The sequence below is a fragment of the Rhineura floridana genome, chromosome 2 (assembly GCF_030035675.1).
Source record: "Rhineura floridana isolate rRhiFlo1 chromosome 2, rRhiFlo1.hap2, whole genome shotgun sequence".
Lineage (NCBI taxonomy): Eukaryota > Metazoa > Chordata > Lepidosauria > Squamata > Rhineuridae > Rhineura > Rhineura floridana.
This window is the reverse complement of record NC_084481.1, coordinates 154,004,735-154,076,823: the sequence shown is the minus strand read 5'-3', so window position 1 is coordinate 154,076,823 and position 72,089 is coordinate 154,004,735. Positions and strand designations below refer to the sequence as shown.

Sequence of the window (72,089 nt, the reverse complement as noted above, 5' to 3'; positions counted from 1 at the left end):
AGGGGGGGGGTTTCTTTTCCCCGAGTCATACACTGCACAGACAAATTTTATAGATAAAACTAACTGAAGGCAGTGTAAGATGGTACTTACTAGGAAGATGCATAAAGACCTTGAAATTCCCTTAACCGAGAAGAAAATAACACCATCTCCTAAGGCAATGCAGATGAAAATAACACACTTTTTTCAGTCTAATTTAATTTATTTATTGGACTTATTAGTTGCTTATCTGGCTGAATTGTCAGCCACTCTAAGCGACGTACAAAGCAGAATATGCAAACATCAAAACATTAAGAGACTAACAATAAAAACTAACAATAATGGAAAAGCTAAAAAAACAGGAACAGCAAACCAAAAACATTAATCTTCCTGGTAAAGGACAGTCCCCAAACAAATGTCACTAAGAGCAGGGGTGGGGGGCAAGGCAGGTGGAAATGCTTGCCCCTTGATGGTCCCAGCACAGTCTCATCCCTGCAGCAGCACGACTCAGCCTGCAGCTCCTCCTGATAAGGCCCAGGCAAAGGGGTGGGGCAAGGCAGGTGGAAATGCTTGCCCCTTGATGGTCCCAGCACAGTCTCATCCCTGAGGAGAAAGAACATGGTTTTGACCCTTTAACTAATTCGAGCCCGACCCCAAATGAGGATTCTTGTACAGCTGGCTTGCCCTATAAAACTACTGTTGAGAATCCAAGGGTGGAGATACTGGACTGGTCGCTTGATTGGAAAAGCTCTCTTCCATCGGAGCAACAACTTTTCTCAGCAAGAAATCTTGCGTCTGAGCTACAGCAGGCGGAAATCCTGGCCAGATGTTCATCCCAATTGCCAGAGAAATTTCTACCTTCGGGAAATTACCCTGAGGAACTGAATTCAACAGGGTTCCTAAAACCAGACTCATCTCCTAGATTTCCAATCTACTCTAATTGTACCTTTAACCAATCTGAGGACCATAACTCTGTGGAGTCGAGGCTGTCTGTAATATCGAGGGAAATCCTCTGTATCAAACAATATATCACTGAGACTAACAATCTTCTTACAACCTTGGTAAAAGATTGTAAAAAACTGATTACTCAGCTCAAGCCTGATAACCTGGCCCTCAACTCCATAGGGGCAGTGACTCGAAGTCCAAATCGAAATTGAAGATCTGCCAGTCTTAAGAGGCCACGCTCTGGTAAGCCCCGACACAAAAAGACCATAAATGCAAAAAAATCTAAAAATATCAAGAATTTCAAGGCCCCTCGGAATAAAAAGATGAACTTTTCCAAATTATTTAAAATATTGGAAGCTTCAGTCAAATCCAGGACTCCACAAGGGAAACTTTCCCAGGCTCAGAAAAATCATTTGCCCCAGTCTATCTCCATTGTGGAGACAAGATGTTTATTGACCACCCATTCTACCCTTTTGCCTATTAGTGCGCCTGGTCCTCAATCGTCACAGTCACATACACATACGTTCTATCCAAGTTCACAAGCTTTACTTACTGATTCTACAGCAAAAAAGGACATGCTTTGGAACCTAGTTTTGATTCCTCACAAAATTGTTTTAATAAATTGTCCTTCGTTTGAGCTTCGTCCTTCGCAATTTCATCGGAAAGCTCATATTGTCAGATTTCTCCAGTCGATTCTACCGGAACAGATAAAAGAGGCGGACATTTCTACAGTTCAATATTTATATAGTAACCCTCCAAACACAAAGATACTGTTGTCACTCAGGTCGTCTGACAAAGTAAAATTCCTTCTGGCATGTAAACGGATGTTATATGCCCATGGAATAATCACTCAAAGATACTTCCAGAACTTAGTCGACCCTTATCCGCTTTTTACTTGGGCGATTCAGTCTCACAGAGTTAAACCGCCCACTTCGAGCATGGGAAAGATAAATACCCCCCATAAAGCCTCAATAAGGAACATATCAAATAAAACAGTGGAGTCACCCATCATCGAAAAGTGTAACCTGCCGATGCAGCCTATTACAAACCCCCAGCCACCGTATGACTCTCAACTCTGTACAGCTCCAAAGACCTATGGTCTAAATCAGACTTCGGAGCCACTTGATATACACAAAAAAGAACTGCACAGTTTTTCTATTGAAGAAGAAGAGAACTTTCTCAAAGCTTTTACTGAGCTACCAATGATTGCTCAGTTGGACATACTATCCAGACTTCAAAGACTGCATAACCACCTGCAGGACAGAATGGCTCAAACTGCAACGGTAGCAAATCCAACTAGACTTGCACAACCTGCCCCTTATTTACTGAAGGTAGTTCCATCTATGGAGAGTAATACCGTTTCTCAAGACTCCCCAGCTGATCCTGATTGTTGCATTGGTCCAAACGTACTTGACTCTCATCAGAGGGTGTACCTTAATACTCATTCAGTTCCTTCTTGGACGGATATGAGATATCTGGAAAAAGAAGAACAGGGCTCTCCATCGAAATATCAGCCAAATACGCATTTAAACCCCAGGGTGCGGACTACATCAAATGTTAGTAGGCCGGCGCATACCTGTGAAGTAATAGTACACCACGAAGAGACTTACACGCCATTACCATCGAAGGAGGAGCTAACCATTACCCCAGATCCATGACCTTCGCAGGTTGAGCGATCAACGGCCTCTTCAACCCTCAAAATTTTGTCCTGGAACGTAGCTGGCTGGACGGCCAAAATTATTGACGACTCCTTCCAAGAATTTTGTATGCAATTTCAAATACTTTTTATACAAGAGACATGGTTACCTAGCCCAGCGGTCCCGTCCCTTCCTGGTTATGTAGCCCTCTCAATCCCAGCAAGAAAATCTGTAACAGGTGGAAGGTTGAGAGGTGGCCTTGCGACATTAATCTCGGTAGATTTTAACCCTACAGTTACCCAACTAGAAGTGGGTAACTCTAGTAATATTTTGACCACTCTAATTACCTGGCCAACTGGGATAAAAAAAATTACGATTAATGCTTATTGTCCCCCCTCGAACTCTAAATATCTGGATACCGCTTTTGGGGACAATTTAGACCAGATTCTCGCTATTCTCTATCAATCTACTCCAGATCCACTAATTCTAATGGCTGGCGATTTGAATGCAAGAGTAGGGCCAAATAATCTTAAAATTGGACGAAAATTTGGCCTGGACCCCAAGGAATTATCTTCTCTACCTACAAGATCTTCAAGGGACCCAGTTATTAACTCAGCGGGGCTGTCTTTATTTGCTCTCATTTATAAGTTTCAGCTATTTATCTGTAATGGGGTATTTACGGGATTGACATCTGATCTATATACATACATTGGACCCAAGGGCAAGAGTGTCATGGATTTTATGATTCTCTCTAAACCGCTTGTCCCTTACCTTGTTTCTTTTGAGGTTAGGGCAAGAGCAGAGAGTGATCACATACCCCTCCAAGCTTATTTCGCTATCCCAGCAATCTCTATATCTATTCCACTTACTTACTATGAGAGATTACGTGCTCAGGGTGATAGGAGAGTCCGCTGGAACGGCCACCTGCAAGAAAACATAAACTTACAGTTAAATTCCCCGAGTCTATTATCCCTCAGAGATCAATTATTGTCATCGTCAGATCCATTGGAAACTTATGATACAATAATAATGACAATTAGGCCCTTACTCTTATCCTCCTGCCCATCCACCCAGAGAAAACATGGATGGTTTGATAATCAATGTACTACCTATAAACGCTCTCTTGCAAGAGCTATAAGTAACTTAAGGCAGGCCAACTCCCTAGAAAATTTTAAAACTTACATTTTCCTATGTAGGGGATATAAAAACCTACTGCGCCAAAAAAAAGAAAATTATATTTGACATCAGTGGGGGGAACTTGGGCTCGCCTCCCTGGAAAAGAATTTGGCAAGGTTATGGGAGTTGATTGCAAACTTGTGGGTTATACCCCTCTGAATAATCAAATCACCTCAGAACAATGGTCCTCGTACTTTGCCGATCTTTTCTCACTGACCAATTCCTCGCCCTCAATAGATATTCCTCCGCTTTTAAAATTGACCCCGCTCCAGGGTTGTCCGATCTGGGACCCAGTTACCTCTAGTGAGATAGCAATTTTGATTAAGTCTCTTCCGATAAAAAAGGCTCCAGGCGAAGATATGTTACTGGCAGAACTATTTAAATCCAACCCAGATTGGTGGTCACCAATCCTAGCTAAAATCTTTACATTTATTAATCAGCATGGAAAAACCCCACTGGGTTGGGATGTAAGTATAGTTGTACCCATCCACAAAAAGGGTTCTAAAGCAAACCCAAAAAACTTTAGACCAATTAGTCTCTTAGATGTGGCTGCCAAACTGTATGCTAAATAACTATTGGACAAACTGGAAAAATGGGCCGGGGAAAACTCTGTCCTCGCTGAAGAACAAGCAGGATTTTGCAAAGGAAAATCCACGATAGATCAATGCTTCACCCTCCTTCATTTAGTACAGAAATATGCCTTCACTGGCAGGAAAGAACTATTTGCCACTTTTGTTGACTTCTCCTCTGCTTTTGACCTTATAGATCGTGAGAGATTGTGGCAAAAGCTCTTAAATACCAATATTGCCAGGAGATTACTTTATTTAATTCACTTGCTATATTCTAATACCTCGCTTAGGGTCAGATTGGGAGTGAATGGTCAGTTATCCGAATCCATCCCTTTTTCTAGAGGGGTTCGTCAGGGCTGTCTTTTAGCCCCCTTTCTTTGTAATTTTTATATTAACAATATTGTTCAACACCTGCGTGGCCCTGACTACTTCCCTCCCACAATTTTAGACACCAAACTTTCAGTCCTGTTATATGCAGACGATCTAGTTTTAATTTCAACTACACAAATTGGGATGAGAAGGCTACTTAGAAGTTTAGGTAACTTCTGTGCTAAGGAACACCTAGTGATTAATTATGATAAAATGAAGGTGGTAGTTTTTGGCAGGAAGAGGAAAACTCACATTTTGGAATTTAAATGCCAAAAAGATGCCACAACAACAGTATGGTATCAGATACTTGGGTTTGAGATTTTCTGCTAATCTCATTTGGAAACCCCATTTCTCAGCAGTTAAATTGAAGGCCTCCCTTTCCACTCATTCGCTGCTTCGCTTTTATAACATCAAAGGTGGGGGCCTGGTCGCTCCGGTTTTAGAAGTCTACAAGAAAAAAATAGTCCCCCAGCTCCTGTATGGAGCAGAGATTTGGGGGTATGTAAATTCTTCTTCCTTGGAATTCATTCAGAACTCCTTTCTAAGATCCATCTTGGCTGTACCCCAAGGCACTCCAATAGTACTAATGAGGACCGAAACCGGACTTTACTCTCTACAATCAATGGCACATTCTGCCCTTGCCCTGTACTGGCTCAAGCTGGCTTGCATGAGCGAATCGCGCCTGCCCAAGAAATGCTTACTTGAGCAAATACAAAATCCATCTCTGCTCTCATGATTCAAAAGGACCAAGATAATACTTGCAATGTATGGGATAAGCATAGACATCCTACCTACCATTCCATCGCAGCGAGCGAAGTCCCTTCTTAGGGAAAGAATATACCTTTACTCTAAAAGATGGGACCTTAAATTCAAATTCTTTATTTGCGGTCAAAGACCCGTCCTGTTGTAGGCATATAGTACATTACAAATCAGTTAAACTTAAAAAGGGTTAGAACACTACAGATCAGTTAAACTTAAAAACAAGGATAAAAGTGTTAGGTCAATACATTTTGTCCTTCTATTCAATTATCATATACAATAAAAACAAATTAACCAGACCAAACTTCAGATCGTAACAGTTGTGCGGCATATATAAATTTAGCAACTCTAACTGTAATTTCTTTGTTACATCCTGATGTAAGGTAGCGAATCATATTATCAGGGGCCATCAGGGAAATATTTTGCATATATTAGATAGGATATTGCGACGGATAGAGTCGTATATTGGGCAATTGAATAAAACATGAAAAAGTGTTTCAATGTTGCCTTTCCCACAAGGGCACAGACGATGGTCGTAAGGAATCTTTTGAAATCTCCCTAAAAGTAATGCAGATTGAAGGGAATTGAACCTAGCCCTAGTGAAAGCTAAACGGAGATTTGGATCTATGAGAAAGTCCAAATATGGGGCGTATTTAGAGGGGTCGGGCTTTAGTTTAAAATGTATAGGAGAGCAGGTTTTTGTGGCCTTTGTGATGGCAGTTTGAAAGTCTAAATCTTTAAGTCGAGCTCGAATAGCAAATTTGGCCGAGCTTAAGGTTTGTGTTGACAGATATTCAGAAGATAGGCCTACAGAGGAGAGTTTACTCCTGATTTTGTTGCTCCAACTTGATGTAAAAGAATCATTCCAGAGATGTGTTAAATATCCCGGATGGTGTTCATAGGATAATTTGGCCCAATAGTTGGAGGTTAGCAGCCACGCTTGGCATTCGATGGAAGGAAGGCCAGCTTCTAATCTAAGGGCTGCTTCTGGAACGCATCTCGGTACGCCCAGTAGTCGACGTAAGAAGGTAGAAAGAACTGCTTCCATTGAAGGATTAAATGCATGAATCCAGATGGCCGTTCCAAACAATAACTGTGGGATGATTTTTGTTTGAAAGACCTGGATAGCTGCAGGCACGTATCTTCCTCCTTTATAAAAAAAGAATCGGAGGATTTTTTTGGTGGTGATGCGTGCGTTTAGGATAGCAGCCCTTATATGTGTAATCCAGTTCAACGACGAGTGAAAGGTAATGCCGAGATATTTATATTGCAGAACCAGAGCAATTTGCTGGGCATTTACTGTCCAGGAGCCAGATGATTTGCGCCTCGAGAATACTAAGATTTTCGTTTTATGATAGTTTATGGTTAACTGATTTTGCTTGCAGTAGGACATAAAAGCACGTAAAAGGCGTTTAAGTCCCACCTTGGAAAAAGAAAGGAGGGCCTTTTACTCTAAAAGATGGGACCTGCACACTGTTACTCATTCGGCCTTCTCCCTATGGTATCCTCTGTTCAAAACAGGTTTTGGGATGGAACATTATTTTGTTTTTTTAAACTACTAGATCTTTAAGAAAATCGTTCACAGCTCTTCGCTTCCAGACAATGCCTTCGGCCTTTCTGGAAGGAAGATACACAAATACTCCAATGCATCAAAGACTATGTCCATGCAAATCAGGGGAAGTTGAGGACATTGGCCACGATATCTGTCGGAACGCCTCTCCCGATATGAACCCGCCCGTACATTACGGTCTACTACGAAGGCCCTCCTCCGGATCCCGACTCATAGGGAGGCCCGGAGGGTGCTGACAAGATCTAGGGCCTTCTCAGTGGTGGCCCCCGAATTATGGAATAGTCCCCCCAAGGAGGTGCGCTTGGCGCTGACACTACCATCTTTTTGGCACCAAGTTAAGACCTTTCTCTTCTCTGAGGCATTTTAATGTAATTTAATTTAATTTTAAATTGTTGTAATCTGATTTTATATTGTACAGTTTTTATATACTTGTTCTATTAGATTGTGTAATTTTATTGTATTTTTGATGTTCACCGCCCAGAGAGCTATTGCTAGTCAGGCGGTATATAAATTTAATAAATAAATAAAATAAAATTTATTAACCTGCTTGCTGTATGACTTAAATTTCTCCAGCCTATTCTTTTAACCCTCTCAGACAGATCTCTTATGGAACAAATCTGCATACTCCTAGCTGGCTTGGATCCGTATATAACGGATATAAGTAGCCAAATTCGCCTTAGCGGCGGCTAAACTTAAAGCAAGATCCCAAAACCAATCACCTTAACTTGCTTATATCAAATCTGTAAATGGTCCTAGAATGAACGTTTAAATTATTCAATCTTAATTATTATCATTTGTTTTTTTCATTCTTCAAATGCATTTTAGATATTTATATCATACCCTTTGTTGATGTATGTTTTATCTTTTTGTCAAGTGTAATTATTTTATATGTATTGTGGCGGCCAATGGCTATGAACAATAAACCTTACTTCTATTTATTTATTTAGAATCATAAAATCATAGAGTTGGAAGGGGCCTTGTAGGCCATCGAGTCCAACCCCCTGCTCACAGCAGGAAATCCACAGCTAGAGCATCTCCTGCAGATAGCTGTCCAGCCTCTGCTTGAAGACATCCAGCGAAGGGGATCCCACCACCTCCCTAGGCAGTCGGTTCCATTGCCGAACTGCCCTTACTGTCAAGAAGTTCCTTCTAATGTCCAATCGGAATCTATGCTCCTGCAACTTAAAACCATTAGACCTAGTCCTACCCTCTGGGGCAGCAGAGAACAAATCTGTACCCTCCTCTATGTGACAGCCCTTCAGGTCCTTAAAGAGTGCAATCATGTCACCCCTCAGCCTTCTCTTCACCAGACTGAACATGCCAAGTTCCTTCAACCTTTCCTCATAAGACTTGTTCTCCATACCGGCTGTCACCCGCTCCAACTTGTCTATATCTTTCTTAAAATGAGGCACCCAGAACTGAACGCAGTATTCCAGATGAGGCCTGACTAATGCAGAATATAGTGGGACTATTACTTCCCTCGACCTGGAAACTATAGCTCTGTTTATGCAGCCCAAAACCGCATTTGCCTTTTTTGCCGCAGCATCACACTGCTGGGTCATGTTCAACTTGCGATCTACTACAATTCCAAGGTCCTTCTCACACGCACTACTGCTAAGCCGGGTATTTCCCATCCTGTACCCGTGCATTTTGTTTTTGTGGCCTAAATGCAGAATCCTGCATTTGTCTTTATTGAATGTCATTTTATTAATTTCAGCCCAATGTTCTAGTCTATCCAGGTCCCTTTGGATTTTATTCCTGTCCTCCATTGTGTTAGCTATTCCTCCCAGTTTCGTATCATCCGCAGACTTCATAAAGCTTCCCTCCACCCTGTCATCTAAGTCATTGATAAAAATGTTGAAGAGTATCGGCCCCAGGACAGAACCCTGTGGCACTCCACTCGAAACCTCCTTCCAGTCCGAAGCAGAGCCACCGACGACCACTCTTTGAGTACGGTTTTCCAACCAGTTGTGAATCCACCTGACAGTATTTCCATGTAGTCCGCATTTGACAAGTTTGCTAATCAAAAGGTTGTGGGGGACTTTATCAAACGCTTCGCTGAAATCTAGATAGATGACATCTACAGCATTTCCACCATCTACTAAGCTAGTGACCCGATCAAAAAAAGAGATGAGATTAGTTTGACAGGATTTTTTCTTGACAAACCCATGCTGGCTCCTACTAATCACAGCATTGTCATCTAGATAGTTGCCAATGGACTCTTTTATTATCTGTTCTAATATCTTTCCCGGTATTGAAGTCAGACTGACCGGTCTGTAATTCCCTGGATCTTCTTTTTTACCCTTTTTAAAGAGCGGGACGACGTTTGCCCGTCTCCAATCCTCCGGCACCTCTCCCGTTCTCCAGGATTTCTCAAAGATGATGGCAAGAGGTTCCGAGAGTACATCAGCAAGTTCCTTCAATACTCTGGGATGCAGTTCATCAGGCCCTGGAGATTTGAACTCATTTAGGTTAACTAGGTATTTCCTGACTATCTCCTTATCAATCTTGAACTGCAATCCCGACCCCTTACTGAGATTGCTACCGATGCAAGGTTGCACACTGTTCCCTTTTTGGGAGAAAACGGAGGCAAAATAGGCGTTGAGCAGTTCTGCTTTTTCCTCGTTATGTGTCAACATTTTGCCATCCTCATTGAGCAGCAGTCCCACCATTTCCTTGGTCTTTCTCTTGCTTCGAACATATCTGAAAAACCCCTTTTTGTTGTTCCTTGCTTCCCTCGCCAGCCTCAGCTCATTCTGGGTTTTAGCTTTCCTTACGCTATTCCTGCAAGCCCGAGCTGCTCGTCGGTACTCTTCCTTGGTGATGCGTCCTTCCTTCCATTCTTTATACATGCTCTTTTTTATTTTTACCTCCTCCACCAGTCTTCCGTGTAGCCACATTGGCTTTTTCCGATGTCTTCCGTTTTTCTTCCTCTTTGGAATTGTTTGCGATTGCGCTTTTTGTAATACCTTCTTCATGAACTCCCATGCTTCTTGGGCTCCTTTTTTCTTTAGTCTATCTAGCCACGGGATCCTACCCATCATTTCCCTGAGCTTGCGAAAATCGGCTTTCCTGAAATCCAAGGTCCATATTTGACTATATTCTTCTTTGGCTTTCCCCAGAATCACGAATTCCAGCATTACGTGGTCACTTTCCCCCAAGGTACCGACCGCTTTAATTCCCATGACCAATTCGTCCATGTTAGTTAAGATCAGGTCCAGGATTGCCGATCCCCTTGTTCCTTCTTCTACTTTTTGAAAGAGGAAATTATCAGCAAGGCCCATCAGGAATTTGTTGGAGGCTTTGTGCTTCTCAGAGTTTATCTCCCAGCAGATATCCGGGTAGTTGAAGTCCCCCATCACTACTACTTCTTGCCTTCTTGAGATTTCAGAGATTTGTTTGAGAAAGGCCTCGTCTACCACCTCTTCTTGGCCAGGGGGTCTGTAGTAGACACCTACTACCATGTCGTTTTTATTTGTTTCTCCATTTATTTTTACCCAAATGGTCTCTACCGGACCGCTTTGTTTGCTCTCTTGGATTTCCATAGAGGTGTATTTGTCTTTGACATATAACACTACTCCCCCTCTTTTTCTGTTGCTTCTATTCTTTCTGTAGAGTTTATATCCTTGAATGGCTATATTCCAATCATGGGAGTCATCCCACCAAGTTTCTGTTATCCCTATGAAGTCATATTTGCCTTGATGCACTAAGACTTCAAGCTCGTCTTGCTTGTTTCCCAAGCTCCGCGCATTGGTATATAGACACCAGAAGTCTCTTTTGTCCTGATTGGATTCGTCCGTTAATATACCGTGAGCTTGCCGTGTATCCCTTTCTCTCTCCCAGTGTCTCCTGTACCCTTCAAATCCTTGCGTTTACAACCCGCTGTCTTTGGATCGGTCTTTAAGCTATCATCTCCATCCCCCAGAGGCTTTCGTTTAAAGCCCTCTTGATGAGTTTTGCCATACTTCTGCCAAAGAGGTTCTTCCCAGTACTCGTGAGGTGAAGCCCATCTCTTGCCAACAGTCCCCCCTCCAAGAAGCTTAGACCATGGTCCCAGAATCCAAACCTCTCCCGTCGACACCATCTGCGTAACCAGTCATTGACCTGCAGAATCTTCCTTTCCCTTTGTAGTCCTCTATCCTTCACGGGAAGAATTGATGAGAAGACCACCTGCACCCCAAAATCCTTTACCTTCCTACCCAGAACCTCATAGTCTGAGGTGATCTGTTCCAAGGTGTTTCTGGCCGTGTCGTTTGTGCCCACATGGATGAGGAGAAAGGGGTACCTATCTTGGTTCCCAATGAGCCTCGGCAGGTTGTCAGTGATGTCCCGGATGCGTGCTCCAGGGAGACAACAGACTTCCTGATTCATTTTGTCCGGCTGGCATACTGGTGCCTCTACCCCCGAGCAACGAGTCTCCAACCACCAGCACCCTCTTTTTGCCGCGAGCGGTGGTTGCATCAGCTTCCTTCTTTTGGGGTGTGGAGTCTTCCTTTGCAGCCAATGGCTCTTGATGTAGGTGAGTTTGTTGAGGCTTTTCAGAGGTGCTGTCTGCCGAGAGATGCTGAAAGCATTTGTTAGTTGCAGCAGTTCTGAATCCCTCCTGTTTTTCCTTGCCCTTACAGTGACAGTCCTCCATGGGGATTTGTTGCTGCTGCAGTCCTCTTCTTCCTTGTCGCTTTCTTCCTGTACTTTGTGTTGTTCCCTTAATTCCTCTTGTGTTCTGTTTGATTTATATCCCACCCTTCCTCTCAGTAGGAGCCCAGGGCAGCAAGGTTATGAATAAGACAAGTAAACTGCCCTCTTCAACAGTCCGATAAAAGTTAAACTTGTTTGACTCCTTAATTAGAAAAGTATAACACTACAGCATATACACTTTTTAAAACTTCTGGTCAAAAATTATTTGAAAGATAAAATGTATAACATGCCATTTTTGCAAGTAATGGAAAAAACCTGCATGCACACTTTTATTATAATTATAACTAAAATTGTTTACTGTGTATGCCCACCAAGATCCTGCTGTGATCTTCTGTTGTACTGCAATCCTATGCATGTTTACTCAGAAGCAAGTCCCAGTCCTGTACAGAGAAAGCTCTTTATGCTGCTGAAAGCTATACATTTACTGAATTCCTGATGTGAAATAAGCAGGAAAAGAAAACTGTTCTCAAAACTTGAAATGGGATTTAGGCATTGCCAGGGGTCAACAAATCTTATCAATCGCAACCCTGACTTTACTTATTGGCTAAATACCTGAAAGGGCAGGGATTAGAGCAACCTGTATTAACAGAAGTTGCGGTGGGGGTGGCTGGCATTTTGGGTTATATCTTTTGAACTAGTCCACCTAGAAACTTATTTTTTTAAAACAATAAAAGCTAAGAGTCTGGAAATTAAGGTGACTCACCTGGAGAGGACCACCAAAAACTGGAGTCTCTGGGTGAAAACCAGTCTCCTGGCAACACTACTGACCACCACATTGACACTAATGGGAGGAAAATAACTATGTCAGCTTCAGCCTTTCTTGGGGTATCTCAAGGAAACAACAGGGCTTTGGATTGTTAGATCCAAGGTCTCCCCCCCACACACACCCTCGAATACTCAATTTTCAGGTCCACAGCCCATAGAGTACCACCAGCCATAGAACAGCAGTGGTGGAGCTCTGGCGGGGCCTTCCATCACAGGGAAGGCATCTGTCTGCAGACTTCCCTTTCTGTCAGCAAAAAGAGAGTCCCACAGCATCAGCGGCCTCTTGGCTGCCCTCCCCAGGAGCTTGGGATCACTTCCTTACTTGAACAAGGCTGACCAAAGGTAGTGATCTCAAATTAACTCTCTGGTCTTTAAGTACCCAGTGTGCACGTTATTTTATTAGTCCAACAATATCTTTAAAGGAGAGCATGCTGACTATTAAAAATGCTACAAAAAAGGGTTCATGTGAAGTAACAAGTAGGTGGATGGAGGACAGTTTGCCCTGAGCTATCTGTGCTTTATAGAAAATACTCATTTATTTTAAGGAAGAGAATGAAATTGATCTGAAAGCTTTAGCTACAGCAACACCCAGACTGGACGGTTTCCATTTGCAGGGCCAGCACCTGTGGTGAAAATGTTTCCATTAGTGTCTTGCTCAGAGATCTCTGGCTCCGGTGAGAATGATGCTAATGGCTAAGCAGATCATTAAATAAAATGCAACATGTATGTTGGGGCAGGGAGAGGGGAAGAAGAAACCACTATATGAAACTGCCTTGTACTGAGTCAAGGCATTTCTCCATCTAAGCCAGTGTAACTTGTTCTGATTGGCAGCAGCTCTGCAAGTCTGGGCAAGAGTTACCACATGGCATCCATGAGTAGCTGCCAGAGTCCCAGCATGCTGGAAGGGACCATTACAAATGTCTAGTCTGCCTCCTCCCTTAATTTAATTTGTTTTTCAGTGCTCAGAGCTAGACAGGCGCCATTTTAACTTCAGACAACACCCCCAAGTGATACTGTATCAGCCGTAGGGATGGAAAAATCTGTCAATTTTGGTCCTCCCCGTTTCTCATTTTTCCAATCTTAAATTCTGTTTTTATTTCTGCAACAATTTGTAAATTTTCATTTTAAAATTCCTCATTAAAATCTTTCAGCATTTTAGTGTGAATTTCTCCTGTGTGTGTGTGTACTGCCTTCAAGTCGATTCCGACTATGAATAGGGTTTTTCATGAGGCTGAGAGGTAGTGACTGGCCCAAGGTCACCCAGTGCACTTCATGGCTGTGTGGGGATTCGAATCCTGGTCTCCCAGGTCGTAGTCCAACACCTTAACCACTACACCACACTGGCACTCGAATTTCTCCTAATAAACACATTTTTGTATGCAGTTTTGACTAATGTACACATTTTTGCAAGCAATTTCTCCTAATATAATGCATTTTTGTGTGTGTCTTAGTCACAGTGGTTTTTAAAAAAGGAACAAAAATTTGTTAATACATTTATTTTTATTGTAGAAGTTGCAATGCTTATCTTGTTTATTAAGGGGTCAGCGTTGTCATTTATCAAAGAATGACATTATCAGTACGATAAATAGCTTTGTCTCTCAATATCTCAGATATTTTTCTTTTTACTTTGCTGAGCATATTTCTTTCCTCATTTCTTTAGACTCTTCATCTCTATATAAAGACAAAATTTCTGAGCCAGATTGGTTGTTTGTATATCCTGCAATAGTTGATTTATAAGCTACTTTTCTACCTAAATGCCTTCAAAGTAGGTTCCTATAATTAAAATTGAACACAACCAACTGTCTTAATCCAAACCAAACAAGAAGAAAGCTCATAATCAAAATTAATAAAAATATCATCAGCATGAAAACAAGGTCATCAGCATGAAAACAAGGTCAGCAGCACAAATAAACAAAATTCAGAGGGAGAGCTAATCCACATCAAAGGGGTGACGAAACAGAACAGTCTAGGGATGGGGAAGAATATCTGCTAAATCAGACTTAGTACCAGGTTCTAACTGAATTGACAGTCCGCTATCTTTTCAGACCAGCACTGATTTCTTGTGGTGGGCTGCAGCTGTAATCGTCACGGATTTTGTGGCTGCAGCTGCAATAGGCAGGCATCTGCTGATGGTTTCAGTGAAGGGACAAGATCACATGGAAGGAGCCAGACCTTTAAATAACCTGATCTCAAAACATGTAGGACTACAAAGGTAATAATCAGCAATTTGAATTGGGCTCAGAAGGAAATTTGGACTTAGTACAGATTGAACAAAATCACATGCTGTAAATAGTTTTTATCATGTCAACCTTCCCAACAAGCGTCTGAATAACAATACCACCAAACTGTTGCTGTTAGTTTTCATACAGATGCCTTAGGATCCCTCAGGAAGAATATACCATTATCCTCATAACAACAGTTTATAATAATCCCTTACTTTAACCTCCATATATTAACCTGCATTTTATCAACTGTCACTAAGATCTCTTCTACCATCACAGTTAAACGTCAACAGAGCAGAGTTTTATCATACTCTGTGATACAGCTTACACACTAATGGAAATAGTCACAATTCTGAACTGTACATCAAATCGACCCATATCAACACATTTACTGTAATGAATTCAGGACTTCTTTCATATGTAATAAGGACATTCTATTTGACTGAACTGGAGTGTTGATAATTTAATTAAGTAATTATTTTCCTTACATGTATATCCTCCTTAATCTGTCCAACAAATATCTGAAATGACTGAGTTACACTAATGAATGTTAATCATTGGTGATGTGTTGGAATCTGAAATAAGGAGAATTCGGACACTGAATTTCAGATGTCTGCCTCCATCCTATTGCAATTAGGATTGGATGCAGGCCACTCCAGGGTATGAGCCTTATTCTAATTGGGTTCCTTTTGGCTCATCCAACTTTCACTGCAGCACCCACACCCATCACCCCTTTCCCCCTAATTTTCAGAGCTGGAAGAGAGGGCTATCAGATACTTTGATAGACCTCGCAATATATCTGATATGTGCATGCTCACAGCAGCATTCATACATGCTGGGAAGCCTAATGTACCATCCTTGCCCCTCCTGGCTGATAAAAACTAGTAGGAATGGAACAGGTAGCTGGGCCAAGGAAGTGATAAATGCCTCTTTACGAGAGGGAGTGGTCCCGGGCTGTCTGAAAGAGGCAGTGGTGAGACCACTCCTGAAAAAGCCTTCCTTGGACCCAGACAATTTTAACAGCTACAGGCCAGTGGCGAATGTTCCATTCCTGGGCAAGGTCTTGGAACGGGTGGTTGCTGGCCAGCTCCAGGCGCTATTGGATGAAACTGATTATCTAGATCCATTTCAATCGGGTTTTAGGCCCGGTTTTGGCACTGAGACAGCCTTGGTCGCCCTGTACGATGACCTATGTCGGGAAAGAGACAGAGGGAGTGTAACTCTGTTGATTCTCCTTGATCTCTCAGCGGCTTTTGATACCATCGACCATGGTATCCTTCTGGAGAGGCTCGTGGAGTTGGGAGTTGGGGGTACTGCTTGGCAGTGGTTCCGCTCCTACTTGGCGGGTCGTCTCCAGAAGGTAGTGCTTGGGGAACATTGCTCGACACAGCGGGCTCTCCAATATGGGGTCCCGCAGGGGTCAGTTTTGTCCCCCCTGCTTTTTAATATCTACATGAAGCCGTTGGGAGAGGTCATCAGGAGTTTTGGAGTGTGTTGTCATCAGTATGCTGATGACACGCAGCTCTACTTCTCCTTTTCATCTTCTTCAGGTGAGGCTGTCGATTTGCTGAACCGTTGCCTGGCCTCGACAATGGACTGGATGAGAGTTAACAAACTGAAGCTCAATCCAGACAAGACTGAGATGCTGTTGGTGGACGGGTTCTCTGATCGGATGGTGGATATATACCCTGTCCTGGACGGGGTTACACTCCCCCTAAAGGACCGGGTTCGTAGTCTGGGAGTCTTTTTAGACTCTTCCCTCTCACTTGAGGCTCAAGTAGCCTCGGTGGTTAGGAATGCGTTTTACCAACTTCGGTTGGTAGCCCAGCTACGTCCCTATTTGAGTAAAGAGGACCTTACATCAGTGGTACATGCTCTGTTAACCTCACGTTTGGATTACTGTAATGCGCTTTACGTAGGGCTACCTTTGAAGACAGTTCGGAAGCTACAACGAGTGCAAAATGCGGCGGCCAGATTGCTGACAAGGACCAAGCGGTCCGAGCATATAACACCTGTTCTGGCCAGCTTGCACTGGTTGCCAATATGTTTCCGGGCTAGATTCAAAGTGTTGGTATTAACCTATAAAGCCTTATACGGTGCGGGACCACGATACCTTGCGGAACGCCTCTTCCGATATGAACCGGCCCGTGCACTACGTTCTGCTACGAAGGCCCTCCTCCGGGTTCCAACTCACAGGGAGGCCCGGAGGGTGATGACAAGATCTAGGGCCTTCTCAGTGGTGGCCCCCGAACTATGGAACAGTCTCCCTGAGGAAGTACGCCTGGCGCCGACTCTGCTCTCCTTCCGGCGCCAGGTCAAAACCTTCCTATTCTCTGAAGCATTTTAAGTTACACTGATTTAATTTTAAAAATGTTTATTGTATTGGATTGTTGATTGTATTTTAGTATTATTTTGTTATTCATTGTATTTTTATGCTATTTTATGTTCACCGCCCAGAGAGCTATTGCTAGTCAGGCGGTATATAAATTTAATAAATAATAATAATAATAATAATAATAATAATCCAACATTAGCCCTCGCCTCCATTCCCGTAAGTCAGGAAAAAAGAAGGTGACAAGGAGGGCTCAACTCAGGTGCAGTGGCACTGACCAGCTATATGCAAGACTGTGAACATTTCCTTGTGATTGTTGACAGTTTCCAAATTTGGGGTATTTGCACAGACTATCTACAGAAGCATGCCATGCTTCTTAATTCTTCTTCCCTTTGTAACCTAGTCCTCTAACCAACTAACCTTCTGAATTGTAATTTTGATTGTAGCAAAATGCAGACTTCCCATGGGCATCCGGCTGGCCGTTGTGAGAACAGGATTAGATGGGCCACTGGCCTAATCCAGCAGGCTCTTCTTATGTTCAAGAGCAGCTGCATCTTCCTTCTTGTTTAGCTGTGCCAAGCTGTCTTGCATCCTGAATTCTAAGATGACTATTGAATTTGTCAGTGAGTTCCAACAAGCTTTACTGATTAACACCTTTGAAATCAGTATCCACTTGAAAGCATGGAGCAATGCATAACAGAGAAAAGCCTCTTCTTAAACATTCACCAAGAAAGTGACTCTTTTATGAGTACCCACGTTGGGGGGTGGGGGTGTAGGGTGTGTGTGTGTGGGGGGGGTTGGATCTTCCAGCTAGGGATGGACATATCTGTCAATTTTTGGATTATCTCAGTTTCTCATTTTTTTCAATCTTAAATTCAATGCCCCCCATTGTGATGTGTTTTTTTATGAATATTTGTACACATTTTCTTTTTTTTGTTAAAAGTTTTTGTTTGTATGTAACAAAAGAAAAAGACATTTAAGTACATTTGTACACGTTTTCATGTGGATTTCAGTTAGGATATATATAATTTCTCAAGCAGTTTTCCCCAATCTAATGCATTTTGCATTTCTGAGATGCACTTTCCTCTTACATATGCTTTTTGTATCCATAATTTGGCTGGAAAGCTGCATTGCACAATTCAAAGAAGTTTGACTTTCAAAGGATAGCTCAATTTCAGTTTGTGTATTGGTTTAGGAAGGGCAAGTCACGTAGGTTTGCAGACAAATGTAAATTGAATCAATTTCTCTCCCTTCCCTACTTCTGGCCCAGGGAGATTTGTCCGTCCTGCTCCTTGTTGGTTTTTAGAAGTGAAGACATTTTATTTCAGAGATAATTTGATTATTTTAATCAAGATTTTAAACTGAAATACTCATTTTAATTTTGCCTTGTATGATGTTCAGAAGAAAGAAACTATACATTTTCTTATCTGGTACATTTGAGTTTCTTCTGTCTCCTAGCCTCCCATATCAGGGAAAGACAGTTAAGGAGTCAGAGCTTACTTGTCCTTGAATGAGTGAAGGAATGCCAGCTGCTGGTATCTTTGGTCTAAACTGGATGAGATGCTGGAAACCAGTGATTTTAAAAGCAGCCATTGGGTATGAATAGCATCAGGAGGTGGGTGCTGCTACCCCCTCCCCCAGTTTCCCTAATACACTGTGTAATCTTAACCGTGTTTTCTCAAAAGTAAATCCTACTGGATTCACTGAGGCTTACTGGGGATTAGGATTGTAGCCTTAACCACTCTCCCCAAAGCTGTTCTTTGACCCATTAGGGAAAATATGTCTTTGTAAATTGGCCCTTTCTCACCTAAAAATCTATACAGATAGACATTGCGAACAGCACTGAAGGCTTCCAAGATGGCGATGTAGGAGGATGCTGTGTCCTGAGCTCCATGCCTTATCTTTTTAGAGATTAGATTCAACATTGCTTAAATACTGCATCATATCCCCAATGCTAATTGGTTATGAATGTGTTTGTTTTAGTCTTCGCTGGCTGAATCTGGAGGATTGTTTTGTCCATAATAGAGTCTTATCTTTTTTTACCTCTGCTTTGGCTCGAGATATACTTAGAACTACATCAAGTAAGTCAGTAGCAATAGCAATAATAGCATTCCACTAACATCGGTAATATCAGAGAGTTGTTTAATCAACTAGATCCTGGCATGTATTTGTCTTAATTTTGCTATTGAGGAAACTAGCAACTCACAACCTATTACATTGTTATTAAAGTGGAGACCTTGAAATATGGTGTATACCAGAAAGGACTACAGAAAACGGGAATTGTGCCTTCCTTTGAGCCTACTCCACAAAATGTGCAGTGTAAACAAACAAAAATTACACACTTCTACTCTTCTAAGGAGGGAGATGAGGAAGGCAAGGGAGATAAGGAGGAAGGAGAGGAATCTCCCCAACACCCAAATTTAATCACAGATTGGTCGTTAGGCACTAAAGGGGACTTTCAAATTGTTAATGAAGATCTGTCTCCCATAAATCTTGCATTAGAGTTAGCTCTGGCAGAGAACTTGACCCCGCAAGGGGTAGCTCAACCACTTGAGAACAGCCAGTTAAATGAGCTAAATGAACTGAGGCTAAACTGCTGCTCCACGAGCTAGAGGGAGCCCCAGCTGACAAAGCATCAAGGCCCCAGCTGACAAAGCATCAAGGCAAGTTAAGCAGCAGAGCGAAAAGAGGGTAAGTAGCTCCCATTTATTCCATTATTTAATTGAAGTAAAACAGCTCAGAGCAATAAGTAATAAGGGCAGCCCAAGGTCACCTGAGCTAGGAGCTAAATCCTGAAAGAACCTATATCTTAGGAGACAGATCCTAGGAGAAGGAAGCCTATAGAAAGCTAGTTTTCTACACCACCCTAGCAGGAAAGCTTCAGGGGACACTGTAAACAAGGCTAAATTCCAGTCAGAGAGAAGGGGGGAAAGGAAACTCCACCGATACATACAGGGAGAGAGTCAGCTCAGTCCTTGCTAAAAAGGGCAGCTTTAGCCTTCCTGAAACACAACCACAAGCTCTGTTTCCCTAGGTTAAAGAAAGGTCAGGCTGTTCTAGGTGGGAAAACAACAAACAAAAAAGACTTGCCTGAAAGGCGCAGCCCCTTGCTTAGATTAAAAGCAGCCAAAAGCTTAAACAGCCCCACCCCTGGCTCAGGAAGGAAGCCTTAGAGAATACTAAAGAGTCAAGCCCCAGCTGGTAGTTGAGCCATCAGCCTCAAGTAACACATCATTGGCTGGCAGCAGTAGCTGGGAGGAACCAGCCACACATATAAAGTCAGAGCACCCTAGCGAGGGAGCCTGCTCCACGAGCTAGAGGGAGCCCCAGCTGATGAAGCATCAAGGCCCCAGCTGATGAAGCATCAAGGTGAGTTAAGCAGCAGAGCGAAAAGAGGGTAAGTAGCTCCCATTTATTCCATTATTTAATTGAAGTAAAACAGCTCAGAGCAATAAGTAATAAGGGCAGCCCAAGGTCACCCTGAGCTAGGAGCCAAATCCTGAAAGAACCTATATCTTAGGAGACAGATCCTAGGAGAAGGAAGCCTATAGAAAGCTAGTTTTCTACACCACCCTAGCAGGAAAGCTTCAGGGGACACTGTAAACAAGGCTAAATTCCAGTCGGAGAGAAGGGGGAAAAGGAAACTCCACCGATACATACAGGGAGAGAGTCAGCTCAGTCCTTGCTAAAAAGGGCAGCTTTAGCCTTCCTGAAACACAACCACAAGCTCTGTTTCCCTAGGTTAAAGAAAGGTCAGGCTGTTCTAGGTGGGAAAACAACAAACAAAAAAGACTTGCCTGAAAGGCGCAGCCCCTTGCTTAGATTAAAAGCAGCCAAAAGCTTAAACAGCCCCACCCCTCGCTCAGGAAGGAAGCCTGCCTTCCTGCCTTCAAAGGAAGGAAGCCTGAGAGAATACTAAAGAGTTAAGCCCCAGCTGGTAGTTGAGCCATCAGCCTCAAGTAACACATCATTGGCTGGCAGCAGTAGCTAGGAGGAACCAGCCACACATATAAAGTCAGAGCACCCTAGTAAGGAAGCCTGCTCCACGAGCTAGAGGGAGCCCCAGCTGACAAAGCGTCAAGGCGAGTTAAGCAGCAGAGCGAGTTCGGCAGCAGGGCGAGGAGGCCAGGCCCCCCCACTCTGCCCGTCTGTTCCCTGACCTCAACTAAACTGCAGTCTCCAACCCATTGATGTAATAAACCTTAAACAAAACTATGCAGGTAAGAAGCCAGCAGGGGTGTGGGGGCTTTCCAGTGTTTTGCACCACCTGCAGCATGTACGACTATCTGCCTGTTGGACAGAAGTCGTGGGTGTGCTCTCGGTGCAATGAGCTCCTGGCTCTCCGGGAACGACTTCATTTCCTTGAGGCCAAGGTGGCGGACCTGGAAAAGCTGAGAGAGACAGAGAGGTGTGTGGAGGAGGCCTTCAGGGACATTATAGCTGTGTCCCACTCCAATGATGATAGCTCTCCTGCTATCATGGAGAACTATGGTATCGGGGAAGGAGAGCATCCAGCTGAGGAAGAGGGAAACGATCCCTTAGAAGGAACCCATTCCTTGGGGGATGAGCAGCTATCCTCTCGTGCCGAGGATATATCTCCAGGGGGTGGAGGGATCCTTGTAGTGGGTGATTCGATCATTAGGAACATAGACAGTGGGGTGTGTGATGGGCGTGTAGACCGCAAGGTGTTTTGCCTGCCTGGTGCGAAGGTTGCGGATATCGCCCGTCGTTTAGATAGTTTGGTAGACAGTACTGGGGAGGAGTCAGTGGTCGTGGTGCACGTTGGCACCAATGACATGGGGAAATGCAGCCGTGAGGTCCTGGAAGCAAAATTTAGGTTGCTAGGTAGGATGCTGAAAGCCAGGACCTCCAAGGTGTCTTTCTCTGAAATGCTACCGGTTCCACGTGCAGGACCAGCCAGACAGGCCCAGCTTTGCAGTCTCAATGTGTGGATGAGACGATGGTGTTGGGTGGAAGGGTTTGGATTTGTTAGGCACTGGGGAACATTTTGGGACAAGCCGGGCCTGTACAAAAGGGACGGGCTCCACTTGAACCAGAATGGAACCAGACTGCTGGCGCTTAACATTAAAAAGGTAGCAGAGCAGCTTTTAAACTGACTGAGGGGGGAAACCCGACAGGAGCTGAGGAAGGTCCGGTTTGGAATAAACCTCCCCCCTGGGATAAAAACCAAAGAAATGATGAAATTTTAAAAGGGGTAGGCCTAGAAGTAGGCATTGTGAGAGCAGGGGCACAGGATATAAATTCAGAAGAGCAAAATTACCACAGGCCAAACCACAAGTGCCAAAGACACTTGAAGAGAGACACTGCTTACAAGTGCCTGTACGCTAATGCTAGGAGCCTCCGAACCAAGATGGGAGAACTGGAGTGCTTGGTCTTACAGGAAAACATTGATATAGTGAGCATAATGGAGACCTGGTGGAATGGAGAAAACCAGTGGGATACGGTTATCCCTGGATATAAACTATATCGGAAGGACAGGGAAGGACGTATTGGTGGCGGAGTCGCTCTATACGTGAAAGAAGGCATTGAATCCAGCAAGCTAGAAACCCCAAAAGAGGCGGACTCCTCCACAGAATCGTTGTGGGTGGTGATACCATGCCCCAGGAGGGACTTAATACTGGGAACGATCTATCGTCCCCCTGATCAAAATGCTCAGGGAGACCTGGAGATGAGATATGAAATTGAGGAAGCATCCAAACTAGGAAATGTGGTAGTAATGGGTGACTTCAACTACCCGGACATAGACTGGCCGCATATGTGTTCCAGTCATGACAAGGAAGCAAAGTTTCTAGATATTCTAAATGACTATTCCCTAGACCAGTTGGTCATGGAACCGACCAGAGGGACGGCAACCCTGGACTTAATCCTCAGTGGGGACCGGGACCTGGTGCGAGATGTAAGTGTTGTTGAACCGATTGGGAGCAGTGACCACAGTGCTATTAAATTAAACATACATGTAAATGGCCAATTGCCAAGAAAATCCAACACGGTCACATTTGACTTCAAAAGCGGAAAATTCACAAAAATGAGGGGATTGGTAAAAAGAAAGCTGAAAAACAAAGTCCAGAGGGTCACATCACTCGAAAATGCTTGGGAGTTGTTTAAAAACACTATATTAGAAGCTCAACTGGAGTGTATACCGCAGATCAGAAAAGGTACTACCAGGGCCAAGAAGATGCCAGCATGGTTAACGAGCAAAGTCAAGGAAGCTCTTAGAGGCAAAAAGTCTTCCTTCAGAAAATGGAAGTCTTGTCCGAATGAAGAAAATAGAAAAGAACACAAACTCTGGCAAAAGAAATGCAAGAAGACAATAAGGGATGCTAAAAAAGAATTTGAGGAGCACATTGCTAAGAACATAAAAACCAACAACAAAAAATTCTATAAATACATTCAAAGCAGGAGACCATCTAGGGAGGCAATTGGACCCTTGGATGATAAGGGAGTCAAAGGTGTACTAAAGAACGATAAGGAGATTGCAGAGAAGCTAAATGAATTCTTTGCATCTGTCTTCACAGTGGAAGATATAGGGCAGATCCCTGAACCTGAACTAACATTTGCAGGAAGGGATTCTGAGGAACTGAATAACGAGAACTGGTAACGAGAGAGGAAGTTCTAGGCTTAATGGACAATATAAAAACTGACAAATCACCGGGCCCGGATGGCATCCACCCGAGAGTTCTCAAAGAACTCAAATGTGAAATTGCTGATCTGCTAACTAAAATATGTAACTTGTCCCTTGGGTCCTCCTCCGTGCCTGAGGACTGGAAAGTGGCAAATGTAACGCCAATCTTCAAAAAGGGATCCAGAGGGGATCCCGGAAATTACAGGCCAGTTAGCTTAACTTCTGTCCCTGGAAAACTGGTAGAAAGTATTATTAAAGCTAGATTAACTAAGCACATAGAAGAACAAGCCTTGCTGAAGCAGAGCCAGCATGGCTTCTGTAAGGGAAAGTCCTGTCTCAGTAACCTATTAGAATTCTTTGAGAGTGTCAACAAGCATATAGATAGAGGTGATCCAGTGGACATAGTGTACTTAGACTTTCAAAAAGCGTTTGACAAGGTACCTCACCAAAGGCTTCTGAGGAAGCTTAGCAGTCATGGAATAAAAGGAGAGGTCCTCTTGTGGATAAGGAATTGGTTAAGAAGCAGAAAGCAGAGAGTAGGAATCAACGGACAGTTCTCCCAATGGAGGGCTGTAGAAAGTGGAGTCCCTCAAGGATCGGTATTGGGACCTGTACTTTTCAACTTGTTCATTAATGACCTAGAATTAGGAGTAAGCAGTGAAGTGGCCAAGTTTGCTGATGACACTAAATTGTTCAGGGTTGTTAAAACAAAAAGGGATTGCGAAGAGCTCCAAAAAGACCTCTCCAAACTGAGTGAATGGGCGGGAAAATGGCAAATGCAATTCAATATAAACAAGTGTAAAATTATGCATATTGGAGCAAAAAATCTGAATTTCACATATACGCTCATGGGGTCTGAACTGGCGGTGACCAGGAGAGAGACCTCGGGGTTGTAGTGGACAGCACAATGAAAATGTCGACCCAGTGTGCGGCAGCTGTGAAAAAGGCAAATTCCATGCTAGCGATAATTAGGAAAGGTATTGAAAAGAAAACAGCCGATATCATAATGCCGTTGTACAAATCTATGGTGCGGCCGCATTTGGAATACTGTGTACAGTTCTGGTCGCCTCATCTCAAAAAGGATATTATAGAGTTGGAAAAGGTTCAGAAGAGGGCAACCAGAATGATCAAGGGGATGGAGCGACTCCCTTACGAGGAAAGGTTGCAGCATTTGGGTCTTTTTAGTTTAGAGAAAAGGCGGGTCAGAGGAGACATGATAGAAGTGTATAAAATTATGCATGGCATTGAGAAAGTGGATAGAGAAAAGTTCTTCTCCCTCTCTCATAATACTAGAACTTGTGGGCATTCAAAGAAGCTGAATGTTGGAAGATTCAGGACAGACAAAAGGAAGTACTTCTTTACTCAGTGCATAGTTAAACTATGGAATTTGCTCCCACAAGATGCGGTAATGGCCACCAGCTTGGATGGCTTTAAAAGAAGATTAGACAAGTTCGTGGAGGACAGGGCTATCAATGGCTACTAGCCGTGATGTCTGTGCTCTGCCACCCTAGTCAGAGGCAGCATGCTTCTGAAAACCAGTTGCCGGAAGCCTCAGGAGGGGAGAGTGTTCTTGCACTCGGGTCCTGCTTGCGGGCTTCCCCCAGGCACCTGGTTGGCCACTGTGAGAACAGGATGCTGGATTAGATGGGCCACTGGCCTGATCCAGCAGGCTCTTCTTATGTTCTTATGTTCTTAAAACAAATTGCAGAACTGGCCTGTAATGAAGAAAAAGCTAATAAGGAGCGTATCTGCCAAAAAGAGATGACGAAAGGAGAGAATTTTCCAATTAAAGGAGATATTTTGCCAATTGAGGGTTGCCTGTTCATGATAGTGAGAGATATAGAACATATTAAAACTGTTTTATCTGAATGTACTAAGATTCTAACCACATTAGTGGAAGTTTTTAAAAAGTTAGGCCCAAGATGTGAAGGTGAGAATTCAGGGACTCTGATTAACAAAGGCCCAATACAAACAACAAAAACAATTAAAACAACTATGGGGAGTAATAAGGAATTTAAGAGAATGACTAAGAAGAGACAAAGTAGTAATGTAAAGAAGAGCAAGAATATAAAATAGCCAAAGACTCAATGCTGCAATAAAATGGACTTTGAGAAACTTTTTATTAGATACCAGCCCAAAGCAGAAAATAGAACTGAAATGCAAGAAGAAAACTCAATCTGACCAAAATAAGGGTGATAACACCAATTCTCTTCTTGAAAAAGCAGCTGTTCTCCCTCTGCAGCTGTTCTCCCTTTAACAGATAGTTCAGCACAGGATCAGGATCCTGACCAGCAGGACCCATGGGGACATGGGCTCTTGGAACCTAAACCATCTCAGAAGATGGCGGCAGATGACAAATGGCTTCTAGTGCTTAATCGATGAAAACTGGTTTTATCTAATTATCCCAAACCTGTAGGCCTTCTCATACAAAATGAACATAAATTTCATCTCTTAAAATTTTTGGAAGGAACTCTTCCAGGCTGGAAGGAACTCTTCCAGGCTTGTTCACCATAGACAACATAATTCAAGTGGAATACCTATATTACTGTTATGTTACTGCATGCACTGTGGTTACTTTTAGTGGCTGGGGTAAAGCCAGACTTGTATTTGAATGTAGAGATGCACTCTCTACCAGTGGTATATTAACATCCAGATTTTTTGAGAGTTTAGTACCCCCCTAGGCTTTAGTTGCCTAATCTCTTACACACATAAAAGGTATTTTGGCAAAGGTGGATAGTGGGCTGGAAAAAATTTTAATTGAGCTTGAATCTGCCGAGGAAGCTTCCCCGCCTTATAAAGACTTGGATTTACAGGTCCACGAGGAGAAAAACTGTGCTTGGACCCAAGAATATAAGCTAAAGACCAATCATGGGATGGATTTGTTCAACGAAGAGGAGAAAATGCTATTAGATTATTTCTGTGCTTTAACACCAGCAGCACAAAATGAAATCATGTCAAGACTTCAGATCTTGAAGATCCATTTATTAAACAGTCAGACAAAATGTAGGAGTGGTGCCTATATTGAGAAAGAATACTGAGCGACAGAGGATCTTGCTCCAGCACAAGATGATAATTCCAAAGGTGCAGAGGGAATGACACAGGGACCCATTGAAGATAAGAATTGTGTCCCTCTATGCCAGGTCATAGCAGAAATTAGCCTAAGCAGTTAATACAGAACAGGGCTATACTGACAAGGAATTAGTACCTACCACATCTAATGTAAAATCTGTAGCATTTTCATCTCAGACTTGGATGGATATGAGATATCTAGATGAAGAGGAAAAGGGATCTCTGCAGAAGGTGATCATTTATACGGGCTATTCATTTAGCCCACTGCATCCACTAGTCTCAAATGTCCAACTATAGAGGCAATTGATCATCTGGAGATTGAACTGGGATCATCGGTTATGGCACCTGAAGTGCAGAATCCACCATCTAAGCAATTAAGTGCCAGGAGGCCATCTGCTACAGCTTGACAAAGAGTAAATCAACCAATCTCTCAGCTAACAATTCTTTCATGGAATATCTCAGGATGGAGGAACAAGGCTGCAGACCCATCTTTTTTGGATTATATTAAGAAGCACAATATTATTCTTTTACCAGAGACCTGGGTCAGAGAGGAACTTGATCTGAATGGTTTCATGGCCCACTTGCTGGAAGCAAGCCCAAGCGCCAAGGGGGGCATCCTAAATGAGGTTTGAGTGTGCTGGTCTCTACAAACATCCAAGCTACTATCACCAGACGAAACTCTCTGGCTGGGTTTGCTACCTCTCTAGTCATTAAGTTTAATTGGTCTTGGTTATTGGTAGTAAATATTTATTTGCCTCATCATCAAAAAAAAAATTGGTGGACACTGGGTCAAGACTAGAAGAATATATTGCTAATCTGACAGTTTTATACTCAGAAGCCCTTGTGATTGTGGCTGAGTATCATCAACGTACTGTCCCAAATCTCCTGATGACTGCTTCCAAGGGCTTCATATAATTGTTAAACAGCATAGGGGACAAGATCGTACCCTGCGGCACCCCACATTACAGCTGCCAGGGGGCCAAAAGATAGTCACCCAATGCTATTCTCTGAGAACGACCCTGGAGATAGGATCGGAACCACTGTAAAACAGTGCCTCCAATACCCAGCTCACCAAGTCGGCCCAGAAGGATACCATGGTCAATGGTATCAAAAGCCACTGAGAGATCAAGTAAGAACAACAGGGTTGCACTCCGCCTGTCCTTCTCCCGATAAAGGTCATCCATCAGGGCGACCAAGGCCAATTCAGTCCCATAACCAGGCCTGAACTGGGATGGGTCAAGATAATCTGTTTCATCCAAGAGTACTTGAAGTTGCTGCACCACAGCCCTCTCAATCACCATCCCTTTGTTGTTGTTGTTATGTGCCTCCACGTCGAATACGACTTATGGTGACCCTATGAATCAGTGACCTCCAAGAGCATCTGTCATGAACCACCCTGTTCAGATCTTGTAAGTTCAGGTCTGTGGCTTCCTTTATGGAATCAATCCATCTCTTGCTTGGCCTTCTTCTTTTTCTACTTCCTTCTGTTTTTCCAAGCATTATTATCTTTTCTAATGAATCATGTCTTCTCATTATGTGTCCAAAGTATGATAACCTCAGTTTCATCATTTTAGCTTCTAGTGACAGTTCTGGTTTAATTTGTTCTAACACCCAAATATTGGTCTTTTTCGCAGTCCATGGTATACGCAAACCTCTTCTCCAACACTGCATTTCAAACAAGTTGATTTTTCTCTTATCCGCTTTTTTCACTGTCCAACTTTCACATCCATACATAGAGATCGGAAATACCATGGTCTGAATGATCCTGACTTTAGTGTTCAGTGATACATCTTTACATTTGAGGACCTTTACTAGTTCTCTCACAGCTGCCCTCCCCAGTCCTAGCCTTCTTCTGATTCCTTGACTATTGCCTCCATTTTGGTTAATGATTGTGCCAAGGTATTGATAATCCTTGACAAGTTCAATGTCCTCATCATCAAGTGTAAAGTTGCATAAATCTTATGTTGTCATTACTTTAGTCTTTTTGACGTTCAGCTGTAGTCCTGCTTTTCTGCTTTCTTCTTTAACTTTCATCAGCATTCGTTTCAAATCATTACTGGTTTCTGCTAGTAGTATGGTATCGTCTGCGTATTTTAAATTATTGACATTTCTCCCTCCAATTTTCACACCTCCTTCATCTTGGTCCACTCCTGCTTTCCGTATGATATGTTCTGCGTACAGATTAAAATACACCCCTGTCTCACATCCTTTCCAATTGGGAACCAATCGGTTTCTCCATATTCTGTCCTTACAGTAACCTCTTGTGCAGAGTATAGGTTGCGCATCAGGACAATCAGATGCTGTGGCACCCCCATTTCTTTTAATGCATTCCATAGTTTGTCATGATCTACACAGTCAAAGGATTTGCTGTAATCTATAAAGCACAGGGTGATTTTCTTCTGAAATTCCTTGCTCCGTTCCATTATCCAATGTATGTTTGTGATATGATCTCTGGTACCTCTTCCCTTTCTAAATCCAGCTTGGACGTCTAGCATTTCTCGCTCCATATATGGCAAAAGCCTTTGTTGTAGAATCTTGAGCATTACTTTACTTGCCTGGGATATTAAGGCAATCGTTGGATAATTACTGCATTCCCTGGGATCCCCTTTGTTTGGAATTGGGATGTATATGGAACACTTCCAGTCTGTGGGCCATTGTTTAGTTTTCCATATTTCTTGACAGATTTTACTCAAATTTTGGACTGATTCAGTGTCAGTAGCTTGTAGCAACTCTATTGGTATGCCAACTATTCCTAGTGATTTGTTTTCAAGTATTTTAAGAGCAGCTTTCACCTCGCATTCTAAAATTTCTGGTTCTTCATCATATGGTTCCTCCGTGAATGAATCTGCCATCCTGGCATCACTTTTATAGAGTTCTTCAGTGTATTGCTTCCATCTTCCTTTTATTTTATCTCAGTCAGTCAGTGTGTTCCCTGTTGATTATTCAGCATCCCTACTCTTGGTTAAATTTCCCTTTCATTTCTCTAATCTTTTGGAACAGGGCTCTTGTTCTATACTTTCTGTTGTCCTCTTCTATTTCTATACAGTAACTATTGTAATAATTCTCTTTGTCCCTACATACTAGTCACTGTATTGTTGCATTTAGGGTTCTGACTGTGTTTCTATCACCTTTTCCTTTCCTTCTCTCTTTAACCATTTGAAGAGTTTCTTCAGTCATCCATTGGGCTCTTTCTGTCTTTTTAGCTAGAGGTATTGTCTTTTTGCATTCTTCTCTGATAAGGTCTCTGACTTTATCCCATAGTTCTTCTGGTTCTCTGTCAACTTATTTTATCTTTATATTCTTCTGGGATGTTATTTAAATTGTATTTTGGCATTATGATTGCTTTGTTGGTCTTCTTTAGCTTTACTCTGATTTTTGATACGACCAGTTCATGATCTGTACCGCAGTCTGCTCCTGGTCTTGTTTTTGCAGAATGTATGGAACTTCTCCATCTTCTGCTACCAATTATATAATCAATTTGATTCCTATATTGGCCATTTGGTGATGTCCACGTGTACAGTCATCTTTTCGGTTGTTCAAAAAATGTTTTCACAAGAAACAAATTATTGGCTTCACAGAATTCAATAAGTCTTTCTCCTGCTTCGTTTCTGTCTCCTAGGCCCCATTTCCCAAAAATTCCTAATTCTTCTCTGTTCCCTACTTTTGCATTCCAGTCCCCCATGATTATCAGCACATCTTGTTTTGGTGTGTGATCAATTTCTTCCTGTACTTCTGCGTAAAATCTCTCCAATTCCTCCTCTTCTGCATTTGCCGTCGGAGCATAGACTTGGATGATGGTTATGTTGATAGGTTGAGTTGAGTTGAGTTTATTTACAGTCAAATTGACCCTTCAGTACAAAATAATATTACAGTATAAACAAGTATAAATGGGATCATTTTGATTTAACAGCAGAAAAATATATACTCAAGTAAAAACAGTATACAGAAAGAAAACATTAAAACTAAATTATTGCACCTTTATTTTCCTACATTTAATAGCAGCAGCACTAAATTTGGCAACAGCAAGTGTCACCTCCGGTTTATAATCACCTAATAAATAATCTAGGTAGAAAGAATCCGTTTTAGCTGGAAAAGGTGACAAAATAGGTGCAATTAATTCATATCTTATATCATGGTAAAATATACAACGAAGAAGAACATGTTCATTCGATTCAATTTCTCCATCAGCACAGGGGCAGATTCTCTCAGAATATGGGGTTTTGTTATATCTGCCAGACAATACAGCAGATGGGAGTATGTTTAATCTAATTAGGGTAAAAGCCCTTCTATAGTTGGGGAGTTCCAGAGTCGAGAGGTATGACATTAAGGTGAAAAACTTTGGATTATGTCTTTGTTTCCTTACAAGGAGTAAGTGATGCTGGAAATCGATGTCTCTAAGTCGTTGTTTGATTATCACATGAGCAGAATCATAACCCAGATGAAAAATATAAGGCAGAGAAAAACCTAGGTTTAATAGTTTATCGTGGATCATTTTTTCCCAAGGAGAACAAAATTTATCTGAAAGTACATGCGGAGCCAGACCTATGGGACTAAAAATCAATTTCAGCCATAATAATATTCTCAATTTCCATACACAAGACTCAATAGATTGAAGACCACATTCTAATCTCAATATGTAATTTGGGACACAAGTAGGAACTCCTAATATTGATCTTAAAAAGGAGTTTTGAATGGCTTCTAGTTTGGAAAAGTTAGTATATGTACTAGTTTGGGCCCCATATAAGAGTTGTCGGAGAATTTTAGCAACGAATACTTCTATGGCTGGAGAGATGATTTGGCCCCCTTTGGTATAAAAGAAAGATAGTAAGGCCTTTGTTGTACGTCTGGCAGTTAGCAGGGAGGAGGAAATATGCATCTGATAGGAACCTGATGCTTGTAATACAATACCAAGGTATCTGATAGTTTTCACTTGCTCAATCGGCAGTTTATCGATCCTCCAAATGTGTTTTGTCTTTTTTTCAGTAGAGACAAGAACTTTGGTTTTTTGTCGATTAACTGTTAGTTCTTCTTCAAAACAGAAGGATGTCAGAGCTGCCAACAGTCTTTTAAGGCCAATGGGTGTCTGTGAAAGAAGCAGTATATCATCTGCGTATAACAGGCAGGATCTCGGGATAGATGATAAGATTGGAGGGTGCGATGGTATAGATGTGAGTTTGGCCACTAAAGGATTTATATAGATGTTGAATAATAGGGGTGCAAGAATGCACCCCTGTTTGACACCCTTAAAAGTAGAAATTCGTTTTGTTAAGTGGCCTTGATTATTACAACGAATCTGCAGGGAAGTGTTATGATATAAGCCCTGTATCTTTTTTTTTTAAGAATTTTTATTCAAATTTTTCCAAAAACAAACAAAACAAAGTAACAATACAGCAACAAAAAATAAAAATAAAATAGTTGACTTCAGATTTGTCACAGATCAGCTATAAGTATATAATATACATCAAACCTGTCCCTTAATGTATACATACAGAATCCCTTCTCTCCATAGGCTGTCTTAATTAATCATCAAATCCCAGTATCATCATTTTATTTTGATCTTTCAACAAAAAGTCTAAGAGAGACTTCCATTCCTTAAGAAATGTATCTGTCGATTTTTCTCTAAGTAAACATGTCAATTTATCTATTTCTGCTAAGTCCATTAATTTCAATAGCCATTCTTCCATTGTTGGTGTTGATTCCATTTTCCACTTTTGTGCATATAATAATCTTGCTGCCGTAATCATATATAATATTATTCTTCCATATTTCTTTTCTATTTGTTTATCCATAAAACCCAATAAAAAAAATTCTGGTTTTGACTGAATATTTATCTTTAGAATTTTTTGCATCTCCCTACCTATCTGTGCCCAAAATGATTTTGCCTTTTTACACAGCCACCACATATGATAAAATGATCCTTCTTGTTGTTTACATTTCCAACAAACATTAGAAATATTACTATACATTTTTGACAACTTTTCTGGAGTCATGTACCAACGGTACATCATTTTATAAAAATTTTCTTTAAGATTATAGCATAGTGTAAATTTCAAGCCTTTTTTCCACATATTTTCCCATTGATCCATTTGTATGTTATAACCAAAATTTTTTGCCCACTTTACCATACACTCTTTTACTTGTTCTTCCTCCATATCCATTTTCAGTAAGAGTTTATACATTTTCGCAATTATATTTTCATCATTTGTACACAATCCTATTTCAAAATCAGATTTACTTATTTCAAACCCATACATTTTCTTGTCCATTTTATATCTTTCTAACAATTGTAAATAGGCAAACCATTGAAAACTATATCCTTCCTTTGACAGTTGTTCTCTCTCTTTCATTATATATTCTCCATGTACATTTTCTAATAGTTCTTGATTAAGTTAACCATTTCTCTTTTCCAGCCATTTCTCTTCTATAGAACGCTTCTTGACTTGAGACACATAATGGTATTTTCGAATAAAGCCTTGGTTTATATCTATTCCATATTTTCAACAGAGGACGTCTTATAAAATGATTGTTAAAGTCTACATTTACTTTTACTTTGTCATACCATAGATATCCATGCCATCCCCATTTCAAATTATGGCCCTCCAAATCCAATAGTCTTTTATTCCTCAATAAGATCCATTCCTTTATCCAGACTAGACAGCAGGCAGCAAAATAAAGTCTCAGATTTGGTAATCCCAGTCCTCCTCTTTCTTTGGCATCTTGTAGTAGTTTAAATTTAACTCTTGGTTTTTTTCCTTGCCATACAAATTTAGAGATATCTTTTTGCCATTGTTTAAAAGGTAAATCAGAGGATATTACAGGTCTTGTTTGAAACAAAAACATCATTCTCGGTAATACATTCATTTTTATCACAGATATTCTACCCATTAATGACAGTTGTAGTTTATCCCATCTTAGCAAGTCTTTCTTAATCTCTGTCCATAATTTTTCATAATTATTATGAAACAACTTTGAGTTTTTATTTGTCATAATGATACCTAAATATTTCAACTTTTTCTCTATTGTAAAATCTGTCTTGTCCATTAACTCTTTCTGTTCCCTTAAAGTTAAATTTTTCACCAACATCTTTGTTTTTTGATTGTTGATCTTAAATCCTGCTAACGGTCCAAATTCTTTTAATTTGTCCATCAATACATTAATTCCTTCCAAAGGATTTTCTAGTACAATTATCAAATCATCAGCAAATGCTCTCAATTTATATTCTTCTTTTTTTATCTTTAATCCCGAAATTCTTTTATCTTGCCTTATATCTCTAAGCAGCACTTCTAAGACCAGAATAAATAAAAGGGGAGATAAAGGACATCCCTGTCTTGTACCCTTTTGTATTTCACATGAATCCGTTAAATCTCTGTTAACAATTATCTGAGCCTTCTGAGATGTATAAATCGATCTAATCCATTTTATAAAATTGTCTCCAAAATCCATTTGCTCCAAAACCTGAAACATAAATTTCCAATTCAAATTATCAAATGCTTTTTCAGCATCTAAAAAAATCAAAGCTGCTTGTTTATCATTTCGTTGTTCTAAATATTCCAAGACATTCAAGACATTCCTGACGTTGTCATGTAATTGTCTTTTAGGTAAAAACCCTGATTGATCTTCCTGAATAAATTGTTGCAATATTATTTTCAATCTTTCTGCCAAGATCATTGTAAAAATTTTATAGTCATTATTCAATAGAGATATTGGTCGATAATTTTTTGTTTTAGTTAAATCTTGCTCCTCTTTAGGTATTAATGTTATATTAGCATTTTTCCAACTATCCGGTATCTTTCCCTCTTGCAGAATAAGATTCATTGTAGACTGTAAAGGTAGTAAGAGTTCTTCCTCCAAACATTTATAATACATTGCAGATAACCCATCTGGTCCTGGTGCCTTTCCTAATTTAATTTTGTTTATAGCTTCAGATATCTCTCTTGACGTAATAGGGCCATTAATAGCTTGTCTCTGAAAGTCTGTAATTTTAGGCAAATTCTGTTTAGATATATACTCTTCTATTTTTTCAGATGGAATTTCCTGACATTTGTACAATGTTGAATAATATTGATGAAAAATCTTTTTGATTTTTACATTATCTGTCAACGTCTCATCTCCTTCTTGTATCTTTAAAATAATATTTTTTTGACGTTCTTTTCTTAATTTATATGCTAACCATTTCCCAGGTTTATTTGCAAATTCAAAAGTCCTTTGTTTAGCAAAATTTAGTTTTCTTTCAATTTCTCTGTCAGCATTGATACTTGCTTCTGTAACATGTTAATTTGATTTACAATAGAAACTTTAGTTGGATTCTTTTTCAATTCTTCCTCTTTTTGTTTTATTTCTTCCAAAATTAATTGCATTTTCTGTTGTTTCTTTTTTTTTTAATTCAGAGTTACATTTAATAAAATATCCCCTCATAAATGCCTTACTTATATCCCAAACGATATTTTCACTTGTTCCTTTATGTAAATTATGTTCAAAAAACTCTTTTAATTTCTTCTTACATTTTTGTACTACTTTGTCATTCTGTAATAAAGATTCATTTAGTCTCCATCTAAATCCAAGATTTTTTTTTTTTAAGTTAATATCACAGGATTATGATCCGAAAAAGTTTTTGGTAATATATCCATTTTAAAAGTATCCTTCGCTAAAATTTTAGACATCCAAATCATATCAATCCTCGAGAATGTTTTGTGTCTTTCTGAAAAATAAGTAAATTCCTTTGCATTATCATTTATATATCTCCAGGTATCCACCAATTCTAAATGTTCCATCAGTTCAAAGCAAATCTTCGGTAATTTACCCTGTGTCTCTTTGATATTTTTTTCAGAAAGCCTATCAATTTTTGGTGAGATTACCCCATTCCAATCACCCATGACACACCAATGGTCATATGAAAACTCTGACAATTTTTCCATAAGTCCTGTGTAAAACCTTGTTTTATCTTCATTGGGGGCATAGATACCCAATATCAAAATGTTTGTACCCTGTAGAGTAATTTCAACCCCCACAAATCTACCACTATCATCCAGTAATACCAATTTAGGAAGCAATTGTGGGTTAATATAGAGAACAACTCCATTTTTTGGGGGGGGTCCAGCCGAAATAAATTCTTCACCCAAATTTTTACAAATCAAATATTTGGAATCTTTCTTCTTAATATGAGTTTCTTGTAAACAAATTATATCCAATTTTAATTTTTTCAAATAATGAAACACTTTCTTTCTCTTCTGCGCCGTGTTGGTTCCATTTATATTCCAAGTTAGATATTTGTAATCCATCTTTAAGCGTGTATTTTAAAATGTGCCTGATGCTCCTTTTAATCCATCATCTTCCTTCCCTTCCTCTGCATATCTTTGTTGACTTTGTTCCCCAGGAATTATATCCATATCTTTGAGTTTATCTTCATCCATATCTTTTGAAGCTTTTCTCAAGAAGTCCCTTGCTTTTTGAACAGTATTCAATCTATATTTCTGTTGTCTGAATGTAAAGATCACTCCTTCTGGAACATCCCATCTAAATTGAATTTTGCGTTGCTTAAGTTTCTCTGTAAGGAAAGCATATTCTTTTCTCTTACGTAAAAGTCTAATAGGAATTTCTTTCATCACCAGTATTTCCTTACCATCAATTTTAAAGGTATTTTTAAAGTGTTGCTGTAATACCATATCTCTGGTCGTCTTCTTTATAAAATGAACAAGCACATCTCTTGGGATTTTATTCATTGTTGCATATCTGGAATTAATTCTATACACTTTGTCTATTTCAAATTCCATCCGATCTTCATTCAAATCCAGAAATTTTACTAGAGCATTAACAATTTTATCTCTGATGTCTTCACCTGTTTCCTCAGGGATTACACGGAATCTCAAACAATGTTCTTTATTTCTCATTTCAGTCACAGCCATATAGTCCAAGTTTTTTTCTAATTCCAGATTTAATATATCTGTTCTATTTTCCAAGATTTGTACCCTTTCTTTAGTGTTTTTTGCATCCTCCTTTATTTGCCCAATTGTCCCTTTAATCTCATCCACTTGTGTTTTAATATAGTCTTTTATATCTGTCAGTTCAGTTTTCATTTCCTGTTTTATATCATTAATCCCTTCCATTATTTTTTGAAACATATCTGGGGGTATAGCCCCTTCCTGTGGATCAGTAGAACCTCTTCGCTCCTGGGCCTTAGTTGCTTTTCTAGTTGTCATTTTCAAGAGAAGCCTTTAATTTCTGATATTAATCACTGTTCCAAAACCTAGAGGCAGTCTATTTCTTTTTTTTTTCCTCCACCAACAAAAGAGTTAATATTCCAGGCCTCTTATTGTAGTCCAGCCAGCACAGCACAGTTCTTATCTACATCCAAGAATGCAAAACAATTCTGGTTCCCAACACCAAACGATTAGTAACATATACGAGCAGCAGATTCGTCCAAAAAGAAATAATCCAAGGAGAAAAATAGTCCAAAATATATTTCCATCAAATAATAATTACCTCTCATCCATTTTTAAACTTTAAAACTCCAAATTCAGGCCAGCTTTTTGTCGTAAAAAAAGTATATAAGTTGTTTACATTTTCTTTCTTCCTTAATTATATTTAAAAGAGAAAAAGTATGACTCACCCAGGTTTCTCAGTTGCTGATTCGTAAACAAATCCCTTTTATTGTAGTAATTTAAGCCGAACGATAAGATTTAGACAGAAGTAGGCTCGCTGGTTAAGGACGTTTTTTTAAGAAGAAAAAAAAACGCTTCGCTTTTTTCCAGTACAGCTTGCATGGAAATCCTGACTCCGTCTTCAGCCGATCGGCATGCCTTCTTATCTCAGGGATTTCCTGATCAATTCCAGCCGCCGACAGCTCAACGAAGTCTTGTCGAAAATCTGATCGGTTCTCCTATACCTTGGAGAACATTTAAGCCAGTCAAAGTTTCCTCTTGGCTGGCTTTTAACCTGAAAAAAGCTTCTTCTGAGGCAGAGATCTCTCAGAGACAGTCACCAGCTGAGCACTCACTTCCGGGAAGTCCCGATATAAGCCCTGTATCAAGGTTAAAAGATGCCTATCAATTCCCAAATTTTGCATTTTGAGCCAAAGTCTTGATCTGGATATAGAATCAAAGGCCGCTCTTAGATCTACAAAGGCCGTATATAGAGCATGGCCGTTGGTTTTACTATATTTGGTGATAAGGTGCTGAAGAACCAGAACATGGTCAGACGATGATCGTCCTACCCGGAAGCCAGCTTGTTCAGGTGCTAGCAAATCAGTTTGGTTGACCCAGTCTAATAATTTCCTATAGAGGTAAGTGGTGTATAACTTATTATATTAAGCAAACTTATCGGTCTATAGTTTGCTGGGTTCAACCGAGAACCTTTCTTATATATTGGAATTATTATAGCAGCACCCCATCCTTGTGGTATAACCATGGAAGAGTTGATATTGGTAAATAGCACAGCCAAGGTGGGGGCCCACCACTTTGCATTTGCTTTAAAGAGCTCTGGAGGGATATTGTCTGGCCCTGGTGCCTTGTTTGATTTAAGGGTGGCTATAAGATCTAAGACTTCAGCAGAGGTAACAGGTGACCATACAGGGAATTCTATAGAAGGGTCTGCTAGGGGATCATCCATAATATAATTTCCCTGATATAGAGTAGTATAATAGTTTTCCCAAATGGCTGGGGCAATGGCACATTCTAGTTGGAAATTAGATTTAGGCCACTGTTGGGCTATTATGTGCCAGAACATAGTCGAATCCTTTAGTTTAGAAGCCTGGAGGAGATTTTGCCATGTTTGTCTTAGGGCAATAATCTTCTTCTGTTTGATTAACTGTTTAAACATTTTCCTAGCTGCCCTAAATTTTCCTAGATGTTCATGAGATCTATGCAAGTTAAATGCTTGATGTAGGGATTTGACTTGTGTTCTTGCCTCATAACATTCAGAATCAAACCAAAGATTCACCTTATGGGTAGGCCTTCTCATTATCTCCCTAGGATCTTGTCTTATCAAATCTTGGATTTTATTTATTAGGTGATATAAGTGATGGTAATTTACGGAACTATAAGTGGCTGTTATAATTTGGTTTTTAATGGTCTGTAATTCAAAGGAATTTAGACCTTCAGCGATCTTTTCCTGAAGTTTAGGGATCCACTTAATCCACGCTGGACGTACCTCAACATCCGTCACAGCGAATGTTCATTGTTCTAAAAAAGGGGATTTATTTGTACCATGGACAATAGAAGTTATCAGAAAATGATCGCTTTCAGGACGTGCCAAGACTCTGCAGCATTTAATTTGAGCAAAAAGTTCCAGCGAGACAAAGATAATATCAATAACAGATACTCCCCTGGGCCCTAAATAGGTTAACTCTCCCTCAAGGTCACCTCTTATACGGCCATTTAGGAGGGATAGATTTAGTTTTGCAGACATAAGCATTAGACACAGACCCGCATAATTCATACCTCTGTCCCTAGATTGCCTTAAAGGGGTACTTGGTGGATCATCTATCAACGGAGGTTCTAGGTGATATTTGGAATATAGGTCATTATCTGATGCGCCCATTCTGGCATTGAAATCCCCCGCTAGGATTAAATTGGCTTCAGGAAAAGAGTCTGTCAAGGTTGACAGATAAGACTCTAACTTCCTAAATTGTTTTTTGATAGAGTTTTTTCTTTTGCTAGGGGGAATAAAAACATTTACTATGATGTAAACAAAAGCTGAAAATTTTAACAATACTGCAACAGCTAAATCCAGCAGGGGTGTTAAAGTACAAATCTCAGCTTCAATTTTGGTGGTGACTAGAATACATACACCTCCCTTAGCTCTTCCTCCCCTATTACTCCTCAGAGCTTCAAGCGAAAAGGCTGAAAATCCATCTAAATATATTTCATCTCTGGCCCAGGTTTCCTGTATTAAGATGATATTATAGGTGGAAAGAAAATCTTTAACAGTTGGCATTTGTATTTTGCTAGTCCATCCCGCAATATTCCACGAAATCAAAGACAAGGACCTCTTTGAACTTGATGGTCTTGGTCAAAATCCCTGTAGAAGGTGTGGGTTGGATTTAGGTAGAGTCGATATCACGGATAAATCTGGTGAAGCACTTTGTAAAGATTGAATATTAGTAGTATTCAGTGCAGAAAGATGGTCTTTATTTGGTTCGATGTCATTCCATTTGGTATTTTCGATGTTTCTCCCTCCAGGAGTTACATTTGCCATTTGGGTTTTTAAAGTCTGTAGGAGTTTTTCAAGTCTGATGGTTATCTCGCTTTTAGCATCTATCGATAAGGAAAGAAATGAGTCAAGTAAAAGGATCTCTTTTGGTAGAAATTTCTCAATTTCTAGGGGATTTGTAGCTTTTTGGTCATGATTCGAATCCGAATAGCTACAGGGTAGAGTGTTTAAACATTCTACAATGTCAATGCTATTTGACAAGAGAGATCTACATCTTGATTGTTTTCCCGAAATCAGACTTTGAGGTGGAGCGCAGTTTTTAAATACCCTTGGTAGTAGAAGGTTGTGTTTTAAAAGAAGCTGTCTTCTTTCGTAGATACAATTCGTTATATTGTCATCACATAGTGTTATCAGGGCTGTAGCGGATATGTAATTATTAAAGAGATATTCCACTGAGATGATCTGATGTACATTTAAAAGCCCAGGGATTATATAATCCAAGGTGTCACATAAATGCTGTTTTCGCGCTTGTAGATTCAGCAAGCCCCACGGTTTTGGGTAGTTTGTTATAGCTATCATATTCCCACTACGAACTAAGTTCCATCTAATATCGTTGGAAGCTGAAAGAGGTATCAGCGTTTTTGGAGATTGAATGTTTTGATGTTGTTTCATTACATTTCGAGATGTAGGGGAGCCCTCTGAGTTCATATCAACTGGATTAATCCTAATTGGGGGATCAGTTTGATTTGTTTGTGGTGTCAATAGATGGAGAGAAATCTCTTTTTTTGATTTCTTCTTTCGCTTTCGCTTCCTCTTTTGCTTTTTAGACATAGACTTTGGTGAATCCAGGAGTTTAAAGAGCTTGTTGTAATTCATGGTGTTTTTGCGGTGGTTTTTAGATGACTTCAGATTTTTTGTTTTCCTAATTTGTTTACTCCTAGATGCCTTTTTGGCTCTTGTAGAGTTCCCATTTAAAGTCATTGATTGACCATCTTGTTTTCCCATAGTCTGCGTTGTTTTCGTAGCTGTAGTTATTATAACATCATCTTTATTTGCTTTAACAGAATTATTAAGTAGAAGGTTCGTTAAAGTGGTAAGTAAAGAGTTCGATTCAGCTACAAATTGTGCAATATGAGTTAGCATCAGGGTGGTTGTATGTGTCCAGCTTTCATTCAGCAGAACTGACTTACATTTTGGTATCTGGGAGGATTCTGCCTCCTGGTGGAAAATATATTCCTCTGAGCAATTTAAATTTACTGAGTTTTCACAATGAGAGGATTGAAGGGACGGCATTGAAAGCGAGCTGTTCCGAATAGAGTCATCTAGCACATTTCTGTCAAGTGTAAATTCATCATGAGAGGATTGTCCAATAATTTGAGCTAATTCCTGGGCTAGGTTACAAGCTTCCTCTTCTTCTGTTAATAATACACAAGAAGAGAGGGAAATTGGCCAATTATGGCCAGGAGGTACAGCTGTAGGTTCTGACCTTGGAGTATTTGCAGAATTGGCGTCTTTCTTTAAGCAGCAATAGTTTGTTATTTTCGTCTGCTTTGGCTGTTTTGCTGGAGCTAAGCTCAGATTCAAAACATCCACTGGCGTAAGGCCCAACTTTTTATAGCTTTCTCTGGTAAGTACCATGTTTCTGCGGCCCTTATATCATTGTAGACAATTGTATAAATATCAGGTGGTATACTGTTACCGGTAGAGCTTCACAAGAATAGATATCTTAGTGTAAGTATAAGTGTCTTTTCTGTTTCTGTTTCTTTCTTTCAAGGTTATACTTTATCACTTATATATCCTCAGGCTTAGTTTTAAGGACTCCGTGGGAGTCAATGGGAGTCTCTATCAGCAAAAGTCAGCAGTCTTATTTAATGTTTAGTATTTTGATACGTTAGAGAGGAAAAAATTGATAAAATCCTTATTTTCTTCAGATTGATGTTCTTCTTCTGTTCATATACATAAACAGCCAAAGGAGTTTATATATTATATTAAAAATAAAGGTAAAATTAGGACTAGAATCAAAATAATCAGAGGAGTAGACTTACTACAGACTGCTCTCTGCGGCCATCTTTTTCTTCAATGCCGGTTTCCCATTTGATATCATTGTTATAACTCGGTCAGGCCTTGCGTTGTAGCTCCTAATTGCTCTTGCTACATCACTTCTCACTATTAAAGCAACCCTGTTTCTTCTTAATTTCTCATTTCCTGCATAAAATATTTTGTAGTTGCCTGATTGGAAATATCTCATTCCCGTCCATTTTAGGTAGCTCACGTTAAGTATTGTAATGTTGATGCGTTCCATTGCTTGCTTGACAATTTCTAACTTTCCCTGGTTCATGCTTCTCACATTCCATGTTCCTATTGTGTGCGTCATACAACTCCAGACTCTCCTTTTGCATCTGTGTACATGAGCCTCTGGGCTTCCTTTCGGCTTTGACCCAGCTGCGTCATTAGCCCTTTGTTCTTCCCCAGTAGCTCCGTGAGTCCCTTCTGACCTGGGGGTCTCATCTTCCAGCACTATCTCGTGTTGCATTTTGGATAATCTGTTCATAGGGTTTTCATGGTAAGAGGTATTCAGAGGTGGTTTACCATTGCCTTCCTCTGAGTTTGGATGCTGGTGTCTCAGCTTTGACCATTCCGCCTTGGGTGCCCCTGCTACGAGTCTAGCCTCTTGGTTGAGACTCCTGATGGTTTTGCTCTCAGCTTCTTCAACACACTCAAATCCCCTCACCACGTTAAGGTGTGCATTCTAGAGGAGGATCACCTTCCCTAAGAAGGGGGTATTTGCAACCAGTCGGTAGTTGTCACAAACCAATGGGTCCAAGGTGGGCTTTTTTAGGAGCGCTTGAATCACCGCCCCTTTCAAGGTGTCTGGAACCACTCCCTCTCGCAATGATTCGTTCACCACACCCTGGATCCACTTGGTCAGACCCCCTTGGCAAGCTTTAATAAGCCAAGAAGGGCAAGGGTCAAGAGGACACGTTGCTCGCCGCACCTTGTCCACGTCGTCACGCCGCATCAACTGAAACCGTTCCCAAGAAGTTGCAGCAGACGTTGCACTGGACACCTCATTGGGGACTACAGTAGATGTGGATGGGGCATCAAGACTGCTACGGAGGCGAGCAACTTTATCCTCAAAGTGCCTTGCAAACAATTCACAGTGGGCCTCCAAAGGGTCTAAGACTCCATTTCCTGGAGTTGATATCAACAGACCCTTGACAATACAGAAAAGCTCCACCGGACGGCTACTTGAGGATGCGATGGAGGCAGAGAAGTGGGCCTTCTTCGCCACCCTCACCATCACACAGAAGGCACAGTTATGATGTTTTACTCGTGCCCCATCAGCCTCACAGCACATCTTTCTCCAGTTGTGCTCTAGCCATTGTCCAGCCTGTTTCATTGCCCTTAGCTCACTGGTGTACCAAGGTGCAAGCTGGGCTTCACAGTGCTGGGGAGGGCACTTGGGGGCAACTGTGTCGAGAGCCCGATGCACCTCGCTGTTCTACAGCGTGACAAGGGCTTCAACAGGGTCACCTGCTCTATCTACTGGGAACTCCCCCAGGGCATTCAGGAATCCAGTGGATTCCATTAGGCTCCGGGGGCAGACCATCTTAATCTGTCCACCACCCCTGCAAGGAAGGATTGGAACCATGAGTCTAAACTTCACCAGGAAGTGATCTAACCATGACAATGGGGTGACATCCACCCCCGCTATCTCCAGACCACCCCTTCCTCCATCTGGAGCAAAAACCAAGTCGAGGGTGTGCCCTGCCCTATGTGTTGGGCCAGTAACAAGTTGAGACAGCCCCATGGTCGTCATGGAGGCCATGACGTCCCGAGCCGGAACACTAGAGCCACCCTCAGCATGGACATTGAAAACACCCAGCACTATCGTTCAGGGCTCCTCCAATGCCACAGCCAAGATGACCTCCACCAGCTCGGTCATAGAAGCTGCTGGACAGCAGGGTGGATGGTACACCAGCAGCAACCCTAGTTTACTGTCTCCTCAGCCCAACATCAGGTGCAAGCCCTCACAGCCAGCTCCAAGACAGAGTGGTTTCCTGGTGATAGAGATGGTAGTTCTGTAGACCACAGAAACTCCTCCCCCCCCCGTCCATGCAGCCTGTGCTGGTGCTGCAGTGAGTATCCAGGTGGACAAAGCTGGGTCAGATCAACCCCTCCAAGCTCACCCACCCAGGTCTCGGTAATACACACCAAATCGGCACCTTCATCCACAATCAAGTCATGGATGAGAGTGGTCTTATTATGTACCGATCTGGCATTAAACAACAACATACACAGGCCAGTGGGCACAGCAGATGAGCTACGAGAAACCAAACCATGAGAGGAGTGGCAGCAAGGAACAAGGCGCAGATAGCCTTGCCTTCGCCTTCTCGGGTAATTCACCACCTCCCCATGGCTATATTTCCCTCTGCCCGTAATCACTGAAACTGGGGTGGCATCACCCATGTTCCTCCATACTAAGACTCCTCCTAAACACCTGATATAGGCCCAACACAAGCCCACCAACAAAGCCTGCCGGAGCGAATTATCCCAGTAGGCCTCTGCGAGGATTGGGAACAGTCACACCCATTCAAACTTTTTCACACAGGACCCATCTACTCCCCCTCCTGTCTCACACCCAGGGAGGGCCAGCCTTCTTCCAGTTACAGACTCTCACTCTGAAGGCATCTGGCGACTTTCTTCTCTCATGCAGTTCACTGCACAGGCTCCCTCCCTGTGCAGGAACTTTGCATGCACCACATGCCCTCCCCACCACCAATCTCCTCTAGACTGGTTTAACAGAAAGGAAATTAAAAAAAATACAAGAAAAAGTAATAGAAGGGGGTAGCGCCCTTGCCCTCGGGACTCCCTAAGGGGCTCCTCAAGGGGCAACCCCACCAGTGGCAGACCCGCCGCCCAAGGGCACCTGGGCTGTTCTGCCTCCTGGCCCAGTCAGCAGCTGTTGCAAGGGGCTGTGAGATTAACTGCAGCCTCTCTCTGAAGCAAGGGCCAGGCAGGGGGTCCCAGTCCTTGCAGCACTTACCAGGGACTTCAGCTGTCTGGACAGAGAGCAGCCCAAAGGAGCTAGTAGCAGGCACCCAGATGCCAGATACTCCCAGGGCAGCTCTTCCTCAGTCCCCTTGTCCCCTCGTGCTGCAGCTGTTGGGCAGAGAAAAGGTTTTCTCCCTTTCCCATAATATTAGATCTCGTGGACATCCACTGAAGCTGAATGTTAGACAATTCAGGACAGACGAAAGAAAGTACTTCTTCACATAGCACATAGGTAAACAATAGAACTCACTAACATAAGAACATACGAAGAGCCTGCTGGATCAGGCCAGTGGCCCATCTAGTCCAGCATCCTGTTCTCACAGTAGCCAGCCAGATGCCCATGGGCAGGACACAAGCAGGACCTGAGTACAACACAAGATTTTCTGATGGCCACCAACTTGGATGTCTTTAAAAGAGTATTAGACAAACTCATGGAGGATAACGCTATCAATGGCTACTGAATATGCCTCTGGATACCAGTTGGTGGGAATCATAGGTGGGGAGAGTGCTATTGCACTCGGGTCCTGCTGCACCTGTTTGGACACTTTGAGAATAGAATGTTGGACAACGTGGGCCTTTCAGGGCTCTTATGTTCTTATTTCTTCTAATACCTCACTGCCACTCTCTGCCCTCTCCCCAGCATGTGCAACCCAAACAGGCTAAGTCACTCTCCCTAATTATACAGTAAATCCTGCTGGAGGTAACTTTTTAACAAGCAAAACATTGCACTGCACATGCACGATAATGTAAAATTGATTTATTTAATGTTGAGTGTGTATTAATGTTTCATTGGGAGGGAGGGATGTCAATATGCTGTGCGCCGTGGAGGAAAAATGCTACAAGTGCCCCGATGCCCTCCTGAAACTTGTACAAAAAAGAGGAGTGCCACAGCTTAATCTGAGTGCCTAATAAAAAAAAGGTTAAATGAAAACTATTGCTTGCTTTTAGAACCATTATTGAATTTCACATTCAAATGTGGCATCACTCATAAACAGACAGATGCTCTGGAACTAGCTGGAGAGCAGAAGAAAAAATGATTAATGGGCTAGATCAACTGCTTATGAGAAAGCATTATGACAACCACATAAATGTAATCAAGTTATTATAATGACTAAGAGGGGACATTATATGAGTAAGAGGTGTAGATATCAAAGAAAAAGAAACACAGACAACTGGGCCATAGATGGTAAGGACCAGCTTAGACAAGGGAAAACATCTGGAACTGGGATATAGAAGTGCACACCTAAACCACTGAAGAAATCCTCCCATGGAAATTACAGGTATAGGGGCCAAATCTAGACATTGAAAGGTAAAGCGTTGAAGTCCCTCCCCCAAATGCTACCTGTTGTTCGACTGCCTTCAATTCAATCCCGTCTTATGGCGACCCTATGAATAGAGTTTTCATGGTAAGAGGTATTCAGAGGGGATTTACCATTGCCTCCCTCTGAGACTAGTCCTCCCCAGCTAGCTAGGGCCTGCTCAGCTTGCCACAGCTGCACAAGCCAGCCCCTTCCTTGTCCACAACTGCCAGCTGGGGGGCAACTGGGCTCCTTGGGACTATGCAGCTTGCCCACGGCTGCACAGGGGCAGAGCATGTAACCCCTGAGCCACTCACTGTGGGGGTTATCTTTAGCTGGCCCTTGACACCCAGGAGACACGAGCGGGGATTTGAACTCACAGATTCTGTACTTCCAGCCAGGCTTTCCTCCCCACTGTGCTATACCAGTCTGTGTAAAAAGTGAACAAATGAGGCACTTAAAAGCATAAGCATGCAGCTAACATAACATGTAGCCTATCAGGGTCAGGGCCAGGCATGTCTGGGCCTGTGGGTGCCAACCTGCCCCAGGCCTGCGGTGCACCCCCACAGATCATGCAGGCCTGTGGCGCCTGCCCGCTACACCTACCTTTCACTCTTTCTGTGAATACCCTGCGCACTGCTCTACGCAGCCTGCACACACATGCCTGCCATCAACCAAGATGGTGGTAGGGGCATCAACCCCTTACAGAAGCCTCTGCCACCATCTTGGTTGATGGCAGCTGAGCACACAGTGTGTAGGGCATTCACAGAAAGGGAGGAGAGGAAGGTGGAGCGGGCAGACACTGTGGTGCCCGCACGGTCTTTAGAGGGGGCTGGGAGATCCTTCTCTGCGATCTACAGCAGGGTTGGGCCTGCCGAGGATTGAGGAAGGGGAGCTCTATGCCCACACCCTAAGGAGGGGCCTTTCAGGGGCCCCTCTGGGCTGCAAGGGCCCTTAGCTAGGGCCCAACTTGGCTACCCTTTGCACTGGCCCTGTAGCCTATTCCTAAGACATCCATGTCAGAATTACAGCTTAAATAAATGAATTGACAAATTCAGGCAAGCCAGTGGTAGGAAGCAAATTCCAAAGTCAATCAAAAAGCATCAGAAATCAAGGGCAAAGTCCCAACATACAATATAGCTAGGAGGTCAAGTGAAAGGGACGTTTTTCTTGGGAGGCATCAAAGCAATCTAGAGAGTATTTGCTTCCTTTTCATCCTCACTGCATTCATGTGCTAAAACTTTGTGGCTATGTTGTATGGTTTGAGTCTAAACATATGTTATAGATATACTCAGAAAGAAGAAATCTTATCAGGGATTCCCAAACCCTTGTCTGTGGACCACTAGTGGCCAGTGAGCTTTCAGGTGGTCCACTGCATGCTTGTATTAAATATTATTTATATATAAAATTGTATTTTTATTGCTTACTTTATTTCTTATATTGTATTTTATTATATTACAATTTGAATTCTGTGGGATGCAAATTGTAATGCAATTAAGTACACTATAAGAAATAAAAGAAGCCATAAAAATACAACATTACAATTGCTACAAAAGGCAGGAAAATCATCAAGTAGTCTGCTAAGAGCATCAGCAATTTTCAAGTGGCCCATGGGGAAAAAAGGTGGGGAACTTTTCCCCCCCATGAATCACTGTCTTAGAGAATATAACAAGTTATGACATTCCCAATGTCTTACAAAGAGCCCTCTTAGTGTATCTTAAAGATCTCATTTTGGAGAACTATCCAAAAGTTGCAGCCTGTTTGTTGACCTCCTCTTGAATGTGTATAGCTGCGTCATGGAAATTACTTCAGGCATCATCTAAGTATGATTGGTACACAATGGATCTGAGCAATTCCACTTTTGGCCAAGCTTACTTATTACAGATGAGCTAAAGAGGGAGAGATCAATAGGAGGAAAATGGATTTTGTTCCCCTCTTACTAGAATAAAAACATTCATGCCAATTCAACCATAAATTTTATTCTTACTTTTGTATTGTTGTGCGAGTGTATATATATGCACACACAAAAGGGAGAGGAATCCTGAGTGAAGCAATGTACCTAAGGTTTCTACAGTGAATGAGGGACCCAACATTGCTAATAAATTTTCAGGCAAGAAGTAATGGAATTGCCACTCAAGGTGGGGATTCTATATTCATTTCCTAGGCAAACATGATAAAATGTTTCATTGAGAGTCAGAGTCTATTATATTTAATAAGGATGGTCAGCATAAATGGTCAGCACATTTTAATAAAAGTAATATTACAAGTGGGACTTTCAACAAAATGTTGCAATATGGAGTGCTCCTATTCAAGGTTCCAGCCATACCCTCTTGCAGGATACTCCATTTCATTCCCTTTCCCACTAGTTTTCCAACAATCAACTAACATTGCATGGACACTGAACATTCTTAGTCCTCATTGGGCTGTTCTTGGGTCTTCCTCCATCATAGTGGTTTGTTGTTTTTTTAAAAAGACACACACCCCAACTTTTACCAACCCCACTGATACTTCTGTCTTGCATAGATGGTAGTATTTGGGCAACATAAGGATTGGCACTTGGAGAACTGAGTTCATTATTAATATATATAATTATCATTATTTCTCCAGTAGCTTGGATGAGCTGGCAACCAATACACTGAACCTGAATTTCTGCTGTGCCCTCAGCAGCAGATCCCTTACCCACTGATTAATATATACCAGTGCCATTTAGCCACCACAAGGCCAAAGGCAGTTTGACCTAAATGTGGGAAATGTCACCGAGATTTTAAAACCACTAGGAATAGACTGTGAGACTTTAGCACATCTAAAGGATAAGCTGCACCACAGAACACACAACTGAGTAATCAGCATGAAACTATGATCCTGAGGGCATCTCATAAGAAGGTGGCATTACAGAGTGTGGAACAATGCACACAGTAAGTAAGCCATATCTTGATTCCTTGGTTACATTATTTGTCTTCTCAAAATGTATATGAACAGAGATAAGGGTGCAATCTGTCCCCACTAAAGTGAAGAGTGCTATATCTAATGTTGTGTGAGTGGTAATGATGGCATTTACTCATCATCTGCTGTGTCCTTTGCCCCACCCCCCAGGTCTGCTTCAAAGGGTCCCCAATCCTTGGGAGCAGATCTTGGGAGCATGTACTTGTGTGGCTCACAACCCTCCCATCCTAATAGTGATTTCAGCCAGATAAAATGAGCCCAGTTATTAGTGATTATTAGCCAATAGGAATTGTTGTATAAAATCTCTGCAAAGGATTAGGAAATCTCTGGCTGTAAACACAGTCGTAGTCAGATCAAAGCATTTCCATCAGGCACACCTGCAGGGGGATTGGCAAATAAACTGATTTGCTGATCAGTTTATTTTTTAATTTAATTTATATCCCGCCCTTCCTCCCAGTAAGAGCCCAGTTGTGAAATCTCTTTGAAGCTGATTTAAAAACAACAACAACACACTTGAGCTGCTCCCACCAGGTTTTACAGTAAAAGGGCCAGGGTTTGGCTAGTGTTATGTGCCCCCATTTTCAGAAGAGAGAGGTGGAGTTGCATGGGTCTGGCAGAACAGTGAGTATGTTTCTACCCTCTGTTTTAAGCATTCAGCACAGTAACAGTTCACCTCTTATGTACCTAGTTGGAACTAGGTCTAACCAGTGGAGGCTGGTCTATTGGGCAAATGGGATGCTGCCCCACGAACCACAGTCTGCCCTCCTGCAACTCCCACCTGCCTGTCTTACTTATGGCCAGCCGAAGGCCCTGTCTGTCAGTTTTATCCTTATTTTTGGTGTTGCCCTTGTAGAACTCAGCAGAGGGAGGGATGGTAACAAAGCTAGAACTACTTGGTTCTGCCTGTCATTGGCTCTGGCTCCATCTATTGTTGGGCTCCTTACTTTCTGCCCTACCTGTCCCAACAGGCACCAGCCACCACTGGGTCTACCAGCAGCCAATTAGCTCACCAATTTTTACTACAACATGGACAAGACCAGCTCTCAATCTTAATCCCCTTTCTTGACCAGAGCTGTACCCTTGTACTCCCAGTGCCATGAGCTCAGGGTGACATGGGTGCTTACTTTTCTTACTTATTGACAGTTGCTGGGGAGGAGGCACAAGTGTCCTAAGCACCAGTTTGTTGGTTAATATATTACCAAGTTGGAACTCTATCCAACATAGAAGTCAGGGGCCTTCACAGTGATGCAACTTGTTTTTCTTACTATGAGTGCACTACTAGCCTCCACTACTTAGTAGCTTTTTTTTCTTTCTGCAGCTTTACATTTCTCCACTGCTCTAAATTCTGTCCTCTCACACCTCCAACCTCACTAGAATTTTGAAGTTCTAGCAAACTATTATTGTTGTTGTTATGTGCCTTCAAGTCGATTACAACTTATGGTGACCTTATTAAACAGCAACCTCCAAGAGAATCTGTTATAAACCACTCTGTTCAGATATTGTAAGTTCAGGTCTGTGGCTTCCTTTATGAATCAATCCATCTCTTGTTTGGCCTTCCTCTTTTCCTACTCCCTTCTGTTTTCCCCAGCATTATTGTCTTTACTAGTGAATCATGTCTTCTCATGATGTGTCCAAAGTATTGTAGCAAAAGTAAAATAGATAAAGTCAAGGCCGTATCCCAGGACAACATGAGACTTGCATGCTACATTCACATACGCAACTGTATATGCCTTGTGTCTTGTTCTGCACATTCCTTCCTGCCTGGTGAGATAAGCCTTTGTGCGCGCCTCTCTGTGTAAGCCCTTGTGAACTTCAAAAACATATAAAAAGGGGAAGCAGGAAAAGGGGGGGCGCGACCCATGCTTCACCCTTTGCTGTAAAATGTATGTTGTTTAGCCCTACTGCAGTAGTTAATAAAGCCTTGAATTCACTGGCTACTTGTTTGATCTTTTCTGTACCCGAGAGAACCATAAGAGTTTTTACAACAGTTCTTGGCGTCCTTGGGTGGGCTCCCGGGTCGTGCTGGGGGGCTGACTTCCGTCTCTTGCCCTGTGATCATGAGCTCACTGCCCAGTTGTGTGGGATCCTGGACCGAGCGGTTGGTCTTGCCTCCGGGCTATAAAGGAGCCTACTGAAGATCGAGTAGCCGCGACTTCGATGCATGGTGAGTATGTCCCGGGACTGTAGTTGAGAAAGTACCTGGGAGGGTACTAGATAGGTTGGGCTGTGTCTGGGAACTGGAGCTGTGAGAATGACAAGGTGAATGGTCTGTCTGAGCCCATCCAACTGCTAATGTGAGTAGCATAGCCCCTTTGTGGCAAACTGCTCCCAACTGGCAGGACATGGAGGTGCGTGAAAAGAGTGACTTATGGTTATAGCTCCACATAGTTGGAAAGTGCTCCCTGCGTAAGTCCTTGCGAGGCAAGGCAAGAAAGGCTTGCACACCCACACACAACAGAAGCCCGAACCATGGGAAGCAGCAAGAGTAAGCTGAAACCTGAAACTCCCCTAGCCTGCATTTTAGCAAACTGGCAAAATCCTGGAGGAGGAGCAGGTCTTTCAAAGAAGAAACTGATAAACTTGTGTCAAAATCAATGGCCAATATATACTGCCTCCTGGGCCCCTGAGGATCTGTGGCCAGAAGCAGGAAGCTCTGATAAAAAAGAAAATAGATTGAAGAAATTGAGACTCCTATTAGAGGATGAATTTCCAGGACAAGTTGGATATTTGTTTTTGTTCTACAATGGGCCCCAAGGCTGCAGCCATTCCCCTTCCCTATAAGGAAGCTGGTGAGACAGATATCTTGGATGATCCCTTGCTCCAGCCTCTGGGGTTATATCCTAGGTTACCCCAGAATGTGCCCCCTTTAGCAGGCACGGGAGGAGGAAATGAAGTAGCAGAAAAATGTGAAAGCGGGACCAATTTTAACTTGCATACAAGTATGAGGACAGGATGACCCCTTCAGACTCGGGACCAATTGCACAAGCTCCTGCATTAGTTGATTCTGCCTCTGATGACTATTTGGAAGACTGATGGTTAAATGTAGAGGATCCTTGCCCCAGCCTTTTAGCTGCCACATGGGAACTAACACCACAGAACCCCACTGTCGAGTTGAAAATTGGAAATCATACCTATGAATGCCTAATAGATACAGGAGCAACCCTCTCCTCACTGCCATCTTCAGCTACCCCCAGCAGTAAAGAAAAAAAGACTATAATTGGTGTTACTGGAGAGCCCCTAGCCTGTCCTGTTTCCAAGCAAGTAAAAGCACAAGTAGGACCTTTGACTGTTGAACATAGTTTTCTGTTAGCTGATGGTCCTATGAACTTAATAGGACAAGATTTACTTTGTAAGCTTCAAGCTACTATTAAATGTTCTCCAGAAGGGAAATATTTACATCTGCCAGGAGATAAAGCGTTTCAGTGCATGAGCGAGCTAGCAGAGAGCACCTCAGTTCCAACACCAGCCATGGACTCTAAATTACAGTCCTTAATGGATTCTTTACCTCCCTGGCTATGGGGTCGAAGATCTGATGAAGAAGGGAAATTAAAATCAGCAAAACCTGTTCAGATATGGATAAAACAAAATCATCCCTATCCATGTGTAAAACAGTATCCCATTTCATAGGAGGGACGTAAAAAGCCTACAGAAATTAATTGATTCGTATTTACAGCAAGGAATTTTAGTGCCTTGTGAATCTCCATGCAACACTCCCATATTGCCAGTTAAGAAACCAAAACCAGATAAGGATGGAAATGCGGTCTTTAGGATTGTGTAAGACCTTCGGAGGGTTAATGGATTTGTTATTCCACCGCATCCTGTAGTGCCAAACCCCCATACCTTCTTAACAGCCATCCATTAGTTGTTTGAGGGCTGTGGCTGCTGCTGCTCTAATACTTGGAAGAGCGCAGGAATTCACTTTGGAACATGAAACAACAGTATATGTTCACATGCAGTCCATTTGCTTTTAAATCAGAAGAACACCCAACATTTCACCAATCAGAGACTGAATAAATACGAAGCCCAGTTGTTGACTCCAGAGAATGTAGTTTTATGCCAATGCACAACTCTGAATCCAGCTACCTTAGTGTTTCTAAATGATGCAGCACAACAGATTTGGCTAAAAATGGGGAACGTCTGATTACTGTAAATTGAAAGCTCTTAAGCCGCGACTACAAGACTGGGTAGCCTTGGCTGATGGGATTTGTCCCTCAGCCAACATCTCAATATGCCCTCTGGGTTTCACTCTCTGGCCCACCCACGATCCAGATTGGAATTATAACGATTGTGTGCAGGCTAGCTATGGGCAAATTTTTGCAAAGGCAAAAATAGACCCTTTTAGAGCGCGCAAGGAAATATCAAAGAAACCGGTATGCTATTGTTCGGGCGCCTGATGAAAAGTCTGGATAGTTGCTATGTTCATCTATCAGAAGGAGCACAAAAAATTGCACAACAAAATAAGAGAGATAAAGGCCATAACTGCTGCCTTTTTCCATCAGACTGTATTTCCAAAAAGTTTTTTTTTCCAGGCTGGAGTGAAAAGTCAAGGAGTGAGATAACGGGAAGTGCAACATGTGTGTTTTGAAGGTCGGAAAGAGAGAAAGAAAAAAAGGTCTTTTAAAACTGAGGCTTGAATTGAGGAGAGAAGAGGGGGCCCCGAGGAGCATTAGAGCTCCAACACGTGAGCTACGCTATCACGGAACGCATCAAGGGACATAACCGGGGAGAGACCTGATTTTAAATCAGAGCTCTTCCGTGTAACTTCAGCTAGAGAGAGCGTAAAGATGATTTAAAATTTGTTGGCTAAGTTCCCTACAGGGATTCAGAGATGGTCAGAGGAGGATCCAGAAGCTGAGGTAGAGGCTTGGGGGGGGGGTTGGAAGAGGAGGAAGGAAGAATTGGAAGAATTCAGCCTGTAAGTACAGAACCTCCAAATGTTTTTATTGCAAAAAGAAAAAGAAAATGGCCACAGAAATGAGACAGCTGGCACTTTTATCAGCAAGGTCCGGACCAGAAGAATTTACAGTTTCCACAGCCCCCACAGCAAATCCAGCAGTTTTCAGCCACCTCCGCCCTGGATGAGTATGAGTCGACATGCAGGGAAAGGGAGGACTCACAGGCATAAAAGGAGGGGGGTGATGGTTAAATGTTATAAGCTGCCTGTGTTCCAATAGAAATTGTTTACCATTGCCTTTTAGATACTGAATGTGTTGCCAAAGGAATTAAAGTGTAAAAACACAAGGATAAACCACATAAAAGGAGTGGGGGGAAAGACTTAATTGTAAATATATGTAACTGTCTAACTGACCTGTCTCCTGTTAGCTTTTAGGACGTGCTCTTCTCTGTAAACTGAGGGCCACCATCTGTTGCACTCCTCCTGATATTTATTTTATTGGACATTCCAAATTCTCAAATTCATAATTTGACCATGTTTTTAGATGCAGCACCAGTGCCTTCACCTTTGCCACCAGAACTGTACAGCGTCCCTCCTAGCTTATGGGGATGGTCCTCCACTGATGTGGAATAATTGAAATCAACCACCCCAGTTGTGATCCATGTAAAACATCCCACAGTATCCTGCATTCCACAGTATCCTATCCCATTCAGAAACAAATTGATGCCTATTTGGCACAAGGAATTCTTAGGCCAAGGCTTCACCTGCAAAATTGCAGTTTGCAAATACAAAGGTAAAGTAATTGAGATATGTTATTGCCCCTGGCCAATGAGAATTGCCTGAACGTATTCAAGCTATCTTGCAGATTCCGCTGCCTACTTCAAAGCACCAAGTTCAGGCCCTACTGAGAATCTGAGCTTCTGCAGACCATGGAGTCCAGTGTTGGGTGAGTTAACGAATTTTTTGGTGGAATTGACTGTGAAAGATGCCCCTGACAAGATTGTACCACACCAGAGCTTGCCCAGCTCTTACAAACTATTAAATGTATTCTGACCAAAGCTCCAGCCCTGGGCCTGCCTAATTATGAGAAGCCCTTCAGATTGTACGTGCATGAGCGCCTGGAAGTGGCCTCTGCGGTTCTCAGCCAAGAGTTTGGTGGAAGGCAACGCCCTGTGGCTTATCCAGTACAACTTGATCCTGTAGCCAGAGGAGCTGTGGGCTGCTCAAGGGCACTTGCAGCTACTATTCTACTGGTCCAGAAGTCTTAAGACCTAGTCATGGGCTACCCATTGCTTGTCCTGGTGCCTCATGAGATGTCAGCCATCTTACTTAAGTGTCAAACTCAAGCCTGTTACACCAGCGTCTAGCTAATTATGAAGCTGGATTACTGATTGCATTACTGGCTGCCTCCAATCTAAAGCTGGAATGACGCTTCACCCTGAATCCTGCTACTCTACTCCCAGATGTGGATTCAGCTCCTATTGCTGAGCATGACTGTCTTCAGGTCATTCAACAGACTGAGACTCCTACTGATGTCCCTGGAAAATGCAGACTGTGAGTATTTTACTAATGGTTCCTCTTACATGCTTGAGGGCCAAAAATATACTGGTGCAGCAGTTGTGACTTTGTATACATCGTGTGGGCGGCTCCATTGCTTCCCCCACCAGGGGGCGCAAGCGGCAGAGCTTGTCGCTCTGACAGAAACCTGCTATACAGCAAAGGTTTGACTGAATATTTACACCGACTCAAAACATGCCATGCCACTGGAGCATTGTGGAAGCAAAGAGACTTCTAAACAGCAAATGGCCAGCGCATTGCTCTTGTTGGCCCTCTTAGATGCCATCTACCACCACAAATAGCTGTTATGCATTGTTCAGCCCCTCAGAAGGACTCTTCTGCAATCATGAAAGGTAATACCTATGCTGAGCACCCACTTCGCACTTATGTTTGAAATGACACCCTTAAGCAATATGCAGATTTTCTCTCCCCACAGGAAATTAAAGACTGAGAACAAAGACATAAAGCACAGTGAAGTGAGGGCTTTGGATCAAAGTCCCTGATGGACACCCTATAGCACCACGAAGACTTTTGCGCCTGTTATGTTCACAACCCCATGATAAAGGACATTGTGGTATTCAATTACTGGTGGATGCCATTCAAGCACATTGGTTCGCACCAGGTGTATACCAGGAAAGCTCTACGTGTCAAGCCTTCAATACTGTGTCTAAGCCAAAAAGCCACAAACGGGGGTGACCCTGGGCTACTTTGCCATTTGAGAAGCTACAAATTGATTTCATTTCCTTGCCTCCCTCGCAGGGCTACAAGTTCATCCTAGTCTGTCATGATCAGCTTACACATTGAATCGAAGCCTGTTCTGCTGCTCACACCACTGCTGCTGTTGTCCTGAGATTCCTGATGAAAGATATTGTCCTCAGATTTGGTCCACCTCTTGTCATTGACTCTGATCAAGGCACACACTTCAGAGCTGATGTGTTGGCATATTTATACTCTTCTTTTGGTATTGCACATAATTTTTATCAACCCCAAAGTTTGGAGGGTAGTGGTAAGAGAAATTAAGTCCCTTTTGGGTAATTTACTCCAGGAAACACAACTGAGGTGGCCTCAGGTACTACCAGACCATGTGCTGACTGTGAGTTGTCACCATATGAGATGCTGTTTGGGCACCCACTGCCCACCACGAAAGGATTAAATCCAAGATCCCTGAGTCTAGTGGGAGGGGGTGACTCCTTACATGCCTATTTGATTTCTCTTTCTAGAAGCTTTGAGTGTCTGTGGACTGCTGCAGCCCTTACTCAGACATTGCCACTGGAGGAACAGCTTCATCCCTTTCAGCCTGATGATTGGATCTGGATCAAGTCGGTTTCCAAGACTTCGCCGCTAGCTCCTTCCTGGTTGGGCCAATTCCAGATTCTTCTTATGACCCACATAGCGGTCAAGGTTGCTGAGCGCAGTACCTGGATTCATCACAGCCACATCAAACCTGTCGTTGTTGACCACAGCCAAGACATTGCCAGTCCTATTCCAGCTCTCAAGTTAAGGAGAGACCCAGAAGAAGGTAAGTGGTTCATTGCCAACCTGTTCCAGGAGGTCTGATGAACACCATCCAAGAACTGTGTGAATCGCATATTGCTTGCTATTCAGTATTATTAATTTGTTGCCTTATTTTTGTTATTTTCCTGTGTCTCTGCTGTGCAAAACCTTTGTATCAGAAATATTGGTGTGGTCAACCTAAAGAAGTACAATGGTGGGCTTCCTACGATTTGTGTCAACCGTCTTCCAAGGGACCATGGCCAATCTAATGTTCATCCTATTGCTTGCCTATCCTACACTTACATTTTCCTACACCTTTCTGGCAGTACATTGTAAACTCTATAAGGGCAATCAAACTGTGTGCTATCCATGGGGACCAGATTTAACTGTTTGTTCCTTAAGGACGGCTATTCCACTTGACTATATGGGTACCTATAGTTATACAAAACCTGCACATGTCTTAGTTAATGATACATGCATGAACATCACTGAATCCACATACATAAATGTTACAGCACATACAGAAGTCCATTCCAAGTGTATGAAGGGATGGGAGTTTACCTGTGGAACAACTTATACTGTTACAACGGACAGCTTCACTTGGGGGGTCCTGGCTTCCTAATCTTGGTTGGTTAAGAAGTCTTGTTGTTAGTCTGATAAGCCTCATCTTCTGTCTTGTTCTAATATACTGCATGTATTGTGATAGTATTAATAATGCTTTGCTGTTGTTTTGCAATGTTTACCAAATCTTATTCAAAAGTGTGGAAACTGGATAAAACCCCCATGATAAATCCAATGAGCTTTCATGAAAGAAGGAAATTAATGATCCAACAAGAAATTTAACATCATGGGAAAGATGTTAAAAATGGGGGAGAATGTAGAAAAAGTAAAATAGATAAAGTCAAGGCCATATCCCAGGACAACATGAGACTTGCACGCTACATTCACATACGCAATTGTATGTGCTTTGTGTCTTGTTCTGCACATTCCTTCCTGCCTGGTGAGATAAGCCTTTGTGCGCGCCTCTCTGTGTAAGCCCTTGTGATCTTCAAAAACATATAAAAAGGGGAAGCAGGAAAAGGGGGGGGCGCAACCCATGCTTCACCCTTTGCTGTGAAATGTATGTTGTTTAGCCCTACTGCAGTAGTTAATAAAGCCTTGAATTCACTGGCTACTTGTTTGATCTTTTCTGTACCCGAGAGAACCATAAGAGGTTTTTTTTATATATATATAATTTTTATTCAAATTTTTCCAAAAACAAACAAAACAAAGTCAAAAAAACATAGCAATACAACAACAAAAAATGAAAATAAAATAGTTGACTTCAGATTTGTCACAGATCAGCTATAAGTATATAATATACATCAAACCTGTCCCTTAATATATACATACAGAATCCCTTTTCTCCATAGGCTGTCTTAATTAATCGTCAAATCCCAGTATCATCATTTTATTTTGATCTTTCAACAAAAAGTCTAAGAGAGGCTTCCATTCCTTAAGAAATGTATCTGTCGATTTTTCTCTAAGTAAACATGTCAATTTATCCATTTCTACTAAGTCCATTAATTTCAATAGCCATTCTTCCATTGTTGGTGTTGATTCCATTTTCCACTTTTGTGCATATAATAATCTTGCTGCCGTAATCATATATAATATTATTCTTCCATATTTCTTTTCTATTTGTTTATCCATAAAACCCAATAAAAAAAATTCTGGTTTTGACTGAATATTTATCTTTAGAATTTTTTGCATCTTCCTACCTATCTGTGCCCAAAATGATTTTGCCTTTTTACATAACCACCACATATGATAAAATGATCCGTCTTGTTGTTTACATTTCCAACAAACATTAGAAACATTACTATACATTTTTGACAACTTTTCTGGAGTCATGTACCAACGGTACATCATTTTATAAAAATTTTCTTTAAGATTATAGCATAGTGTAAATTTCAAACCTTTTTTCCACATATTTTCCCATTGATCCATTTGTATATTATAACCAAAATTTTTTGCCCACTTTACCATACACTCTTTTACTTGTTCTTCCTCCATATCCATTTTCAATAAGAGTTTATACATTTTCGCAATTATATTTTCATTATTTGTACACAGTCCTATTTCAAAATCAGATTTACTTATTTCAAACCCATACATTTTCTTGTCCATTTTATATCTTTCTAACAATTGTAAATAGGCAAACCATTGAAAACTATATCCTTCCTTTGTCAGTTGTTCTCTCTCTTTCATTGTATATTCTCCATGTACATTTTCTAATAGTTCTTGATAAGTTAACCATTTCTCTTTTCCAGCCATTTCTCTTCTATAAAACGCTTCTTGACTTGAGACACATAATGGTATTTTCGAATAAAACCTTGGTTTATATTTATTCCATATTTTCAACAGAGGACGTCTTATAAAATGATTGTTAAAGTCTACATTTACTTTTACTTTGTCATACCATAGATATCCATGCCATCCCCACTTCAAATTATGGCCCTCCAAATCCAATAGTCTTTTATTCCTCAATAAGATCCATTCCTTTATCCAGACTAGACAGCAGGCAGCAAAATAAAGTCTCAGATTTGGTAATCCCAGTCCTCCTCTTTCTTTGGCATCTTGTAGTAATTTAAATTTGACTCTTGGTTTTTTTCCTTGCCATACAAATTTAGAGATATCTTTTTGCCATTGTTTAAAAGGTAAATCAGAGGATATTACAGGTCTTGTTTGAAACAAAAACATCATTCTCGGTAATACATTCATTTTTATCACAGATATTCTACCCATTAATGACAGTTGTAGTTTATCCCATTTTAGCAAGTCTTTCTTAATCTCTGTCCATAATTTTTCATAATTATTATGAAACAACTTTGAATTTTTATTTGTCATAATGATACCTAAATATTTCAACTTTTTCTCTATTGTAAAATCTGTCTTGTCCATTAACTCTTTCTGTTCCCTTAAAGTTAAATTTTTCACCAACATCTTTGTTTTTTGATTGTTGATCTTAAATCCTGCTAACGGTCCAAATTCTTTTAATTTGTCCATCAATACATTAATTCCTTCCAAAGGATTTTCTAGTACAATTATCAAATCATCAGCAAATGCTCTCAATTTATATTCTTCTTTTTTTATCTTTAATCCCGAAATTCTTTTATCTTGCCTTATATCTCTAAGCAGCACTTCTAAGACCAGAATAAATAAAAGAGGAGATAAAGGACATCTCTGTCTTGTACCCTTTTGTATTTCACATGAATCCGTTAAATCTCCGTTAACAATTATCTGAGCCTTCTGAGATGTATAAATCGATCTAATCCATTTTATAAAATTGTCTCCAAAATCCATTTGCTCCAAAACCTGAAACATAAATTTCCAATTCAAATTATCAAATGCTTTTTCAGCATCTAAAAAAATCAAAGCTGCTTGTTTATCATTTCGTTGTTCTAAATATTCCAAGACATTCAAGACATTCCTGACGTTGTCACGTAATTGTCTTTTAGGTAAAAACCCTGATTGATCTTCCTGAATAAATTGTTGCAATATTATTTTCAATCTTTCTGCCAAGATCATTGTAAAAATTTTATAGTCATTATTCAATAGAGATATTGGTCGATAATTTTTTGTTTTAGTTAAATCTTGCTCCTCTTTAGGTATTAATGTTATATTAGCATTTTTCCAACTATCCGGTATCTTTCCCTCTTGCAGAATAAGATTCATTGTAGACTGTAAAGGTAGTAAGAGTTCTTCCTCCAAACATTTATAATACATTGCAGATAACCCATCTGGTCCTGGTGCCTTTCCTAATTTAATTTTGTTTATAGCTTCAGATATCTCTCTTAACGTAATAGGGCCATTAATAGCTTGTCTCTGAAAGTCTGTAATTTTAGGCAAATTCTGTTTAGATATATACTCTTCTATTTTTTCAGATGGAATTTCCTGACATTTGTACAATGTTGAATAATATTGATGAAAAATCTTTTTAATTTTTACATTATCTGTCAACGTCTCATCTCCTTCTTGTATCTTTAAAATGATATTTTTTTGACGTTCTTTTCTTAATTTATATGCTAACCATTTCCCAGGTTTATTTGCAAATTCAAAAGTCCTTTGTTTAGCAAAATTTAGTTTTCTTTCAATTTCTCTAACTGTCAGCATTGATACTTGCTTCTGTAACATTTTGATTTGATTTACAATAGAAACTTTAGTTGGATTCTTTTTCAATTCTTCCTCTTTTTGTTTTATTTCTTCCAAAATTAATTGCATTTTCTGTTGTTTCTTTTTTTTTAATTCAGAGTTACATTTAATAAGATATCCCCTCATAAATGCCTTACTTGTATCCCAAACGATATTTTCACTTGTTCCTTTATGTAAATTATGTTCAAAAAACTCTTTTAATTTCTTCTTACATTCTTGTACTACTTTGTCATTCTGTAATAAAGATTCATTTAGTCTCCATCTAAATCCAAGATTTTTCTTTTTTAAAGTTAATATCACAGGGTTATGATCCGAAAAAGTTTTTGGTAATATATCCATTTTAAAAGTGTCCTTCGCTAAAATTTTAGACATCCAGATCATATCAATCCTCGAGAATGTTTTGTGTCTTTCTGAAAAATAAGTAAATTCCTTTGCATTATCATTTATATATCTCCAGGTATCCACCAATTCTAAATGTTCCATCAGTTCAAAGCAAATCTTCGGTAATTTACCCTGTGTCTCTTTGATATTTTTTTCAGAAAGCCTATCAATTTTTGGTGAGATTAGCCCATTCCAATCATCCATTACGCACCAATGGTCATATGAAAACTCTGACAATTTTCCCATAAGTCCTGTGTAAAACCTTGTTTTATCTTCATTGGGGGCATAGATACCCACTATCAAAATGTTTGTACCCTGTAAAGTAATTTCAACCCCCACAAATCTACCACTATCATCCAGTAATACCAATTTAGGAAGCAATTGTGGGTTAATATAGAGAACAACTCCATTTTTGGGGGGGGGTCCAGCCGAAATAAATTCTTCACCCAAATTTTTACAAATCAAATATTTGGAATCTTTCTTCTTAATATGGGTTTCTTGTAAACAAATTATATCCAATTTTAATTTTTTCAAATAATGAAACACTTTCTTTCTCTTCTGCGCCGTATTAGCTCCATTTATATTCCAAGTTAGATATTTGTAATCCATCTTTAAGCGTGTATTTTAAAATGTGCCTGATGCTCCTTTTAATCCATCATCTTCCTTTCCTTCCTCTGCATATCTTTGTTGACTTTGTTCCCCAGGAATTATATCCATATCTTTGAGTTTATCTTCATCCATATCTTTTGAAGCTTTTCTCAAGAAGTCCCTTGCTTTTTGAACAGTATTCAATCTATATTTCTGTTGTCTGAATGTAAAGATCACTCCTTCTGGAACATCCCATCTAAATTGAATTTTGCGTTGCTTAAGTTTCTCTGTAAGGAAAGCATATTCTTTTCTCTTACATAAAAGTCTAATAGGAATTTCTTTCATCACCAGTATTTCCTTACCATCAATTTTAAAGGTATTTTTAAAGTGTTGCTGTAATACCATATCTCTGGTCGTCTTCTTTATAAAATGAACAAGCACATCTCTTGGAATTTTATTCATTGTTGCATATCTGGAATTAATTCTATACACTTTGTCTATTTCAAATTCCATCCGATCTTCATTCAAATCCAGAAATTTTACTAAAGCATTAACAATTTTATCTCTGATGTCCTCACCTGTTTCCTCAGGAATTGCACGGAATCTCAAACAATGTTCTTTATTTCTCATTTCAGTCACAGCCATATAGTCCAAGTTTTTTTCTAATTCCAGATTTAATATATCTGTTCTATTCTCCAAGATTTGTACCTTTTCTTTAGTGTTTTTTGCATCCTCCTTTATTTGCCCAATTGTCCCTTTAATCTCATCCACTTGTGTTTTAATATAGTCTTTTATATCTGTCAATTCAGTTTTCATTTCCTGTTTTATATCATTAATCCCTTCCATTATTTTTTGAAACATATCTGGGGGTATAACCCCTTCCTGTGGATCAGTAGAACTTCTTCTTCGCTCCTGGGTCTTAGTTGCTTTTTTAGTTGTCATTTTCAAGAAAAGCCTTTAATTTCTGATATTAATCACTGTTCCAAAACCTAGAGGCAGTCTATTTCTTTTTTTTTTTCCTCCACCAACAAAAGAGTTAATATTCCAGGCCTCTTATTGAAGTCCAGCCAGCACAGCACAGTTCTTATCTACATCCAAGAATGCAAAACAATTCTGGTTCCCAACACCAAACAATTAGTAACATATACGAGCAGCAGATTCGTCCAAAAAGAAATAGTCCAAAGAGAAAAATAGTCCAAAATATAATAATTACCTCTCATCCGTTTTTAAACTTTAAAACTCCAAATTCAGGCCAGCTTTTTGTCGTAAAAAAACTATATAAATTGTTTACATTTTCTTTCTTCCTTAATTATATTTAAAAGAGAAAAAGTATGACTCACCCAGGTTTCTCAGTTGCTGATTCGTAAACAAATCCCTTTTATTGTAGTAATTTAAGCCAAATGATAAGATTTAGGCAGAAGTAGGCTCGCTGGTTAAGAACGTTTTTTTTAAGAAGAAAAAAAGAACACTTCGCTTTTTTCCAGTACAGCTTGCGTGGAAATCCTGACTCCGTCTTCAGCCGATCGGCATGCCTTCTTATCTCAGGGATTTCCTGATCAATTCCAGCCACCGACAGCTCAACGAAGTCTTGTGGAAAATCTGATCGGTTCTCCTATACCTTGGAGAACATTTAAGCCAGTCCAAGATTCCTCTTGGCTGGCTTTTAACCTGAAAAAAGCTTCCTCTGAGGCAGAGCTCCCTCAGAGACAACCACCAGCCAGCACTCCTTCCGGGAAGTCAGAACCATAAGAGTTTTTACAACAGTATGATAACCTCAGTTTCATCATTTTAGCTTCTAGTGATAGTTTTGGTTTGATTTGTTCTAACACCCAATTATTTGTCTTTTTTGCAGGCCATGGTATGTGCAAAGCTCTCCTCCAGCGCCACATTTCAAATGCGTTGATATTTCTCTTATCCACTTTTTTCACTGTTCAACTTTCACATCCATACATAGAGATCAGGAATGCCATGGTCTGAATGATCCTGACCTCAGTGATACATCTTTGCATTTCAGGACCTTTTCTAGTTGTTGTTGTTGTTGTTGTTGTTGTTATTTAATTTTTATCCCGCCCTTCCTCCCAGCAGAAGCCCAGGGCAGCAAAAAAAGGTACTAAAAACACTTTAAAACATCATAAAAACAAATATTAAAATACATTAAGACAAAACAGCTCTCTCACAGCTGCCCTCTGCAGTCGTAGCCTTCTTCTGATTTCTTGAATAATGTCTTCATTTGGTTAATGACTGTGCCAAGGTATTGATAATCCTTGCCAAGTTCAATGTCCTCATCGTCAACTGTAAAGTTACATAAATCTTCTGTTGTCATTACTGTAGTCTTCTTGACATTCAGCTAAAGTCCTGCTTTTGTGCTTTCCTCTTTAACTTTCATCAGCATTCATTTCAAATCATTACTGGTTTCTGCTAGTAGTATGGTATTGTCTACATATCTTAAATTATTGATATTTCTCCCTCCAGTTTTCACACCTCCTTCATCTTGGTCCAATCCCACTTTCTGTATGATATGTTCTGCATAAAGATTAAACAAATATGGTGATGAAATATAGCCCTGTCTCACACCCTTTCCCACTGGGAACCAATCGGTTTCTCCATATTCTGTCCTTACAGTAGCCTCTTGTCCAGAGTATAGGTTGCACATCAGGACAATCATATGCTGTGGCACCCCCATTTCTTTTAAAGCATTCCATAGTCTTTCATTACCTACACAATCAAAGGCTTTGCTGTAATCTATAAAGCACAGGGTGATTTTCTTCTGAAATTCCTTGGTCCGTTCAATTCTCCAACGTATGCTTGCGATATGATCTCTTGTACCCCTTCTAAATCCAGCTTGGACGTCTGGCATTTCTCGCTCCGTATATGGTAAGAGCCTTCGTTGTAGAATCTTAAGCATTACTTTACCTGCATGGGATATTAAGGCAATCGTTGGATAATTACTGCATTCCCTGGGATCCCCTTTCTTTGGAATTGGGATATATATTGAATGCTTCCAGTCTCTGGGCCGTTGTTTCTTTTCCCATATTTGCAATTTTTTGTCAAAATTTGGACAGATTCAGTCTCAGTAGCTTGTAGCAACTCTATTGGTATGCCATCTGTTCCTGGTGATTTGTTTCTTCCAAGTATTTTAAGAGCAGCTTTCACCTCACATTCTAAAATTTCTGGTTCTTCATCATACAGTTCCCCCGTGAATGCATCTGTCATCCTGCCATCTCTTTTATATAGGTCATTGGTGTATTGCTTCCATCTTCCTTTTATTTTATCTCGGTCAGTCAGTGTGTTTCCCTGTTGATTATTCAACATCCCTACTCTTGGTTTAAATTTCCCTTTCATTTCTCTAATCTTTTGGAACAGGTCTCTTGTTCTACCCTTTTTGTTCTCCTCCTCTATTTCTATACAATAACTATTGTAATAGTTCTCTTTGTCGCTACGTACAGTACTAGTAGCTGCATTGTTGCATTTAGGGTTCTGACCGTGTTTCTATCTCCTGTTGCTTTTGCTTTCCTTCTCTCTTTAACATTTTAAGAGTTTCTTCAGTCATCCATTGTGGTCTTTCTTTTTAACTAGAGGTATTGTGTGTTTGCACACAATATTGGCTATACCTCTGCTTTAAGTGAATGCAGCTACTATAATCAAATAGCAAGTGCAATCATAAGTTTCTAAGCTTTAATAACATTAATGTCGTTCCCTATAATAAAAGCAGTTTTAATTAAGTAAGTCTTTCAACACCACTTTAATCCCCCACACTTGGGGGGGGGATTCATATGCAGGTAGTTTTTTTTACCACTTTCTTTCCCTGTCTCAGCTCTGCTCAATTCATTGCAGCTTTTAGTTGGTGTTCCCTAGCTTGTTGCACAGCTACATGCAGTTTATCCGTTCTTTACCTTAAGTTATGGTTATAAAAATCCTTCTTTCTCTTCTCCATCTGTTGCTTAGTTTGGTCAGGTTAAGATCTGCCCCTTCCTTTTCCTTTGATTGTGTTGGAAAGAATACATTAATTTGGCTGGGAAGCATTTCCTCAGATAAATTTTTTAACTGCTGTGCAGTAAACTCTGTACCATTTTGTATCTCATACAAACGAGCACAAAAATCTTCCATCCTCTTCCAGTTGCTGGATTTCCCACAGCTAATAGGAATAACTTGTAAGGGATGCAGAAATGCTCCTATTCCTTGCTTTTTCTTTCCTCTATGATTTGATCTAAGCCAAAAGGCCGAGAAGCGAGTGGTAGCCTATGGCTTTGAGCAATAAAGATTCTTTTCATTTCAGTTCCTCTATCATATTGTTCTTTCTTTAAAAAAATGCACACTGCGCAAAAACAGACGAGGCAGTACCTTTTGTGATACAACTTCTAGGCCTGCCACCTTTTCATTCACAGAATACCTATGCTTTTCAGAGGCCAGTATGGTGTAGTGGTTAAGGTGTTGGACACACAGCTATGAAGCTCACAAGGTGGCTTTGGGCCAGTCACTGCCTCAAGTTGCTGTATTATTGCATTTAGGGTTCTAACCGTGTTTCTGTCACCTTTTGCTTTTGCTTTCCTTCTCTCTTTAACCATTTGAAGAGTTTTGTCATCCATTGAGGTCTTTCTCTCTTTTTAACTATTTGTCTTTTTACATTCTTCCCTGATAATGTCCCTGACTTCAGTCCATAGTTCTTCTGGTTCTCTATCAACTAAGTTTAAATCCTCAAATCTGTTCCATATTTGATCTTTATATGCTTCTGGGATGCTATTTAAATTGTATTTTAGCATTATGATTGCTTTTTTATTATTATTATTATTATTATTATTATTTAGCTTCACTCTGATTTTTGATATGACCAATTCATGTTCTGTACTGCAATCTGCTCCTGGTCTTGTTTTTGCAGAAAGTATGGAACTTCTTCATCTTCTGCTACTAATTATATAATCAATTTGATTCCTATATTAACTATTTGGTGATATCCATGTGTACAGTCATCTTTTCAGTTGCTCAAAAAATGTGCTTGCAAGAAACAAATTATTGGCTTCACAGCATTCAGTAAGTCTTTCTCCTGCTTCATTTCTATCCCCTAAGCCCCATTTTCCCACAATTTCTAGTTCTTCTCTGTTCCCTACTTTTGCATTCCAGTCCCCCATGATTATCAGCACATCTTGTTTCAGTGTGTTATCTATTTCTTCCTGTACTTCTTCATAAAATCTCTCCAATTCCTCTTCTTCTGTGTTTGCCATTGGAGCATAGATTTGGATGATGGTTATGTTAATAGGTTTCCCATGAAATCTCATTGATATCATTCACTCAGACCTTGTGTTATAGCTCCTAATTGCTTTTGCTACATCACTTCTCACTATTAAAGCAACCCCGTTTCTTCTTAATTTCTCATTTCCTGCATAAAATATTTTGTAGTTGCCTGATTGAAAGCATTCCATTTCTGTCCATTTTAATTCTCTCACACCAAGTATTGTAATGTTGATACATTCCATTTGTTGCTTGACAATTTCTAACTTTTCCTGGTTAATGCTTCTCACATTCCATGTCCCTATTGTGTATGTCATACAACTCTGGACTCTCTTTTTGCATCTCAGCACATCAACCTCTAGGCTTCCATTCGGCTGTGACCCAGGTGAGTCATTAGTCACAGCACTACTTGTACTTGTCCATTGTTCTTCCCCCATAGCCCGCTGAGTGCCTTCTGACCTAGGGGCCTCATCTTCCAGCATTATCTTGTGTTGAATTTTGGATACTCTGTTCATAGGTTTTCATGGTAAGAGGTATTCAGAGGTGGTTTACCATTGCCTTCCTCTGAGTCTGTATGCATTTTAGTCTGGTGTCTCAGCTTTGATCATTCCGCCTTGGGTGCCCCTGCTAGCGGTCTAGCCTCTTGGTTGAGACTCCTGACGGCATTGCTCTCAGCTTCACACTCTCAAACCCCAACACCACAGTAAGGTGTGCATCCTAGAGGAGGAAACTTTTATTTATTTGTTTGTTTGTTTGTCGCTTGACACCCAAAGGTCCCCAAGCGACTTACACAATGTTAAAACAAAACAAATAAAACACCTAATAAATAGATTTCACTCTCTCCATTTTATATTTTTCTAAGTCTCATGCTACCCGTGAACACTTCTGCAGAGGCACATGCCTGCACAGAAGTGTTCATGGGTAGCATGACACTTAGAATTGAAGGAAGGCCACAGTGGTGATGGCAGTGGTGGCAGTGACTGGGGCAGCATCAGTGTCAGCAAGAGAGGTGGTAGCAGCAAGAGCCTCAGCTGAGGCAGCAGCAAAAGGGGCAGCAGTGGCAGTGGTGGTGGTGAGAGGGATGGGGGCAGAGGCCAAACAGAGGGAAGGTACTGGCTGAGAGGGCTGCGGCCCAGTCCTGGGTGGGTGGGAGACCCATGGGAGGCAAGGAAAATGCTGGCAACCCATGGGGGTGAGGGGGGAGGTTTGGTAATAGTAGATGGGGTTGGCTAGCGAATCCCCTAGTACCATAAAAAACTTCAGAATGGGTGCTCAGATTTCCATACATTCATAACAAAACTCTGTGGTCATATGGTCATCATATGCTTGTCTCCATTCTGACATAACTACTCTCAACATTCCATTTGTCCTGGAAGCTCTCAGGTTCTCAGTCTGTTTTGAGGTATAATGGGCTGTGTACACACTGTACATTTTAAGCCCATCCCTCCCAAAGAATCCTGGGAACTGTAGTTTACCCCTCCCACAGCAACAATTCCCAGCATCTTTAACAAACTGCAGTATCTAGGATTCTTCAGAGGAAAAATGTGTTTTAAACGTGTTTTAAATGTGTTTTAAATGTATGGTGTGTATACCCCAATGCAGCCTTTCCCAACCGGTGTGCCTCCAGATGTTGTTGGACCACAACTCCCATCAGCCTCAGCCATTGGGAATGCTGGCTGAGGCTGATGGGAGTTGTGGTCCAACAACATCTGGAGGCACACTGGTTGGGAAAGGCTGCCCCAATGGATAAGAAGTAATACTATCATGGAGTGAATTTTGGATTGTGCCTGCCAGTCCAAACCTCAGTCATGCACTCATCCACCTGCTCCTGGATTGCACCTAGACCTTGTTTTCAGGCAGTAATCTCATCTATGTGTTGATATAACAGAATGCCATTCAGCTTACCCTCATACAGAGATAATTTCAGCTTAGTTATGCCTATAAATTATTCAGCCAGCATTACTTCTTCTTGTGAAAGAGTTATTGACTATGTTTACAACAGAATGTATTAACATTTTCCAGCACATCTCTCCACTGGGATCAGCGTCCTGGGCACCAAAAGCAAGTAGTGTTGCATGAATAATTCTGCTATTTGTCTTTTTTTTTTTAGGCTGCAAAATGTGATACAGTTAGGTATGGATCAAGTGGAAAAGAAACATGCTGCTAGAGTCTACACATGTTCACGCAATAGTAAGACACACTGAGTTCAGTGGGTACTCCAAGGTAAGTAAACACAGGATGTCAGCCCTAGGCCCATTTTTATTTTTTATTTTTGCATAGGTGTGCTGTGTGCAGCTTGTCATTTTCAAGAGTGGATTGACTAATTCTTAAATAGAGTAGTGCCAGGGCCCAAGAGTCATAGGCAGGAGTGACTGGAGCGTGGAGTGGCACTATGCCACTGCCCTCATGCAGTGATGCCACAATGGCATCACTACCATTTACCAGGATGGAGTGGGAATGCAGCAGCAGCAGCATTGCCCCACCACGTCAACTGCTCCTGGTCATAGAAGACCTGCAGTGTGGTCTGGAAGTCCTGAATTTCAATCCCCAATATGTGAAGTTCAATTTAAACAGCATCAACCATGATATGGTACTATTATATGTTGCTTCGGAAGACAATGTAGGACAGAGTATTGTAGAGTAAATGTACACCACATACAGAAGGCAGAGACTTCAGCAACGTGTCATGGAGGTATGTGCACGTTGCATGGGGAGTGCATATGCTTGTGCAAGAGTGGGTTGTGGCCTCATCACATTTGGCCCCCAGCAGGCAATGCGGCCCTCGGGCCAAAAAATGTTTGCTACCACCGGTCTAGTCAGTGACGTTTGGTGTATGAATAAAGGTGTTACAAGTACACATGTTTTCATCTGTTGGGGGTATTTCTATGCTTGTTCATTCAGAAATAAGCCCCTCGTCAAGTTTAATGAGGCTTGCTTCCAAGGAAGTGAGCATATGATTGCAGGCTAACAGCACAGATGTAATTACTCAGATGTAAGTCCCTCTGTGCTCAATAGAGCCTAGTCCCTAGTAAGTATGCTTAAGATTTTAACCTTGGGCAATTCTTTTATTACATTCCAGATCCTGCAGCTGAAGCTCAGCATTCATAAGATGTTGAACCTGTTTTAGTCAAGCTAAACTAGTCACTAATGGTGTCTCTGAGCTGTAACCTGTCTGGAGCCTGCTTTCAAACACAACAAATACTCGATCTAGCAGAAAGAGGCATTTGTGACTAGAAACTATTGCTGTGCAGATTTCAGTGTGTTAGCAAAGCCTTATCAGTTAATGGTTGGCCAAACAAAACAAAGTCCAGAAATAATGGATAATTCGACAAGGCATTAAGCAGAAGTAAACGAGCAATTTCCTTGGCTGAGGCTCTGGATTCCATTCTCAATTTGTTTTTGCTTGGAAACACAAGGAACTTTGATTAGTTCAATCCAATGACAGCACAGAGCGCAATACCATGAAATTAGTGTTTTGCAACACAAGGTTCATGTGGCCATTGCATTTATACTTGGCAGTTCTGGCCATGTTTTATAAATTTGTTGGCATAAAGTCTTCATTAGAGTAAGCAATCCCAAAACTTACAATGTTCCACACACTTCTGGGGCCAAATGATACATCATGCTAAACACATCACTTCAATCTGTATATCTTTCATAAGCTCTAAATCAGAAATGGGACATCTGTTATCCTCCAGATGTTGTTGAACTATAACTCCCATCATTCCTGATTGTTGGCCATGCTGACTGGGACTGATGATAGATGGTAGCCCATGTTGGCTAACTTTGGTGTAGCTCTTGGTGGAAAAAAGTAGCCATTTCAGTAGTCTTTTCAAGGCTCAGATCAGATGTTGGCAGATCAGAATCACAGGCTACATCCATTGGTCTATCTAGCTCAGTATTGTCTACACCAGCTTTTCCCAACTAGTGGGCCACCAGATGTTGTTGCACCACAATTCCCATCTTTCCTGACCATTGGCAATGCTGGCTGAGGCTGATGGGAGTTGTGGTCCATCAACACCTGGTGGCCCACTAGTTGGGAAAAGCTGGTGTAGACAATACTGAGCTAGATAAACCAATGGATGTAGCCTGTGATTCTGATCTGCCAACATCTGATCTGAGCCTTGAAAAGACTACTGAAATGGCTACTTTTTTCCACCAAGAGCTGAATCCTTTTGGAGATAATCTTTCAGCAGTGGACAGGGCCAGAATCAGCTGTGAGAGAGACCAGAGGTACTTCACACTCTTTCTCTCCCAGTTCTCTTTCCCTGCTGGGTAGCCTTTCCTCATCTGGTTAACTCTTTCCTCCTCTACAATTATAACGATGATTGACCCCATGCTGCTTTAAAGTGTTTAAGTAGTGGTGGCGGCAGCAGGTATTTGTCATCAGAATCATAGGAAGGGGAGGAAAGGTTTAAAATTCTCTTTCTGCAATCCCCCTCTACAGCTCAGCTGACAGGGAAATAGCTGTGAGTGGAGAGAAGGAGCTGGACTGTGGGGAAAATGCAGAAAAAATATCTTTATTTCTTTATCACCGCTTCTTCCCAAAGTTCGGCTGATCCATGGGAGGGTATGCTGTGGGC

At 41.1% G+C, this 72,089-nt stretch overlaps 1 long non-coding RNA gene across 1 annotated transcript; it reads left to right on the top strand.

Moving 5' to 3' along the window:
• The first annotated feature begins 41,236 nt into the window (after nucleotides 1-41,236).
• Nucleotides 41,237-71,334, top strand: LOC133378337 (uncharacterized). The gene is made up of 4 exons (XR_009760966.1): nucleotides 41,237-41,503; nucleotides 56,844-57,142; nucleotides 69,617-69,729; nucleotides 70,586-71,334. It is a non-coding gene; the product is annotated as an uncharacterized LOC133378337 (long non-coding RNA).
• The last annotated feature ends 755 nt before the right edge of the window (nucleotides 71,335-72,089 follow it).